General features: G+C 39.6%; 1 long non-coding RNA gene across 1 annotated transcript; it reads right to left on the bottom strand.

Annotated features, from left to right (window-relative positions):
* Positions 1-33672: 33672 nt before the first annotated feature.
* LOC107823570 (uncharacterized) lies at positions 33673-36949 on the bottom strand. Its single transcript, XR_001656674.2, has 2 exons — positions 36123-36949; positions 33673-34173 (listed from the first exon to the last, which is right to left on the bottom strand). It is a non-coding gene; the product is annotated as an uncharacterized LOC107823570 (long non-coding RNA).
* Positions 36950-72089: the final 35140 nt, after the last annotated feature.

The following is a 72089-nucleotide window of genomic DNA, read 5'->3' as shown; positions in this document are numbered from 1 at the left end:
ATGTATCACGCGGCCGCACAGGAGAGTTTAGAGGCTGGGTTATTTCAAGGTCAACCTGTGCGGTCCGCACTGCTTTGCCACGTGGCCGCGCAGGATAGTTCACAGACCATGCAATTTCCAAGTCAAGATGCACGGTCCGCGCTCCTTTCCACACGGTCCGCGCCCAAGAGTGTCAGAGACTTAGTCATTCAAGGCAAAAGCCCACGCGGCCGCACACCTAATCAGTGCGGTCCGCGTGGATGAAGTTCAGAGAGGGTGGATTTGGATCAAAACACCCTACGCGGTCGCGCATCACATTTGTGCGGTCCGCGTCCCTAGTGTCAGAAGCAAGATATGAAGACCCAAACCCCTACGCGGCCGCACGTCATTTGTGCGCGGTCCGCGCCAGACCCTTAGGGGTATTTTTGTCCGATTTTTCCTGTGTAGTATAAATAGGACATTTTACTTTTTAGAGGAAGAGTTTTTTTGGTTTATATCAGATAGCAGCTGAACTCGAGACTTCATGGTTTTAGCCTATTTTGGGCAATTTCTTCTAGTATTAACATGGATTTGAGTAGATTAACATTGTAGTTAATTATTATGTCAATTTCATCTACTATTTCTTCAATTTCTGTTTCTATTATGGCTAGCTAAACCCATTAGCTAGGGTTGTGGCTCAACCCTAGTGTGGGTAATTAATGGATGTGATTGTTTAGTGCATGAATGATGTTGGGTATTTATTATTTGAATTAATCTTATGTTTTCATTAAGATTTGATGGTTTCAAACACTAAGTCTAGCGTAGTGAGTCTTCACTATTCTTGAGAAAGAGAGTCTATGACCCCAAGATTAATTCCAACAAGGAATTGGGATGGACCCATGAGAATGGTAGTCCCAATTAACGGGTTAAACCTCGAGAGAGTAATTACCCAACTTGAACCATAAGTTGCTTGGGCAAATTGGCCTACCCAATTGGTCTCGAGAGAGTCAATTAGGCAAAATCACTCTCTCTACCGAGAGGTGTGAGAGTGGGTGCAAAAGTGCAGCGGTTATAACATAAGTCTCATATTCATCATTCTTGCATTAGGAATCTCTACCTGTTAGTTGACCACCTAGGTACATGCCACGACCCTAGTGCCTTTCTCTATATTGCATACAACTTAGAATCAATATCTTAGCCTAACTTAGCTTTAAACTTGTAGTTGATAAATTGTAGTTGATAATCAAAAGAAAACAAAAAAAATGTTAGAAGATCAATTAGGAGCTAAAACATAGTCCTAGACCATACAAACACTCAACTCCAAATTGAAGCTCCCTGTGGAAAATTGACCCCGATACCACTATTGGGTAAAAGTACTAGCGCTCACTCTTCCTTAGGTTGAGTCCCCTGCGATCACTCTCTAGGCGGGCTCCTGACTACTGAACTGAAATGTATTCCCTGCTCTCCAGGTGGGCTCCTGACTGCTGAACTGAAATGTATTCCCTGCTCTCCATGCGGGCTCCTAACTGCTGAACTTGAAATGTATTCCCTGCTCTCCAGGCGGGTACCTGACGGTTGAACTTGAAATGTATTCCCTGCTCTCCAGGCGGGTCCTGACTGCTAACTTGAAATGTATTCCCTGCTCTCCAGGCGGGCTCCTGACTGCTAACTTGAATGTATTTCCTACTCTCTAGGTGGGCTCCTGATTTCAACAAAATAGACAAAACAAGGAAATTTTCTATCCCAGTTTGGTGGCTGGGCACAGATGTGAGTGTAAAACTAAATCATGTTACCAAATAAGAACTTGAAAGCTAAAACTTGAATTGTAATCCCTTGTTCTTCAGGTGGGCTCCTGGTTGCTGACTTGAAATGTATTCCCTGCTCTTCAGGCGGGCTCCTGACTGCTGACTTGAAATGTATTCCCTGCTCTCTAAGCGGGCTCCTGACTGCTGAACTTGAAATGTATTCCCTGCTCTCCAGGCGGGCTCCTGACTGCTGACTTGAAATGTATTCCCTACTCTCCAGGCGGGCTCCTGACTGCTGAACTTGAAATGTATTCCCTGCTATCCATGTGGGCTCCTGACTGCTGACTTGAAATTCTTCTCCCTGTTCTCCAAGCGGGTACCTGATTTCAACAAAATAGACAACACAAAGAAAACTTTCTGCCCCAGTTTGCACTAGGAAGATTTGTGAGTTGTTAGCAAAATTGTAAACCACTTGTACTATTGATGCATTGATGAGAGTAAACTAAAGAATAGGCTAGGAAACCTATAAACTAAGCTTGACTAAAGTAAAGACTGACCCTATTCTCCAGGCGGGGCCCCTGATTTCAAGAAAACTAAACATTATAACTTAAGAACTAAAAAAATGACTCCCCCTTTTTTTCAAATTTAGACTTCTTTTTTTTCAAAATATCCTAGGAGAAAATTCGTCAGACCAGGTTTTCTATCTTAGGAGAAAGATTCATCAGACTAAGACGTTAATCCTAGGAGAAAATTCATCAGACTAGGTCCTTTTTCTCTTTTGTTTTGGTTTTTTTGGTATCTTAGGAGAAAGATTCATCCGACTAAGACGTTTATCCTAGGAGAAAATTCATCAGACTAGGTTTTTTATCTTAGGAGAAAGATTCATCAGACTAAGATTTCTATCCTAGGAGAAAGTTCATCAGACTAGGTTTTCTATCTTAGCAGAAAAATTCATCAGACTAAGATTTCTTTCCTAGGAGAAAGTTCATCAGACTAGGTCTTCTATTTTAGGAGAAAGATTCATCAGACTAACATTTCGATCCTAGGAGAAAATTCATCAGACTAGGTCCTCTTTTTTGTTATCTTAGGAGAAAGATTCATCAGACTAAGATTTATATCCTAGGAGAAAGTTCATCAGACTAAGTCTTCTATCTTAGGAGAAAAATTCATCAGACTAAGATTTTGATCCTAGGAGAAAGTTCATCAGACTAGGTCTTCTATCTTAGGAGGAAAATTCATCAGACTAAGATTTCTATCCTAGGAGAAAGTTCATCAGACTAGGACTTTTTATCATAGGAGGAAAAATGTGAAAATAAATGGCAAGATTTGATGCACAATAGCAAGACAAATAAAGGCAAAGATTTGAGAAACTTCCCTTTGTCGGCTCTTTTCTTCTTTTCTTTTTCTTCTCTTTTTTTTTCTTTTTTTTTTGAACCACTTTCCTTGCACCGCTTTGTTTCTGTTTTGTACAAAGAAAAATTTGTCAGTTTTGAAAATGGTGGTCGGTTTGTGGCCTTGAGTCTTGGGTAGCTTGGCTTCTGCTCAATCAGCTTGAGTCGGCTTCAAAAGACCTTTGCTCTGCATCAACCCTAATAGTTTCACACCCGGTACCATTGTATTTCTGGCTCAATCAGCATTATCCCAACTGGAGATCTTTTCTTAGATGACCTTTTCTGATATCTTAAATAACTTCCTGCTTTTGAGCAATTTGTCTGTCAGAGAGAACCACAAGTTATCTTTCTTGCTCCAAGCAGGTTGACAAGAGTCGTTTTGGGGAAGCCTTTGTATGAATCCTCAAGGTATATTGACAATAACAACTGAGTGCATGCCAAATTTACTTTATGCAACTGAAAAGCTGGTAGCAGATTTTGAAATCTTTTCTTGCTTGTTTTGACAAGGACTGACTCAGAGTGAAGAACACAAATGATGCAAAGAAACAATTATTAACAAAAAATGCCCCTATCGGAAGGATAGAAGGAAGAGTTTTTTTTCCGCTTTTTTTTCTCTTTTTTTTTCAATAACTAGCCTTAATGGTCATGACATGCATTTTGGACTTAGTGGCCGATCTATCAAACTAATTCACTCTTCCCTTTCACTATTCTTATGACCTTGAAGTCGGACTTGTTTATGCCAATTCTTCACACCAGCTTTATGACTCTCTTTCGACTAGTGGTGCCCCGAGGAGTTTTCACCAACAATTCTCTCTCATTTATTCATCTCTGCTTACCGTCGCCTTACAGTGCCCATGAGGGTTTTCACTAATAAGACTCTCTCATTTTTCTTTTTCTTTCTCTCTTTTTGTGAGCAACTCGACGATGTTCTACGTCGTGTGACAACTGTTGCTCATTGCATGCGTCTCTTGGCATTCTTAAAGGCATATTGGGAGGTCTTTATTTGGAAGATTTTTGGATAGGATTGGAAAGAAAGGTCGACATGACGGCTCAAAATAAACTCAAAATGAGGGGTGGTAGACTTACAACTCTTGGAATCGACTCTTTCAAAAATGAAATAAAATCTTTGCCCCAGTTTCAGATGCTGGGGATTTTTGGATTTTTCTATTTTTTCCCTTTTTCTTCTAAATTCTTATTTGGTTGAACCGAACCGTGAGGCGTCCTACGTATCCTTATTTTTTTAAGCAATCAGGTCGAATGTAGTTCAAACATCTGACCTAAACTATTTTTCATCTTTCTTTCTGTTTCTCTCTTTTTTTTCCTTTTCTCTTTTTTTTGCCCCAGCTTCTATTTTTGAGGGCATGGACCTTTGACAATTCTTTTCTTCTTTTTTTTTCACTTGAACTTTCTAAAAGCTGCCCCAGTTTGTACTATTGGGGCATGGACTTTTTTTTTGACTCTAAACTTGATTCCAAAATAGGGTAGTCAAAGAAAAATAACACAGGCTCAAAAGGGGTAGAAAAGGATATAAAGTATTTGGGTAGCAGAAAAAGGGCCTCCCAGCCTCAAGAACGCTAAACATGGTATCTTTTCGCAATCACAGCATTGATGAACATGTCTGTCTTCTTGGTGTGTCATGGTCACAAGACACTTTCCATCCCTTAATATCAAACTTTTCTAACAAACTCCAATTGATTAAACATCCTCAAGCCCGATCTTCACAATGATTTGAAGGTGAATTTTACTCGACCTTAGTTCACAAAGTACTTCAACTCTTTATTCATCCTCAAAAGTGTTTTTTTCCAGTTATCCAACTCTAGATTAAATTAGTTTCTAAGATCTGGCCAAAATTTCCGCATGCATGTCATGTCATTAGAACTAACAAGAAAAGAACTAGGAACAGAATGACACAAAAGGACAAGCTGTATTTTATTGAGTAAAGGATTAAAGGGTTTGACAACCAGATAAACAGCCTAAAATCCGAGTTACAACCCTAAGATAACTCGAATAATGGAAATAGTAACAGAACAGACAGACAAGACTCAAACAAACAGAATGGAGGGATAAAAGGGTTTGACTCAATAAAACGAATAAAATCTAGATGACAACCCTGGAATAACTCAGATAGTAGGAAAAACATCAAAACAAGCTACCAAGATTCCTTCATAGTGAGGAGAGAATAGCTTTTCAATTTCTAAGCTTGACATTTAGCCACAAATTTGCTCATCAGAATCACCATGGCCTTCTCCAATTTCAGTCAGCAAGCTCCCAAGAGGATTCTCATACTCTATGTCACCAGGCATCATCCCCACAAAGTGTGCATCATCATGTGTAGATAAATGATTCTGCACGATATTCTGGGTATCACAGTCTTGGATCACAATCAGATTTTCCTGGATCATCCTTTCTATTTCTCTTTTCAAATCCCGACAGCTTTCAACATTGTGCCCCTAGGCATTGGAATGGTATTCACACCTTTTAGAAGATTCAAAGCTTCTTGCACATGGGTCCACATGGTTTGGAGGAATAGGTGCAATCATGTCATAATGCTTTAATTTCTCAAACAAGCTTGCATAGGACTCTCCTATTGGTGTAAAATTATCTTTCAACCTTTGTTCCACTCTATACCTCTGGCTTGGATGTGGGTTATAGGGTACCTAAAAATTTTGTGGAAGCTGTTGGAGATTTCCTGAAGCTCATGCTCGCCTTCTAAGGTGTTCTGGTGGCTAGACAACATATCGAGGTGGAGCGACAGAGTATTGAGGGTTCTGAGGTAGATAATACTGCTCAGGGGAGTCATGGGAAACTTGATGAGGCTGCTCATACCTTCGAGATGTTCTCCTGGGACCTCTTCTCGACCCTGATGTCATCATGATTTCTTCAACTTTCTCATTTGTGTCGCTAAAATTATCAGATTCAACCTGGACATCCTGAGTTGCGGCTTTAAAAACTGCTTGACTTATAATTTTGCCTGTCTTAAGACCATTCTCTACCATTTCTCCCATTTTGATTGCTTCCGAGAAGGATTTGCCAACTGCGGACATCATGTTTTGAATGTAATCTGGCTCTTGTGCTTGAAGGAAGATAGTGATTAGCTCGTGGTAATCCATGGGTGGCTTAACTCGAGCTGCTTGCTCTCTCCATTTAATGGCATATTCCCTGAAACTTTCACTTGGTTTCTTCTTCAGGTTTGAAAGGGAAATGCGGTCTGGGGCAATGTTGATGTTGTATTGAAAATGTTTGACAAAGGCCTGTGCCATGTCATCCCAGACATACTAGTGAGATGTGCCTTGATCCATAAACAATTCGGAGGCTACTCCCGTAAGACTTTCCCCAAAATAAGCCATCAACAATTCTTCATTTCTTCCCGCACCTCTCAGTTGATTGCAATACCTTTTCAGGTGGGCTATGGGATCTCCATGTCCATCATACTTTTCAAATTTGGGAGTCCTGAAACCAGGCGACAAGTGGATATCGGGGAACATACATAGATCTTTGAAGGCAACACTCTTTTGACCTGCCAACCCTTGCATGTTTTTCAACCGTTGTTCTAAGCTTTTCACTCTTTTGGTCATTTCTTCTTGTACCATCTTTCGAGCAAGCTTCTCAATGTTTGCAGGAAGATCAAACGAGTATGAGTGGTACTGCTCTTGCTGTATAGCAAATTGTGACTCATGACGAGGCTGTCCTTGATCACTGGCCCATGCTTGACACATTTCGGTCATTTGCTGTTTCAGTATTCTATTTTTCTCAAACACGGTAGACTCTTGTTGAACCCTCTGACCCTGAGTCTCTTGAGCACTTGTAACAGCTTCGATGTCAGTTATCATTTTTCCTTGGATCTTGTGTTTCCAGCTTACCACAAACCGACCACCTCAACTTTCTTCACAATTCAAAACAAAACATGTTAGAATGAACTCAGTCGGTCCTTATTATTAGCAATATTTTTTCCGTTTTGGTTTTGTTCATTTCTTTTCTTTTTTTTCATTTTTTTCTCATCATTCTTTTCAATGGTTGATCGAACCTTATGTGGGTTGCCTACGTATCATGTATGAATCAGATCTTGCGTAGTTCGGGAAGATCATGAATAAAGTAAATAAACTAACTTTTTTTGAATTTTGAGTTTTTTATTTTATTTTTTCGAAAGAAAGACTTATAAAGAAGAAAGAGAATATTTTTGGGATTTTGATTCTTCTTCAAAACTTTTGCAAAGAAAGACTTCTAAAGAAAAGAGATATTTTTTTTTTGAATATTGACCTCTTTTTTTGGAATTTCGAATAAAAACTTCTAAAGAAAGAAGAAAATATTTTTGAATTTTTGGACTTTTATTTTAAAATTGTGAAAGAAAGACTTCTAAAGAAAATATTTTTGAATCTTGAATTTTCTTTTCAATTTTCGAAAGAAGAATGAAATATTTTTGTGTTTTTTGATTTTGAGAGGCAACTAAAAGAAAATATTTTTTTGTATTTTTTTTTTAAAAATTGGGTTCTCAAAGACTTTTCTAAAGAAGGAAGTAAAAGAATTTTTTTTTTGGATTTTTGAAAATTATGGGCCGGAACCAATGAGGTTTGCCTACGTATCTCACATCCGATGAGAATCAGACCCGCGTAGTTCGTCCAGTTTTGACGGAACAAAAGAAAATATGACTTATTTTGAAATGACTTTTCTCTTTTTTTTTCAAACTTTCAACATAATTTCAAGGTAATTCAAATACCTACCTCTCACTCTCTCTTTTTTTTTAATTTTTTTTCATTTTTTTTCATTTTCTTTCCCTATTCTAGAAGACACCATGCAAGCCGAAATAGACAGATATGCAAGTAGCACGTAAGATGCATCAGGATGGTCTTTTCATTATGGGTACACCTGTCCTAGACAGACCCAACCTCTGTGTTGAGTCTCCAAAGTCAAGTGCACATGCAAACAAGCGTTTCTACTAGGGATCCGGCATGAGGCTGAGTTATTCTAGGTTCAAAACCTGGGTATGTGTTCTAGACTGTATACTCGAGCGGACAATTCGAGCCGAGGAAGGGGCTACATACCGGGAACCAAAAGGCCATTAGGCTTAGTAACTTGTCCGAACCTCTTTCTTATTTCAAGGTATGACACTAACAGAATAAGGAGTCTCGACCAGCGAGCACATCCCCGAAGATGAGAAGAGAGGAGTTTCTTAGCAGTTTATATACAGTTCAGATAATATCAAAGCGGTAAAAGCCTCATTTAATACATTAGGCCCAAGCATGTAATAAAATCAGATAACAGATAAAGCCAAATACAACAATTCATCTAAGCTCGAATTCTGAACCCTGAACCAGAGATTCTGGGTTCTTATCCCCACCAAAGTCGCTAGAGCTGTCACACCTCCTTTTTACCTACACCCCCGGAAAGGGGCGTATAAGGGGAGTGACAATCGAAACAGGATTATTTATTTATTAAATTCAGAGTGGCCACTTAGGATAATTTTATGGTATCCCAAGTCACCGGTTCAAATCCCGAATCGAGGAAAAAATTGACTCTGTTTAACAGTCTGCGAACCAAAAATCCGGGTAAGGAATTCTGTTAACCCGAGAGAAGGTGTTAGGCACTCCCGAGTTTCGTGGTGCTAGCACGGTTGCTCAACTGTTATATTCGGCTTAATTATCTGATTTTAGATAATTTTGAACCTATGTGTAAATTTTAGTTTTAGCCGCTTTTATTCATTTTTTAAAGAAAATTGCAACGTTATTAAAACACGCCTCGAACCACGTCACATAAATGCACCCGTGGTTTTTGAAATATTTTAACATTGTTGAGATCTGGATTTGGGTCACATAAATGTGCACCCGAGTTTAGAAAAGTAATTTATTAAAATAACGCGCCTAAAGCAATTACGCGTTTTTATGAATATTAAAGGCCTAAGCATGCTCCTAAGGATCCAAAACCACATCCATAAGCAAGGTCTAAACAACGTACAACTCCAATCATTACAAAATTCAATTGACATCGTTACTTAATCCCAATATCACTTTAGTCTAATCCTTTTTCATTTTTAGCCCACAAATCGCACAACCTATTACTTCTCGTCAATTTTCCAACTTATATTCTTGCATCTTAATTTCGAAACATCATCTTTTACCAAAAGAGTGTCTTAAGACTCGATTCACCTTCATGTTATCAACTACATGGAGCAATTGCTCAAAACACAGTAAACTCCGCTAAGGCTACACACCATAAAATGATATATCAACCACAAACTATTTAATTTAAACACAGACAATTTACATAAAATTAAGTATATAAACACAGAATCGTACCAAGAGCAAAGTAAAGAGCATCAGCTCACATAATCGGTCAAATAAAATTATGAGCAGACAAGGTTGCTAAAATTGGAAAATGTAGGGACATGGAACTCAAGACAGAAACTAACAAAGCAAAATGAAAATTCATCCAAAAGCTCAAATCGTCACAAATTCATGTTTTACTCAGTTCTTAATTTTCACCTTTTCGAACTCGGCAAAGACAAATTCAATAAAATGAAGAGTGTCCATTGACTGTCATTAATCAGTAAAATTCCAAAATAGTAACCTATTATTAATTCAATTTCAGCAACTAGGCTTGACATATTACTGGAACAAAGCAGCCATTCGATAGTCACATATCAATGGGTCCACATGATCACACCAAAACGGAGCAAGAAAAACGGAGGGACGAGACTAACCTTAAAGATTAATCCAAAGTTAAATTTGAAACTCGACAGAGCAAACGAGGCAACGACTAAGATGAGCAACAAACGAACTCAACCAACAGGGAATTTTCTCGAAGCTCCAATGGAAACCTCAGACTCGAAACATAGCCATGCGACAAACTCGATTCGGAAAATGGGGACTGGTTTAAGGCGTTCTAAATGGGGTTTAATGGCTGTTTCCAGGCAGCAACTATGGTGGCTTCAGATCTAGTATTTAGCTCACTTCCGTGGTCGGAAATGGAGTTTTCAAGGCAGTTTCTGCTGGACTTTAGGTTATAGGGAATGTTGCTGATTTTTAGGGAGAAAAATGGAGATCTTCATGGGTTTTTCATAGCTTAGACTACTGAAAATGGCGGAAGGACAATGAAGGTCAGCAGGTGGGTTTCTTGCTGTTTCTGTGTGTCTGTGGCTGAAGAAATGACGGATTCGTCTAGCTTTTATGCGTTAGTTTGTGTGTATTTTCGTCTCTCCCCTCCAGATTTTTAGGTGTTCTCTTTATGTAGAGTCTAGGTTTAGGTTATTATTTTGTGTATTTTGCCAATTAGTCCCTAAGTCTTTTTGTGTTAAGTCTGGTCTTTTTTATTTGTTTTTGTTCCAAAGAAGAGTCTAGAAGGGTCCTTAAGGTTAGCTTAATGGGTATTGGGTATTGGACTTAAGGAATGGGCCAGAAATTTGGCTCTTTATGACTAGCTATGCTTAAAATTAGCTTAATTAACTAAAAATTTATCCATATAGGAATATTATCAAAAATATTAATTAGCCCTACTTAAGTAAAAATAATTATTAAATAAGACTGACTATTAAAACAAAACTATTTTTTGGTATTTTTTTTCAAGATTAAAAAGAATGACTAAAACATTAACGAAACTTTTTTTTTGTAATTTTTATTTTCTTGTAATAAAATAAATTAAAAGAGTCAAAATTAGCTGAAATAGCGATATTAGGCCTAAACTAAATATTTACATGCTAAAATGGGTGAAATTTCGGGGAGGGTCAAAAATCACATGTCTACAATCACTCCTCAAACGATATTATTGCTAAGGTATGATTTTCTCCCTTTCCATTTGTATTTGATACTAACTTGTTGCAGGCGTTCAATCGAAGACGTCAAAGTAGCTCTTCAACACGAGGACCTTAGGTTTTATAGCACGCGTTGCACTCTTTTTCCCTTAGATCGATTTTTATCCCAAGTAGGTTTTTTCCGGCGAGGTTTTTAACGAGGCAACAATTATATGTGCTACCTGGGGGGAAATTCAACAGTATCCGAGGCTTCTCTACATTCAACCTTGAATACTGGGGGGCATCACCCTCGGATGATTTATTTTCAAGGAAAAATACTTCATGTAAAAGGGGCCTCGATAGGGAAACTTTGTAATAGGCCAAACGGTCAAACGAACCGTATCCATATAGATTAATCGAGCCCTATGGCGAAACATGTACGCATGTATAAATTATTCAAAGAAGCATTTTTCCTTATCAAATACCTTGTGCCTCAAAGACAATTTTCTACTATACAAGTTCCATACTTATGATTTTGTGAAAAATGGCTCAAGGGCCAAGCATAAATGCACCTCGAACGAATCGACCCCCTTATTCGGGGATTGCCGTCGAGAATCAACATGTTCGAATTATCTAAAGACCTCAAAGATGCACCCCTCGATTTATAGGCCAAGGCCATCATTCTCGAGGACTAACACTTCGAACAAGTTCGAAGTGTTGATGGGAAAGTAAGACCAAGAGTCATGCCCAAAGGCTACGGCCAAACTAATGCGGCTCGGAGACGTCCAAACCCCGCAATAAAACAGGCTTTAAATTCTCTAAAATTTGGTTAAAGAAGGCTACCCTCGGCAAAATAATCAAAGGGCTTCGATAAAATCAGCCCTCGAAAAACCTTAAGAGGCATCGAATTATTCGAATACAAACTTGTACTAAGGCACAAAAAACAAAGGGGTTTCGATCAACACTAAGGCATAAGAAGATTTTACTAACCCTTTGAGCCGAAAGAGGGAAAAAATAGCAATCCTTTAAAGGCCATATCGACCCAATTCAAAGAGCCCAAGGGCCAACAGACTTTGAGTTTGAGAACACGTTCTCGCTCGATTCCAACCTAAGGGTCCCACTATCCCGAAATCGAATAGGAACCTACTCGACTACAGATCGAGGATCCTGTGTCATTCAAAACAAACTTAAGGGTCCTTTCGCTTCGAATTCAGGTTTCACTCGAATCCGACTATAAAAGCAGTATTATTATTTTGGCTTCGATCAAGTCATTTGAAACCAAAACCTTGAACATATTGTTGAAGCATAAAAATCTGTTGAAATTGTACAAGGCATGAAACATGTTTGAAGACAAATTTGAGAAGGCATCCGAAAGAGAAATTTCTTTATATATATGGTTAAAATATATACAAGGGACCGACAAGGGTCTTACAAAAGAGAAAAGGAAAAATAAAATCCTAACTATGCCCGGGGCTGATTTCTCCCTCGAGGGGAGCTTCTCATTCGGGCCCCTCGTCATTATCAAACCCGCCTTGGCTACCTTCATCATCATCATCATCATCGAAGGAGGCAAGCAACCTGACATCAGTTTCAATCACCTTAACTTGAGCTATCTCTTTGGAGAGGTCAAAACCTCGAGCATGGATTTCCTCGAGGGTCTCCCTCTAAGATTGGAACTTGGCCAGATCATTACTCCACCGCACTTGATCAACGACCTCCCTTAGATGAGTTTGGTAAGCCTTGGCATCAGCCAAGTACACGGATATGGACTTGTCAGCTAAGACCTTCGCCTTTTCGACCTCCGCCTTGGCCTCAGCAAGCTCGGACTCGAGCTCTTCAATCCTTTTGGCTTGGGCTGATCTCTACTCTTTAGTACTCCAAAGTTGAACTTTGGTTGATGACATCCATGCCAAGGCAGCCTCTTTCTCCGCAACTAGGCGGTCCATGTTCTCTTTTCATAGATTGCAGTCAACTTTAACATGATCGACTTTCCCTCAGAGCAGCTCGATCCTTTCAATCTTTTACTGCAACTGAGACATTGAGGTGTTAGCCTCCACTCTTGGGTCAAGCCCATATGTTCTCAAAAGAACATTTACCTGCTCGTCCAGTTCGGCCTCTTCCTTATGAGCCCGGGCTAAGTCTGCTCGAAGATACCTGAGCTCTTCATCCTTCTAACCGAAAAGGAGCTTTAAAGCATTCCTCTCCTCCGAGGTCTTCTGGAGCTCGAACTCGCATTGGCTCAGGTCGGCCCGAGACTTGTTATAAGCCTATATGAGAAGAAAGATACAAGTTAGGTTAAAGGGAGAAGAGGGAAAAGGAAATTGCAATAATAGGGATTAGTAGTTACTCGAGATAAAAGGCGTTGGGCCTCTTCAAAGAGGGTAAACACATCATTGAGATAAGCGACATCATCGACCCAGGTAAAACAATCCCGAAAGGGATCCTATTCACTGGGGACTCTGCCTATGTCGGGCGTCTATAGAGCCCGAGCATCCCTTATAGCCTCCTCATAAAAGGCGGTAGAGAAGGAGAGTGACCTACTCTTACAACCCCGAGCGAATTGCTCGGGGGGGCCCTTTTCAGCCCTAGAGGTCTCAGAACCGTCCCCCTCCGGTATGTTTGTTGTTGGCCGAGGGATAACCTCAACCTCAGGCGATTCGGGGGCTTTGCCTGAATCTTTCTTCGAGGCCTACTTATCACAAGGCTGGGTCTCGACAATCACCTTCGGCTTGGAAGACTTGGTGGCCTCGACCGACTTCCTTGCTCGGACCACCAACGCCGAGTCATCGCCCACATCTTTCTCTTCTTCTTCCCCAAATGGTGGACCGACTCTATAGTCAAAGGGATGACATTTCTCCTGCGTCTTCGAGCTGGAGCCTTTTTAGGTTGGGGGTCCTCAGACTCCGAGACCCTCTTCCTCTTGTTATCTTTCCCCTACTTCGGAATCGGGGACTCGGCCTCTTCCCTAGGTGGGGTTGGCCTCATTTCAGCAACGTCTCTGAGGCCTGCATTAAAGGGAGTCAAGTATAAATAAAAGAAAAGTTACAGAAAAAGGCATCGAAAGCATACAAGATAAGCTTACCATGATTTTTGGCTTCCCATATACCCCTTGCCAAGTCACACCAGCAACGCTCGGCATGGGAGGAAGTCGAGGCCAACTTCCGAACCTAATCTTCAAGGTTGGGGATCGCGTGAGGCATCCAAGCAACCGCTGCATAACAGATGAAAGTATTACATAAAGCAAAAAAATTGAGTACAAAGACTAATGGGTAATATATTACTTACGATCGGGGTTCCACTTCTCGGGGAACGATAGTTTCTCCTCTAGGATAAGGTCGCAGGTCCTTACCCGTACGAATCAGCTCATCCAACCCCGATCCTTGTCCTCATCGATGCTCGCGAACAAGGCCTTTGTCGCTCGGCTTCAGAGCTTGATCAACCCTTGAAAAAGCCGAGGTCGATATAACCGTATGAGGTGGCTAAGATTGAACTCCAGCCCCTCGGCCTTGCTGAAAAAGAAGATGAGCATGATCACTATGCGCCAAAATGAGGGGTGAACCTGGCCGAGGGTAACTTGGTACCTCTTGCAAAAGTCGACAATGACTGGGTCGAGAGGACCTAATGTGAAGGGGTAAGTGTAGACAGTTAGAAACCCCTCTACAAAGGTGGTAATGCTCTCTTCGGGAGCGGAGATTTGTACCACGACCTCGGCCCCCCAGTTACAGTCTCTTTTCACAACCTCGAGAAGGCCTGTCGAGCAGATGTATCTCGAAACGTGTTCACATTGGCCAGGGATCGATGGAGGGTTCTCGACTTTGAAGTTGGATTTTAAGACACAAGGGCCGGGAACATACTCATGAAGGAGCGGTTCCACTGACGTTTTGTCACCGGCCGACTAGAAAGAAGAGGGAGAAGCTTTCTCCTTTTGTGGGACGGTCTTGGAAGTTTTCGCCATTGATTCAAGTTGAAGGAAGCGGAAAGAGGTAAAATTTAGTGTTTTTGGTACTAACTAAGTTGACTCAATGGGTAGTGAAAGAGAAGAGATGGAGAGAGTAAGAAACTTAGAAAACTTGGTGGAGGTTGTCACACCTCCTTTTTCGCCTGCGCCGCCTCAAAAGGGGCGCGGAAGGGAGTTTTTTCCAATAAAAGGACAATCGAAACGGGATTTATTTATTTATTTCAGAGTCGGCACTTGGGAGATTTATGGTGTCCCAAGTCACCGGTTGAATCCCGAATCGAGGAAAATATTAACTCTGTTTAACAGTCTACGCACCAGAAATTCGGATAAGGAATTCTGTTAACCCGGGAGAAGGTGTTAGGCATTCCCGAGTTCCGTGGTTCTAGCACGGTCGCTCAACTGTCATATTCGGCTTGATTATCTGATATAATACATGTTGAACATATGTGCGAATTTTAACTTTTAACCTCTTTTATCATTATTATTATTTTTTATCGAGAATTGCTACCTCGTGAAAATATATCTCGAACCACGTCACAGTCAATGTACCCGTGGTCGTCGACACACTTCGACTCCGTTGAGATTTGGATTTGGGTCACATAAATGTGCACCCGAGTTTAGGAAAATAACATTATTAAATACGCGCCTAAAGACTAACGCATTGTTATTATTTTGGGTAGGGCCGTGAAATTTGCTAAACGGCCCGTCCCGAAATATAAGTATTTTAAAACAAATAATTATTGAGGGCCCCGCAATTTTGTATTTATTTTGGCGAACCACGTCTCATTTATTTTAAGGATATCCTAAAGTGACTACATTTCTATTAAATTCGTCTCTAAAATAAAAGAGAAAAAATCCTAATTAATTACATGCTTAAAAAAAAGTGTAACATATTAAATGCTAGATTAAGACAAATGTTAACGGAAAGGAATACTACTAAAATTGAAATTATAAATAAAATACGGAATCGACAAATAATATATTCAAAAGAAACTAATTATCCTATAACTAGATTAAACTCGCATTGTTAGATGACTTAAACCGTTGAAATTAATTATTTACAACTATTTGAAATTAGAATCAATCTTAATTACTAATGCATATTCGAAAGTTTATTAAATTTAAACGTTAACTCGTCTTGTTTGAACTCAAATCATGCCATAATGCCTCATTCACGAAATTAATTTAAATTCATGCTCTAACTAAATTTAGCTACATGTTCACGATTAACCTACTGTTGACAATATTAAAACCTTCATAGCTAGTGAACTAATCAGTTTTGCCAAGCCGATTCACTAAAGACCAACTTATGTTATTTTCCTCTTATTCCAATTATTAAACAGTTTGACAGTAATGAGCATGCTTAAATATATACTACCTAATAATCAAGTTAAAGCAAAGTATTATTTAATACATCACTACAAGATGCCTAGTTATGCAAAGCGACAGAAATTTACATAATAATAATACATGAAATAGCCTAAATACAATTAGTAAAAGAAACAAAAAAAACTAAATTAAAACTTCAAAGTTCCATTCTTCACATGTATTCATGCTTTCACATTTCAGCTTACAATATGCCAAAGTTACAATTGTGTACCTGGTATTGCCAATACAAGAAGAAGAAGGTCAGCAAAGTAGTATGTAACACAGCAACATCAACAATAACCAGCAACAACCAGCAAACGGAACACCCAGTGACAGATTTGAAAACCAACACGATTCTAGCACACTCAATGAAACAGTATCAATACAAACCAATGCTTACCAGGAATAACAACTCAAGAAACCACTTAAAAACCTCAATTAAACGGAAAAAAAAACTGATTCTGATTTTCAGTAGTAAAGAAGACCTCACTTTTCAGTTTTTAACTCTCAACCTATTGAACTCCTTTTTTTGTAAAAAAAACTCAGCTTGCATTTCACTCCTAAACTTTGAATTTCTGATGTCAAAAATCAACCACTTTTTTTTAGATTTCTTTTCGAATTTTTTTTTCTTTTCAAAATGAATTCTCCCTCTGTATATCCAGTATATCCAGAGTGTATATCAAGTGTATACTACTCTCTCTTTAGATTTTCAGAATGTTTTTTTTTGTTCCGAAAAATCCCCAATCTTAATATTCAGAAAATTCCCCTATTCTCTCTCAAATCCCCCTCCTTTTTTCTGTCCAGCTCCCCTCCTATTTATTTACAAACTTGAAACTAAATCTCACTATCTTCTATCCATCCCCCTTTTGAATCCCACTACCTAATGTTTTGTCCCCCACTATATTAAACAATGTATTAATTCCCACTAACACATATCTTTTCCTTATTTAGTTCCCTTATTGCCCCACTACCGCATGCTTTGTCATCCACTATATTAAACAATGTATTAATTCTCCACCATTATGTCTTGTCCCCCACTACGTATTATTTTAATATTATTTAATACTTAGTGGACAGAGCACTCATTAATTATTTTTAAGACTCCTTTAAAATCCCGAAAATGCCCTTGAAAATACTGCAATTTACCATTCTACCCCTGAAAATACTGCAATTTACCATTCTACCCCCATCAGCTATAACCAATTCACCTAATCAATCTAACCAAAATACAGCAGCTATAACCAATTCCTAATCAAATTTCATCAACAAATTTAGGCTAGAAACTCAATATTTTTGACTGAACAATATTTTTAACAACAAACATACTTTCAGATTCAATAACAGTAACAAATTGAACATAACAAACAAGTAGATTCAAATCACTAAACTCAATAATCAATTGAACTTTAAATTAAATCAAACAACATGATTAAACTAAACACTTCAATATTAAAACTAAACAAGAATATAAAACAAACGGAAGAAATAATCAAGAAATGATAACAACGAGCAAGAAAAGAATCAAACATATACTGATTTCAAATCCGAGAATATCAAACAAAATACGGACAGAAATGAAACTTAAACCAACTAACCGGAAATGACCAACGACGAACTCGAACGGAAATGGAAAACTCAAACCAAGACTACCAACGACCTAACAGATCTCGACTTCAACGACAACCCACCTTCTCTTTTAACCTCGACGAACTCAGAACGAGGACGACCTCGACGGATTGAACCTGAAGATGGAGTTGGGGTGAGCAGATGTGGCTTGGAGATGGAAGGGTCATTTTAGCACGATGGGGGTCACTGGTTGCCGACGGATTGATTGGTTGCTTGATGGAGCAACAGCAGCAGTGGCTGAAGAGGGGAGGTAGTGGCATGGCAGTGGAGCTGGAGCTCGACGAAGAAGGTGAAGATGGGAGGCTGGGCTGCTGGTGGTCAGCTGGACGTGAGGGAGAAGGCAGTTGAAGACGAAGTAGCAGAAGCAGCAGCCATGGCGACTGTATGTGTGTTTGTGTGTTGAGCAGCTGGTCGTGAGGAGGAGCTGCTGGTCGACGGGCTTCGAGCTGGAGTTGCTCGCTGGTGGTTATGGACGGGAGAAGGGCAGCTGGACGAAGAAGAAGAAGCAGCAAGGGTGGTCGACGTGGTCGTTCATGGTGGTTCGTTTGGAGTAGATGGTGGTGAGGCAGCCATGGTCGTTTGGGATGAGGGGGATGGGGTGTTGCGAAGAAGACGACGCAGCATGGGGAAGGGGCAGCCATGGCAGGGGTCGTTGGAGCTGGGGGGTTGGTTTGGAGAAGAAGAAGAGAGGGGGGCGGGGGGGCTTTAGGTTAGGGTTTCCAAAAAATGAAAAATGGAAGAAGTGGGGTTGGGATTTGTTTGGGTTATGGGGCGGATTGGGTCGGGTCGACCCGGTGGGTTTATTTGGTTTGGGCCATGGTTGATTTAAATTAAAAGGTGGCCCAATCCAATTTTCTTCTTCTTTTATTGCTTCTTTTTTCTTCTTTTCTTTTTTCTTAAACTAAACTAAATTCTAAAAATCCTAAATTATCCTATAAAGCTAAATTAATTTATAAAAGTACAAATTAACTCTTAATAATAATTAACACACAATTAAATAGCAATTACGATAAAATCACACAATTTGGACATTAAATGCTAAAAATGCAACGTACAATATTTTTATGATTTTTTTGTTCTTTGTAAAAACAAACTTAATTGCTCCTAATTGTAGAATTAAATCCTAAATGCAAATGCGACATATTTTTGTATTTTTTTATTATTTTAACAAATAAACATGCATGGACAAATACAAATAATTATAAAAAATGCTACGAAAATTCTCAAAATTGCACACAAAGGAAAATTATTTTATTTTGAATTTTTTGGGAGTAATTCTCTCATAGGGCAAAAATCACGTGCTTACAGCTGCCCCTCTTTGTCCGAAAACACGAAGAGTTTTCGTGCAAAGATAAAGTGAGCGATTTTTGCCCATCCGAGTACTCCGTGTGAAGCAATTTTTGAAAAGATTTAACCGAACCTCTGCTTCAAAGGTTTCCTACATATCCATGGCTAAAAGGGAATCAGGTTAATGTAGTTCGCGAAGTTTTGGTAGCTGGGACTACCATGGGACTGTAATGTTACTGCTGTTGCATGATGTTATTACTGCTTGCCGACTACCTTATTACACCATGCTGAAAGAAAACAAGAAGCTAGACTAGACCATAGTCTATGAATTAAAAAATCTTATCTAGATCATGCTCTTGTGTCTCTTGTTGCTTTGATGTCTCGGTGACTCCTCTGGTATTTCTTTACTTTTGATTTGTCTTGTATTCTCCCTTGACTGCCGATCTTGAACTGCTTATGTCCTCCTCGGTAGCTTCGCATTATTTTTCCATCGAGTCTTGGACTTCCTTCCTCTGCTGGGGATTTTTGTTGTTTCCTACTAGGGATTTCGATTGCATTCCTCTGCTTTACTGACTTGAAATGTATTCCTCTGTTATATGGGCGGGCTCCCAACTTCAAAACTTGAAATTTAAAGACTGAAATGTATTCCTTTGTTATATGGGCGGGCTCCCAACTTCAAAACTTTGAAAATAAATCGCCATTCTGTTCTTCAGGGGGGCTCCTGACTATAGGAAAACTGAACATTGATAATCTTAAGAAAATTTAAAAAAAATGACTTCCCTTTTTTTTCAAATTCAAACTTCTTTTGTTTTTCAAATTATCCTAGGAGAAAATTCATCCGACAAAGATTTTTATCCTAGGAGAAGATTCATCCGACCAGGATGTTTATCCTAGGAGAAAATTTATCAGACTAAGATTTTGATCATAGGAGAAGATTCATCCGACTAAGACTTTGTTATATTATCTTGGGAGAAAAATTCCATCGGACCAAGATTTTGACTCTAGGAGATAAATCGTCAAACTAGGTCCATTTTGTTGTGATCTTAGGAGAAAGATTCATCGGACTAAGATTTGATATCTCAGGAGAAACTTTCATCGGACTAAGATTTGATACCTTATCTTGGGAGAAAAAAAAATTCCATCGGACCAAGATTGTGACTCTAGGAGATAAATCGTCAAACTAGGTCCATTTTGTTGTGATCTTAGGAGAAAGATTCATCCGACTAAGATTTGATATCTTAGGAGAAAATTTCATCGGACTAAGATTTGATATCTTATCTTGGGAGAAAAAAAAATTTCCATCGGACCAAGATTTTGACTCTAGGAGATAAATCGTCAAACTAGGTCCATTTTGTTGTGATCTTAGGAGAAAGATTCATCGGACTAAGATTTGATATCTTATCTTGGGAGAAAAAAATTCCATCGGACCAAGATTTGATATCTTATCTTGGGAGAAAAAATTCCATCGGACCAAGATTGTATCGGGAGGGAAATCCATCAGACTATGACTTTTTATCCTAGGAGGAAAATGTAAAGATCAAAGATTTGAGAAACTTACTTTTGTAATTTCTTCTTTTCTTTTCTTTTTCCCTTGCGCTGCTTCGCTCCTGTTTCAACTCTCAAGCAAAGAAAAATTTATCAGTTTTAAAATGGTGGCCGATTTGTGGCCTTGCTGGGGATGGCTTCCTCCTTTAAAAGCTCGTGTTGTCTTTCCACGAGACTGCTGGGGATAATGATGTTGAGGAATTACTTACTTACCTGCTGGGGATAATACCACTGGGGGAGTCTCCTTTCTTCCCCTCCTTCATAAATTTTTTATTTTCTCTCAACACTGCTGGGGATAAATGTTATCATCTTGGGATAACGTTGTTGAGGATAACGCTGCTGGGGAATTTTATTCCTTCAAATCGGTGCTTCATTCTTCTGGAAGCTGCTGGGGATGATAATGGCTTTTGCTTTTCTAAACACCAGTTTCATCTCTTTGTTCTGTCCGCTGGGGATACAACTCCTTTCATTAAAACTCGTTATTTTCTTTCTTTCAACACTGCTGGGGATAACACTGGTTCAAAACCCACTTCCCTTAAGACTGGTGTTATCTTTCTTCTTCCCCATGTGGATACCTGACTTCCAGAAAATTTTCAAAATGAAAAGAAAATTTTCTGCCCTAGTTTGATAATTTTCTTTATGGCATGCCTTTTCGCCATCAATGCCATTTCCTTTAAGATTCGACTGTGGTGGTTGGTTGTGATACTCCTACTGGGATGGCTTTTCCCTTTTTGCTTCCCTTCTCTGCGTTCCATTATACTATCAAAACTTACTGGGGATGATATTATTTGCTGGGGATGATATTCATGTTGGTCTTAGAACGACTTGACTTGGTTTGCGTCGTTCGACTATCTTGAAACTTGGGCGATAACTTCCGACCTTATTGTCGATTCCTTATTCACCAACCTCTCAACGTTGTTTTCCATCTGACCATGTATCCATGACAGCTGATTCCCCTTAAGGATTTTGCAATGTTTTGAGGATAAACCACATTTTTTGTTCATTCGTGTCACTGAAAACAACCTTTTCTGCTGGGGATATCCCTCTTCTTTTGTGGCATAGCTCAGAAACTGGCATTTCCACGACCTTTTAGTCTCATATGAATTTCCCAAATCTTGCCCATTGCTCTCCGCGTTGTTCTTTCTTGATTTGTCCACGGGCCTTGGCTTTGAGGTCTATAACCTTTGATTTTGACAGGGATATCCCTCTTGACACTCGTCTATCCTTTTGTCAATCTCCTTTTGCTGGGGATATCTTTCTTGACACTGGCCTCGCGCTTGTTCCTTCCTGACTTAGACCATTTGGATGTTCAAATCTGATCTGGTTTTGCATAATTGGAAAGCTGATGGCAGATTTTGAAGTCATTTCTCACTTGTTCTGATCAAACAGACTCTACTAGGGAATTTTTCTATGAAAGGAGAAAGATAAAAAAAAGGAACCGAATAAAAGACAAAGGAAAAAGATGACTCTTTAACAAGATAAACTATAAATAAAAACCTATAAAATGCAGATACCGACTCTAATGGTCATGACATGCACATGTGGCCTATCCTCTGCCGTCAATCGTCTTTCAAGATCTTCATTTGGTGATTCCCCATCTGATTCTCAATCTTGTTCGACTTGTAGTGCTCGAAGGGTTTTCACTATCAAGCCTCTCTCATTTTGGTTTTTCTCTCATCTTTCATCGCTTTATGGTGCCCGTGAAGATCTTCACCGATAAGACTCTCTCATTTGTATTACTTTCCAGCTAGGGATTGGGGTGTTACCCATACAATCTCTCTTTTTATTTCTTTTCTGTTGGGGATCAGAGTCCTTTTTGCTGTGGATCAAAGTGTTATGTTCACCGGTAAGACTCTCATTTGTCTGACTTGGCATCTTTTGAAGACTAATCAGAAGGTCTTTCTTTGGACCGTAATGTGGGATTTTGGATAGGCTAGAAAGAAACGATATTAAAGGCTCAAAAACAAATCAATTTGGGGTTCAAAATTACAACCTTCGGAACCATATTTGTTTACAACAAGCGCAATACTTGCCCTAGTTTCTTGCTTGGGGATTTTTTAATTTTTTGTTACACTATGATCGAGTCGTAAGGCGCTTATGTATCCTCTTTGAGGAATCAGGTCGAACGTAGTTCACACTTCCTTTGTTTTCTTCTGACTTTCTTTTGTTTTTGTTATCACTTTTTTCTTTTCTTTTCATTTTTTTTGTTGTTTTTGTTGCTTTCTTTTCCTTTTTTTTCTTTTTCTTTTTTCTTCCACGTTTGTGTTTCTAACCTTTGCTACTGACTCCGAACGAGGGGTATGAAAGAAAATAAATAAGGCTCAAAAGGGGTAACGAAGGATAAAGTGTTTAGGTAGCAGAACAAAATGCCTTCCTCATTCCAGTCTTCAAAACATGTCAAGTGCAAACAACACAATTAAACAAAGATTTGTAGCCTCTTCTGATGGCGCTGGACTTGACAATTATATTCACACATTTGCTTTTTCATTTGTCATCTCTAAAGCACCGTTGGGCAACACTCTCACTCTCATTATCATGAACGACCCTCATGTCAATTTGGCGAATCTTGTCTTTAACGGTTTTCTTTATGTTTTACTTGCCCCAGTTCCACATGACTCGAGCTTCGAATAATCTCAAACCGTCCTTATTTCCTTTAAATGTTCCGATCACCTCTCAATGGTTTTATGATTAACTTTTATGATTAGGCCCAAACTGTGTGCGCATGTCATGTCACTAGAATCGGCGCTGAACAAAATGATAAAAGAACTAAACAAAAAGATGATTGGAAATAATAAAAGACCGAATTTTGCATTAGACTAACGGTGAAATGGTTTGAATAACAAAACAAACAAAAACAAACCAGAATAAAATCCCGAAACTACCTGGACAAAACTAAACAAACCGCTATGACAAAAATGGAAAGATAAAAAAGTTTGACACAAGAAAATATCCGGATTACAACCCTAAGAATAATCCGGATAACAGAAATGACAACAAAATAAGCCACCAAAAGCTTCTCTCTTGCTAACCAAGGAACGGAGCGTCCTCCCACTTATCAAACCTGGCATCTTAGCCACTGAGTTTCGCATCAATATTGCCAAGACCATTACCAACTTCAATATCATCAACATCAGTCAACAAGTTCCCAATAGGATTCGAGTGCTCCCTGTCATCAGGCCTCATCCCCACAAAGTGTGCATCATGATGTGCAGGTAAAGGATTCTGTGCGATATTCTGGGTGTCGCTATCTTGGATCACAATCAGATTTTCCTGGATCATCCTTTCTATTTCTCTTTTCAAATCCCGACAGCTTTCAACATTGTGCCCCTGGGCATTGGAATGGTATTCACACCTTTTAGAAGGGTCAAAGCTTCTTGCACGTGGGTCCATATGATTTGGAGGAATAGATGCAATCATGTCATAATGCTTTAACTTCTCAAATAAGCTTTCATAGGACTCTCTTATTGGTGTAAAATTATCTTTCAACCTTCGTTCCCCTTTATACCTCTGGCTTGGATGTGGGTTATAGGGCGCCTGAAAATTTTGTGGAGGCTTTTGGAGATTTTGTGACGCTCGTTCTCACCTTCTGGGGTGTTTTGGTGGTTGGGCAACATACTAAGGTGGAACAACAGAGTGTTGTGGGTTCTGAGAGGGATAATACTGCTCAGGGGATTCATAGAAAACTTGAGGAGGCTGCTCATACCTTCGAGATGTTCTCTTGGGACCTCTTCTCGACCCTGATGTCATCATGATTTCTTCAATCTTCTCATTTGTGTCGCTAAAATTATCAGACTCAACCCGGACAGCGTGAGTTACGGCTTTAAAAACTGCTTGACTTATAATTTTGCCTGTCTTAAGACTATTCTCTATCATTTCTCCCATTTTGATTGCTTTCGAGAAGGATTTGCCAACTGCGGACATCATGTTTTGAAAGTAATCTGGCTCTTGCGCTTGAAGGAAGACAGTTATTTGCTCGTGGTCATCCATGGGTGGCTTAACTCGAGATGCTTGCTCTCTCCATTTAATGGCATATTCCCTGAAACTTTCACTCGGTTTCTTCTTCAGGTTTGAAAGGGAAATGCGGTTTGGGGCAATGTCGATGCTGTATTGAAACTGTTTGACAAAGGCCTGTGCCATGTCATCCCAGACATACCAGCGAGACGTGTCTTGATCCATAAACCATTCGGAGGCTACTCCCGTAAGGCTTTCCACAAAATAAGCCATCAACAATTCTTCATTTCTTCCCGCACCTCTCAGTTGATTGCAATACCTTTTCAGGTGGGCTATGGGATCTCCATGTCCATCGTACTTTTCAAATTTGGGAGTCTTGAAACCCATCGGCAAGTGGACATCAGGGAACATACATAGATCTTTGAAGGCAACACTCTTTTGACCTGCCAACCCTTGCATGTTTGTCAACCATTGTTCTAAGCTTTTCACTCTTTGGGTCATTTCTTCCTGTACCATCTTTCGGGCAGGCTTCTCAATCTTTGCAGGAAGATCAAACGAGTACGAGTGGTACTCAGGAGAGTGGTACTGCTCTTGTTGTGTCGCAAATTGTGACGCATGACGAGGCTGTCCTTGGCCACTAGCCCATGCTTGACACACTTCGGTCATTTGCTGTTTCAGTATTCTATTTTTCTCCGGCACAGTAGACTCTTGTTGAACCCTCTGACCCTGAGTCTCTTGAGCACTTGTAACAACTTCGATATCAGTTATCATTTACCTTGGATCTTGTGTTTCCATCTTACCACAAACCGACTACCTCAATTTTCTTCATAATTCAAAGCAAAACAGGTTAGAATGGACGCAGACAGTCCTCGTTATTAACAACATTTTTTTCTTTTTTTTTTCATTTCAACATCTTTTTTTTAGGTGTGGTCGGATCTTATAGAGATTGCATACGTATCATGACCCTGCATGAATCAGACCTTGCGTAGTTCGGACAAAATGAAAGGTAACAACAATGAAACATTTTTTTTGGAATTTTCAATTTTCATAATAAAACAAACTGGGTTTCAAAGGTTTAAATATGGCCTACAAACTCGAAAATCAAACAACCCACATATTCTAATCAAAAGATTTACAAACTCAAAACAAACGGCCAGCTTCCTTTCTCTGTTTGACAAATGCAACCAAACGGTTATTTTTGCAAACGTGGCCCCTTCCAAATTTCACATGAATTTTGAGGCCGGGGAGGATTATTTTATGACACTTTACAAACTTGTCCGTTCTTTTACGAAATAGCCTTTCGACAATTGAAAGATACTCTAAGGCTATCTCGGCAAGAACGGTTTAAGACACTGCCGAAGCTGGCTCGGCTTATTTTGACCAAAAATCCAAACGGTATTCACCTGACCGCTGACTCTTTGTTTGTTTTTTTTTACAAATTAAAATAAAAGACCTGGTGTTGCAAACACAGCCTTTCAGTGTCTCGGGGACAAAGATTTTAAGGCTGCGTTAGCTAACCGGCCAAAATCCTAAAAAATGACCCAAAGTGGCTGTTTGTACAAAGTCAGCCTTCCGGCGTCCCTTTCGGGAACATTCGGCTATTTTTGATAAAAACAGCATCACCCGACTTATTTATGACTTTTTTTATTCATTTTCAAAATAGAAGACCCGATATTGCAACCACAGCCTTTCAACGCCTCAGGGACGAAGATTTCACGGCTGTGTGGGCAAACGGCCAAAATCTAAAAAATGACCAAAGGTGGCCGTTTATACAAAGTCAGCCTTCCGGCATCCCTTTTGGGAACATTCGGCTATTTTGACAAAAACGGTCATCACCCGATTTATTTATGTCTAAAATTAAAATTTTGACACATTTTGTTTTGCTGCTATTTTTGCAAAATGGGAGGTTGGACCCGATGAGGGTTGCCTACGTATCTCACACCCTGTGAGAATCAAACCGGCGTAGTTCGCCCAACATAAACTAAACTTGTAAACAAGACTTTTTTTTTCAAATAAATCAAACTAAAAAGACAATTTTTTTTTTCAAAATTTCGACAGGGTTTTGACACTACTTGGACATTGGTTTTATTTTTCTAAAAATAAGTAGTTATCTCCCTACATTGCTATTTTTTTCACAATTTTGTTTCAAAAATTTCCGATTTCAGAAGCCGGTCAGCATGCAGATCTGAAGCAAATAAATGTGCAAAACAAACAGGATGCAGCATGATGGTCTTTTTTTATTTCAGGTTGCTTGTCCTAGACGGACCCAACCCCTGTGTTGAGTCCCCTAAGTCAAATGCAACATGATGCAAATAAGCGTTCCTACTAGGGATCCGGCATGAGGTTTTGTTATACTAGGTTTATCATGGGTGTTTGTTCTAGACCTGACTAACCCGAGCGGACAACTCGAGCCAAGGATGGGAACTGCGTACCGGTAACCAAAAGATTATCCGGTTTTGCAACTCCTCCGAATCCCCGTTCTATTTTGGGATATGACACTAACAGAAAGAAGTCACGACCAGCGTGCACTCCTCAAGAGAGAGAAGAGAGGGATTTCGTAGCAATTTATATATACAGTTCAGATAATATCAAAGCGGTAAGAGCAACATTTTGCACATTTAGGCTAAAACATGTAATAAAATCAGATAATAAATAAAGCCAAATAATAACAATTATTCTAAGCTTGAATTCGTGAACCCTGAACCAAAGATTCTGGGTTCGGTCCCCAGCAGATATTCAGTGCCCTAAGTCAAATGCAACATGATGCAAATAAACGTTCCTACTAGGGATCCAACATGAAGTCAAGTTATTCTAGGTTCAACCTGGGTATATGTTCTAGACAGTGTACCCGAGAGGACAACTCGAGTTGAGGAAGGAGCTCCTTTCCGGGAACCAAAAGGCCAGCCGACTTAGAAACTTTCCGAGCCTCTTTTATTTCAGGGTATGACACTAACAGAATAAGGAGTCTCAACCAGTAAGCACATCCCCGGAGGTGAGAAGAGAAGGTTTCGGTACAGTTTATATGTACAGTTCAAATAATATCAAAGCGGTAAAAAAGCATCATTTTGCACATTTAAGCTCAATCATACAATAAAGCCAAATACAACAATTATTTTAAGCTCGAATTTCTAGCCCTGAACCAGTGGTTCTGGGTTAATCCCCAGCAGAGTCGCCAGAGCTGTCACACCTCCTTTTTCGCCCGCGCCGCCTCAAAAGGGGCGCGGAAGGGAGTTTTTTCCAATTAAAGGACAATCGAAACGGGATTTATTTATTTATTTCAGAGTCGCCACTTGGGAGATTTATGGTGTCCCAAGTCACCGGTTGAATCCCGAATCGAGGAAAATATTGACTCTGTTTAACAGTCTGCGCACCAGAAATCCGGATAAGGAATTCTGTTAACCCGGGAGAAGGTGTTAGGCATTCCCGAGTTCCGTGGTTCTAGCACGGTCGCTCAACTATCATATTCGGCTTGATTATCTGATATAATACATGTAGAACATATGTGCGAATTTTAACTTTTAACCGCTTTTATCATTATTATTATTTTTTATCGAGAATTGGAACCTCGTGAAAATATATCTCGAACCACGTCACAGTCAATATACCCGTGGTCGTCGACACACTTCGACTCCGTTGAGATTTGGATTTGGGTCACATAAATGTGCACCCGAGTTTAGGAAAATAACATTATTAAATACGCGCCTAAAGACTAACGCATTGTTATTATTTTGGGTAGGGCCGTGAAATTTGCTAAACGGCTCATCCCGGAATCTAAGTATTTTAAAACAAATAATTATTGAGGGCCCCGCAATTTTGTATTTATTTTGGCGAAGCACGCCTCATTTATTTTAAGGATATCCTAAAGTGACTACATTTCTATTAAATTCGTCTCTAAAATAAAAGAGAAAAAATCCTAATTAATTACATGCTTAAAAAAAGCGTAACATATTAAATGCTAGATTAAGACAAATGTTAACGGAAAGGAATACTACTAAAGTTGAAATTATAAATAAAATACGGAATCGACAAATAATATATTCAAAAGAAACTAATTATCCTATAACTAGATTAAACTCGCATTGTTAGATGACTTGAACCGTTGGAATTAATTATTTACAACTATTTGAAATTAGAATCAATCTTAATTACTAATGCATATTCGAAAGTTTATTAAATTTAAACGTTAACTCGTCTTGTTTGAACTCAAATCATGCCATAATGCCTAATTCACGAAATTAATTTAAATTCATGCTCTAACTAAATTTAGCTACATGTTCACGATTAACCTACTGTTGACAATATTAAAACCTTCATAGCTAGTGAACTAATCAGTTTTGCCAAGCCGATTCACTAAAGACCAACTTATGTTATTTTCCTCTTATTCCAATTATTAAACAGTTTGACAGTAATGAGCATGCTTAAATATATACTACCTAATAATCAAGTTAAAGCAAAGTATTATTTAATACATCACTACAAGATGCCTAGTTATGCAAAGCGACAGAAATTTACAGAATAATAATACACGAAATAGCCTAAATACAATTAGTAAAAGAAACAAAGAAAATGCTAAATTAAAACTTCAAAGTTCCATTCTTCATATGTATTCATGCTTTCACATTTCAGCCTACAATATGCCAAAGTTACAGTTGTGTACCTGGTATTGCCAATACAAGAAGAAGAAGGTCAGCAAAGTAGTATGTAACACAACAACAGCAACAATAACCAGCAACAACCAGCAAACGGAACACCAAGTGACATATTTGAAAACCAACACGATTCCAGCACACTCAATGAAACAATATCAATACAAACCAATGCAGACCAGGAATAACAACTCAAGAAACCACTTAAAAACCTCAATTAAACGGAAACAAACTGATTCTGATTTTCAGTAGTAAATAAGACCTCACTTTTCAGTTTTTAACTCTCAACCTATTGAACTCCTTTTTTTGTAAAAAAAAAAACTCAGCTTGTATTTCACTCCTAAACTATGAATTTCTGATGTCAAAAATCAACCCCTTTTTTTTTAGATTCCTTTTCGAATTTTTTTTCTTTTCAAAATGAATTCTCCCTTTGTATATCCAGTGTATCCAGAGTGTATATCGGATGTATACTATTCTCTCTTTAGATTTTCAGAATGTTTTTTTTGTTCCGAAAAATCCGCAATCTTAATATTCAGAAAATTCCCCTATTCTCTCTCGAATCCCCCTCCTTTTTTCTGTCCAGCTCCCCCTCTATTTATTTACAAACTTGAAACTAAATCTCACTATCTTCTTTTGAGAAAATTTTAAATAAATACAAAGACCTTCAAATAAAATTTAACTGCGTAATAGAAAATTAAACTAACACATATCTTTTCCTTATTTAATTCCCTTATTACCCCACTACTGCATGCTTTGTCCCCCACTATATTAAACAATGTATTAATTCCCTATCATTATGCCTTGTCCCACACTATGTATTATTTTAATATTATTTTAATATTATTTAATGCTTGGTGGACAGAGCACTCATTAATTATTTTTAAGACTCCTTTAAAATCCCGAAAATGCCCTTGAAAATACTACAATTTACCATTCTACCCCTGAAAATACTGCAATTTACCATTCTACCCCCATCAGCTATAACCAATTCACCTAATCAATCTAACCAAAATACAACAGCTATAACCAATTCCTAATCAAATTTCATCAACAAATTTAGGCGAGAAACTCAATATTTTTGACTGAACAATATTTTTAACAACAAACATACTTTCAGATTCAATAACAGTAACAAATTGAACATAACAAACAAGTAGATTCAAATCACTAAACTCAATAATCAATTGAACTTTAAATTAAATCTAACAACATGATTAAACTAAACACTTCTATATTAAAACAAAACAAGAACATAAAACAAACTGAAGAAATAATCAAGAAATGATAACAACGAACAAGAAAAGAATCAAACATATACTGATTTCAAATCCGAGAATATCAAACAAAATACGGACAGAAATGAATCTTAAACCAACTAACCGGAAATGACCAACGACGAACTCGAACGGAAATGGAAAACTCGAACCAAGACTGCCAACGACCTAACGAATCTCGACTTCAACGACAACCCACCTTCTCTTTTAACCTCGATGAACTCAGAACGACAAACGACGACCTCGACGGATTGAACCTAAAGATGGAGTTGGGGTGAGCAGCTGTGGCTTGGAGATGGAGGGGTCATTTTAGGACGATGGGGGTCACTGGTTGCCGACGGATTGTTTGGTTGCTTGGTTAAGCAACAGTAGCAGTGGCTGACGAGGGGAGGCAGTGGAGCTGGAGCTCGACAAAGAAGGTGAAGATGGGAGGCTGGGCTGCTGGTGGTCAGCTGGACGTGAGGGAGAAGGCAGTTGAAGACGAAGCAGCAGAAGCAGCAGCCATGGCGACTGTGTGTGTGTGTGTTGAGCAGCTGGTCGTGAGGAGGAGCTGCTGGTCGACGGGCTTCGAGCTGGAGTTGCTCGCTGGTGGTTATGAAGGGGAGAAAGGCAGCTGGACGAAGAAGAAGAAGCAGCAAGGGTGGTCGACGTGGTCGTTCATGGTGGTTCGTTTGGAGTAGATGGTGGTGAGGCAGCCATGGTCGTTTGGGACGAGGGGGATGGGGTGTTGCGAAGAAGACGACGCAGCAGGGGGAAGGGGCAGTCATGGCAGGGGTTATTGGAGCTGGGGGGTTGGTTTGGAGAAGAAGAAGATGGGGGGTGGCTTTAGGTTAGGGTTTCCAAAAAATGAAAAATGAAAAATAGAAGAAGTGGGGTTAGGATTTGTTTGGGTTATGGGGCGGACTGGGTCGGGTCGACCCGGTGGGGTTATTTGGTTTGGGCCATGGTTGATTTAAATTAAAAGGTGGCCCAATCCGATTTTCTTCTTCTTTTATTGCTTCTTTTTCTTCTTTTATTTTTTCTTAAACTAAACTAAATTCTAAAAATCCTAAATTATCCTATAGAACTAAATTAATTTATAAAAGTACAAATTAACTCTTAATAACAATTAACACACAATTAAATAGCAATTACGATAAAATCACACAATTTGGACATTAAATGCTAAAAATGCAACGTACAATATTTTTATGATTTTTTTGTTCTTTGTAAAAACAAACTTAATTGCTCCTAATTGTAGAATTAAATCCTAAATGCAAATGCGACATATTTTTGTATTTTTTTTTTATTTTAACAAATAAACATGTATGGACAAATACAAATAATTATCAAAAATGCCACGAAACTTCTCAAAATTGCACACAAAGGAAAATTATTTTATTTTGAATTTTTTGGGGGTAATTCTCTCATAAGGCAAAAATTACGTGCTTACAGAGGTGAAAGTAAAATTTTGATTCAACCAAAGAGCCTGTACTTATACATTCATGACAACGGTTCGGTGGTGCTAGTGACCGAATGTCCACTGGCAAGCATTAATGGTTTGGAGAACTGTACCGATAGGACGTTTCGGTCACCTCGATCGCTTACGTCACGGGGATGACATCATTATCAGGGTCTCCAGAAAATCGAGGCTCAAGTCGTTTCTTATCGTTTTACTCTAAGAAACGAGGGGACTATCTATATACGGTAGAAATTGGGGCTACCCGATTTTGTTCTTTGGTCGAGATAGGAATGTCACGTCAAAGAGCTAGGACGTCGAGTCCGGACCGAGGTAGACATCGATTGCATCCAGAAAGAGGCAGACTTCGAGTGACATCGGCATAGCTTGATGACGGAAAAGAAGAGATATTCGCGATTGGTCGAGGACCCTGTCGTGAATCTCAGAGTTGATCAATTTACAACGGTTAATTAGATGTTAATATGGTTTCCTAATATAATTAGAAGTGTACCTTATTTAGGACTTCTCTATTATATAAAGAAGGATCCCATTCATTTGTAAGGGTCGTTATTGTTCACTAGAAGAATTGATACACTTATTACTTTCTTGCCATTTCATTTACTGTTTATCAAAGTTGCTTTATCATTTACTATCCCACCTCGAGGCTATCCCAAGTCGAGGTCGAGACCTGGCTAGCATACTGGTTTAATTTATTTTATTCTCTAATTTATTCGTTTATTTTTTTACTTATCAATTAATATCGGACGAACTCACATATCGTTTAAACCGCAATACAAAATTTTTGGTGATTAATTAGGCGGTTTGGTAGCCAATTCTGTAAAGAATTTGTTCTCTCTCTTTGATATATCGAGATTTGTAAACCGGTTTTGTTTACTTTTTCAAGGTTGATGAGCTAAGTAGGACAAAGTTTTTTCAGAATTGAACCTTCACACCTTCCAAAAAGAACAAAAACAAAAACTTAAGTCAAACGTGGCATGACAATGTCGTCAACTCTTTCTGATAAGCCCAATATATATACACTAGATACAGTTGGCCCGTGTAGCATGAGCCCAACAATTTATGTAACGTTACTTTTAATTCAAAATATCTTTCATGGTTTTTGCAATTTTATTAAGAAAATCAGTTAATAACATAAATGACTAAGTTAGAGTAGCATCTTTGTACCATTTTGCCCAATTGCTTTTTATTTTCTTGTTTCAATGTTATCTGACAATATAGATGTATTTTCCTGCATCTATAGCATTAGCAGTCATTAGGGCTGTCAAATTTGGCCCAAGCCCAAATGAACCGTCCAACCCATCTAAGGTTGGATTGGTTATTGACCCGCCCATTTATTAAACTTAGCTCATCTTAACCCAACTCATTTCAACCGATTTAAAGTTGGGCTAATTTTTAGCCCAAATTGATCCATGAGCAAGTTTGTCAAAATATCTTAAAAATAATTTTATTTTTTGTTTAATATTTTAAATATGACCATAACAAAAGCAAAAAAGCCTTATTTAGTAATTATACAATTTATAAGAAAATAACACATATTAATTAAAGTTTAATAAGAGTTGGGCGGGTTGGGTTATGACCCGAATTTTAACCCATCTTGACCCAACCCATCTTAACCCAAGTAACTTTTGGGGGGGTCGAATTATTGACTCAACCCATTTTGACCCGCCCAAAATTGACCCAACACGCCCATTTAACCAGTCATGCTATTGCAATACTTCCAAATCTTATTAGTTACTGCACCATGAAAAGAAATAAAGATCTGTAATAGAAAATAAAAAATTGTATTACAGCTCAAATATTCTCATCAGATTGATACTTACTTCAGGAAAGAAAATATTTTATACAACTCCTACATTTTGTTAAATACTGGGAAAACTTCAACAGTATGAAGTCCAACAAAAATCCTTCTATCATCATCAAGAATAAAGGGAAGTCGCACTGGAAAAACAGCAGCATCGACATGTCAATTCTATTCTAGAGCTCTCTATTGGCAGAATCATTTGGTCCAGGTTTCTCTCTATCTGCACAAACTTTTGGTTCAGGTTTTTCTTGCCGATAATTTTCAGTAATTCAACTATAACTATCCTGGATGGTAGTGTGTCATGGTCAGAATAGAACAACTGCTGCAGATTTTTCATCAAATGTGAGTTGTTTTTTGGACTTCTACATCAAATGTGAGTTGTTTTTTGGACTTCTACATCAAATGTGAGTTCTACCACAACCATCTTTTCACCATTTCCTTGAGCTGAAAAGGGAGATGGGGAAGCAATGGGAAACAAAAGTAGACTCACATTAGAAAGAAAACAGGAACCAAAAGTAGATTCGCACAACAAAGAAAAGAAGAGAGAAACCAAACGTGCGTCATTAGCTTTGTGGGGTAAAACTTTAAAAAGTGTGACAAAGGTTCTAGTGGTGGATCTGTTTTTTTTTTCCCTTCTAACTGCAGACACATCCTTCTCATCCATGTCAGTCTACCTTCTGCACACTATTGCTGCACTAAAATCCCCCCTGCTTTCATCATATCTATTGCCTATTCAATATATTACCACCATTGTAAACATTGCCAGAATATCATTCATAAGATTCACAGAGAGACAGCTATATCTATTTCAACCTATGGCCAAATATTAGTGCAGTTCCCTTTTGCTTTCTAGGGCATGTACAGATGTACTATCCTCCTTTTTCTCTATTTCAATAATGACTAAAATACACATCTAACAATATAATGGACAGATGCCAAATTAAACAGGCACAATGAGGCCAAGTAATTTTGTCACACATGTTGCCCTCACAGTGTGTATTTAATGCAGACCCTACATAACAAAAACAAAGAAAAGCAAAAGTCTGAAATTGTGCCTTGTCTCAATGTTAAGTCTTTTCAAACAACAACAACAACGACCCAGTATAATCCCACAAGTGGGGTCTGGGGAGGGTAATATGTACGCAGACCCAGTTAGGTCTTTTCAAACTAAGCCACAAATTTGACCTTGACCAAGGCCAAGATTCCATGTCCAAAGGACCCAGGAGATGGGGCTTTGGCATCATCGATCAAGTTCTAAAATTGCATCAAGAGTAAAATACATATTATGTTATAACTAACAGCTAGCACATCTAAAATTTGCCAGCTTTATTTATCACCTGAAATGCAGTTTTTAGTTAATGATTCTAGGTATCCTTCTTAAATAACCTTCTAGGATGCTCAAAGCAATGCTGAAAGTACATTTATACTTCTTCGGGAATATTTAGCTTACTCCTTGAAAGTTTCTCAACTTCATGGTAGATCGACTTCTTGCGATCATTATGTCAATACAGAAACTCAGTTGAAACTTCAGCATGAGGACACGCACTTGGCAATTTTAGATATTTACTGTACTATAGGTGAACGAAATATTGCAGCGGATACAAAAAGGATACTGTATTAACTCTTAAGATGTCGTTCAAGTAATTCCTGAAAAAGTTTTACAGAAAACTTTGTTGACATATACGAATGGCTATGAGTATGCCCATTTGTCATCTCCTCAATTGTAATTGGGCTGGATGGGCATATTTAAAAAGGATAAACTAAAAAATTGCTTATCTTTAACACTTAACTCTTGGTAAACTCTTCTGCTTGAAATCTTTGTTGATTAAGCTAAAATTCGATACACACAGTGTTTGACCTGTTATTAGAGATTAAGCAGTTAGTTTATGTCAGCAAACCTTGTATTGCTACAGCTTTCTGCTGGATAAATAGACTCAGTAGAGACTATCAGGTAATACTGCATAGTCAAATCATCAAAGTATAGTCTGGTGCTTCAAATAATACTACTTTGAGGCATCAAGTCTAGTGCAAACTTGATCTCTGAAATGGATGCCCCCTCCCCCCGCCCCCCCCCCCCCCCCCAAAAAAAAAAAAAAAAAGCTAACTCCTAATTTAGTACTTCCTGGCAGAGGAAAGCCCAACACTTTGACATCACTTTACTTATCGAAAGGGGAAAAAACCCAATACTTTAACAAAGGCAAAATCAATTCCTGGAGTTTTGATCAACACAGATTTAATTTGTTTTCCCATTATACTCAAGCATATAAGACTCTACAAATTGCAGTAATCGTAAAAGAAGTAACCACACAGACATCAGCGAAAACAGAGGTAACCCAACAAAGGACCCAAATAATTGTCAATTTGAACGGTGAATAACAAATTTTAGCACTCACCTGGCAAGAGAAGCAACTGAGACAATCGAGTAGATCGAAAAATGACACAAAAAAAGTAGAGACCACGATGGAGAGAAGATGAGCAGATGATTAGGACTTCTTATACAGCACAATTGTCCATATAAATTCACAGGTGTTGGGCTTTTGTATAAGCTGGGGGTGCTAATAGAAAACATGGACAAAAATGGAATAAAGTAAAATTCTATGTTTTTTTTTTTGGAACTTGAACCGGAAGCTCCTCTCGGTTCTCGCTTATTAATAGCAGTAAAGTAAAATGTAATGAGAACGCCTAGTGCTTGCCTCAGCACACAAAGCATATCGACTACTGGAATCTATCAGCAGCTATTTTCTATACAAATAGACACCTATCGGCTCATTCTTCAAAAAGCAGCTAGAACCTAAACTAATGATGCTTTCGGCTATTGAACTTTCGTCATTTAGGATGCAGTATTCTGATTGCCTAGAATTTTCTCCAAGGCTGTTTAATTTTTAAAAAAGTGAAAAATATTTTCGACAAAGAGCATTCAATATGTGTTATATACCTCTAAAACATAGTATTTTATTTATGTACATAGTGCAATTTTTTGACGAAGGATAGTCGGTTCTTATCATCATGTGGCTTCGCCTAGCTGCACGACAACATATTTCGAAAATTTTGGGGTCAACCTTGGCAAATCTACGTGACTTGTTTGACGAACGTCTTCAACAATCTAACTAAAGAATCAATACGTTATAGCAGCACCTGTGTCTGAAAAAGTAGCTTCCGAAATAGATAGGGTCCAATATGCGCTTTGTATTACTCCGGCCAGACGTCAGTCAAAGCCACAATTAACACCCATTCTCGGCCCAACTGTCGCCACCACACCTAAAACCCCCCCCCCCCCCCTCCCCACCACCTTGTACAAATTTTTCTTGACTTGGAACTTCAATTGTCAATATGTCTAAAGAACGTAAATAAATGCTGAATAATACGGACATTATTGATTTTCAGAAGATAGTCAACGTGTTTGTAGTTCGGATGTAATCTTGATCTAGGCCATTTAGCAAAATTTATACTCAATTCCTCCACCCTTCCTCTAAAATTAATGTAGATTTTTATAATAGCTCAAAATAAATTTTAAAAGTAAAAAGCAGGAGCTTTAATGCCCGTTGGGTGCATGCGTTTTATAGTATTCATCTAAGATATTTAGGTGAAAACTTATCTGGTTAGGAGTTGCTAAGCAACAAGGGAGGAGGAATATATCTTAATTCGATTACTAAATAAAGAGTCTTTAATTTAATCGAAGTATAAGATTGATTTGAGGATGGTGTTCTAAGAGTCCGTTTAATCTCATGATAGATTTGGTGCAGCAAAAGTAGAAAGCCTCCAAGGTGAATTTAGAATTTTAACTCTATGGATTAATACTTCTAATTTTAACGTTTTTAAAATTGAATCCATTATATTTTTAAAGTTATGAGTTCATATCTACTCACTCAGTTCACTTTTACTCGTCTACTATTAACTTAGCACATCCCTTAAAAAATAATAAATAAAGTATATAATTACCATGATACTCATATTAATTGATGTATAATATTAATTGGAATGAGTAATTAATGCTTAGGGCAAAACACGAAAAATAAATTATTTTTCTCTTTATATACGAAAAGTGACTAGTATTTTTTTTTAATTCAATCCATCCACCCAGGATTTCATCTCCTGTGGTGGTGGGGGCTTGGCCTACACCCCAACCTTGTATATTATTAACTCAAAGGAAAATTAATACAACAAGGAGGGGGACATAAAATCTAACCTCCATATAATCTAGTTAATCTAAACCAACTAGGAACAATGCTAGAGCATAACCAACGTTAGACAAAAAATTCAGCAAAGCCAACTTCCTATAGGAGTGTTGGCAGAGCCGAAACAAAAGGCATGACTATTTGGTGAATCAGAACATGCCTCGAAGAAAAGATGAAAGATGTTCAAGGAGGATCAAAGTACCCCCGGAGTATTTGGTTGCCCTTATCCTTAAGGAAGGGAGTCCCAATTTGTCCATTTTAAGTGCTCCTTTAGCTTCCCGAGGTAAGTCATTCTCCTGCAGATAGACTTCATTTCAGCATAGTGTTGTGGCATATTTTGCAAGTGAATCAGCCACCTTATTTCCTTCTCTGTAACAGTAATGGACTTGAATTTGTTTTTCCCTGATTTTGTGTTAGATTTGCTCTACTTCATTGTACAAGTGTCATGGGGGATTGAGCTTGTCATTAATCATATTAACAAGTAGTTATGAGTCAAGTTGAAGGCACAAGATATCTATGTGATGTGCATAGCACCGATTAATTCCAAGCAAGGTTGCATATGTCTCACTATAATTGTTAGTTGAGAATTGGAGAGGTATAGCAAATGCCATGACCATCTCTCCATTTCTTCTCCTAACTACTACTCCTGCACCAGCTTTGCCCACCCTAGCCATGTAGCTCCCGTCGGTGTGAAGAGTGAGAGAATTGCAGAGAATGTCATTCCACTTTACAAGTTTGCTAATAAGCTTAGGCTTGTAATCCATAGAATTTTACATATCATGTCCCAGTTCCACTTAGATTCCATTCTACTGATCCTTTTGCCCCGAGATACCTTTACTTGGAAGGTAATCTGGTGCCAAATTCTTGTCAGTGATGTATCTTGTTGGCCATATTTTTTTTGGAGCATCTAGCTTTCCACAACTTCCAACATACAATGATAGGGGTAATTTGTAAAAGCATCCTATGAATCTCGTTGTTAGGCTTGAGCTTCCACAATTTATTAAGAGTATTATGGATATTCACTGGTGTGATATGAATACCCAGGGGACTAGCAATTCTTCTCCATGTATTTAGAAGATATATCACTCTGAATAAAAACATGATTAGCAGTCTCCTCCTTGGCTTCTCTACAGCAAACACATCCAGTAGCTATGTTGAGACAAAATCTATGTAAATGTTCCCAATTGGAAGTTTCTTTTTTAGGATCCTCCACTTCAAGAATGAGACTTTGAATGGTATTTCATTACTCCATAGCTTAGCAATTGTGGGTTCTTGTTCTTTTTTTGTCTGAATGCTTTGAAGGCAGAGGAGCATGAGAAGTGGCCATTAGGATTCAAGCACCAAATAGTTGTATCTTCCTTGTTTCTAATGTCCACCTTTAAAACCTCTTCAGTAATGTGATCCGAGAGAGTTCTCCTGAGTGTATTTGAATTCCAATTGTTTTCAAAAATGAAATCTTTGACTTTTGTGTTCCCAGGTTTCCTAGGTTGGATATTGTGTTGGACTAGGGGTCCTAATCTAATCCAGTTATCCCACTAGAAAAGAACATGCCCCTTTCCTAGTTTCCACATGATATTGGAATCAATCATCTTCCTGGTGTCTAGTAAATTCCTCCAAATGTTGGAGTCTTTGGAATTTTCTATTTTGATAGTAAGTTGGACCTAGGACAATATTTTGTCAGGAGAAATTTTGTCCATAGGTTCTTTTCAGTTCTGAGTCTCCACCATCTCTTAGCAGAGAATGAGGAGCATATGTATTGCAATTTCTTGAATCCAACCCCACCTTCGTCATATGGGTAGCACATCTTATCCCAGGAACTCCAGTGATATTTGTTCTTCCCTTCTTTCATACTCCAAAAGAAGTATGAAAATTTATTTTTAGAATACTTGACAACTAAAAGTGAACGGAGGGAGTACTATTTTGAACTTTTAATGAATTTTACATACTATAAATTTTTATTAAAAAATTATGGGTTCAATTGAATCCATCATGAGTTCACTACATACGCCCACTAAGCCTCGTCACCAAATTTTAGTAACCAAATACCATTGAGCCTGTGTCAACGATCTTAATGAATTAGTAGCTGTCGCATAATATACCATAATACCAACTTGTCTCGACCTCCTCCTATATATTTCTAGAGCAATAGATTATTTCTTTATTTATTTATTACACGAAAAATAAAATTTATGCTACCTATCTTTATAACAAGTTATTTATCCACTTATTTTCCTTTGAAAATCATAGACAATAAATACGAAGAAATTTGTACTACCTATCTATATAATAAGTTATTTATCTGCTTATTTTCCTTCGAAAATTACATTTGTTGACTGAAGAAATAAATCTCGATTCTAGCTAAACTTCAAAATGTCGTTCAAGAGATAAGAATTATACAATACATAAATGCATCTCCAACCCTCCCCCATTTCTCCAAAATGGGGGTATTTTTGCCATAATGGAGCTCCAATGCTCCCCCATTTTTCCCCCAAAATGGGGGATGCATAGTGTTACACCAAATATGGAGTGACACTATTCATCTCCTCCATTATAATTCATATTTATCTTATTATTATTTTTATTATTTAACTCTTTTAATTATCTCTTTATATATACCTAATTATGTTTATATAATATAAATCTTACATATTAACTTTAGCATATAATTTTGATAAATTAATTTTCGTGTATTTATTATTTTTATGTAAAATTATAAGTTAATTTTATTATTGTTACACCCTATAGTTGTCGCGCCCCCTTTTTCTCGCGAAATCGGGTTTATGACATTTGGAGGGCAACTCGTTCCTTTTGGGAACTGGGTTTTGCATTTTTGAAGAGTCACCACCTAATGATTTGAGGTGCATTTAGACACCAATGGGGTTCAATTCTAAGTTTGTTTGGATAACCAGAGATTGGTTAAGGGCTTGAAATTATCCCGAGGGGAAGGTGTTAGGCACTCTCAGGATCCACTAGTGTGGTTCCCAGCCAGACAGTTTATTGTGAATTTAGCAAATAGACAAATATGGGCTTAAATATTAGGGGATTTAAACACATAAAAGAAAGAACAATTAAAAGAAGAGTAAAAAGAGTTTGCTAATAGAAAGAAAAGAGGGGGGGTCCTAGGTTTATATTTATATGGATCACATCAATGCAACACCCGGTAAGACAATCCTCAGAAGAGGGGATACACATGGTATTAGCGCACCGGTCATCATATCCATATCTACCCTTCCCACCCCGTTAAGGTATTAAAGCGTGGATTGGTCTCGATTACTATTGCATGCTATTACCCGTCTCATTCCTATCAGTCCCGAAGGCACTTAGGACTACTAGTCCTAAAGGGTGGGATATTAGGCTGATTGGTTTCAAAGGATAAAAATCTAAGGAGACATACAAAACAAATAACACTGCACATTAGGGGAAAGCATGCAAGCAAATAAAGGCTCAGGTATGCCTCCTCAAACAAAGCACATATATAGCATGACTTGCACATACTATTTAGGTCTGATTAAAAATACTAAAGATTAGGGGAGTTTGATTATTGAAGCAGAATTGTTTATTACATAACTCAGATAAGAAGTCTGAATCAGGCCTGCCTGCTGGTTGTAGAAATTAACAAAAAAAGCGGATTCAATTTTACAACTATTACTTTAAGTCTTGCCTAAGTGTTTAGACGGGGTCCTATAGGCATGATATCTACTTAATTCAGAAGGTGGTGAAACAGTGACAACTCAAAACGAATTGCTTGAAATTCTATAGGCATGCTTGCTAAACCTTGTTAAAATAAGGGAATTAGATTATTAAAAAAAGTTCAGAATGGAAGAATCTTTAAATTATACTAGGTTCAGTTTCTGCAGATGACAGTATCCACTATCGCTGATTTTTACTCCTATGAACACGAGATCTAGGATTACTGATTTTAGACCTTTATAGACATAATTGCTGATTTTAAACCTTTGTATACAAAGTATTTAAATGAATAACGTTAAACCCTATAGGCATAATATCTAGTAAACAATGGAAACAGACAGGTTTTTGCTGGGGAATTCCTATAAGCATGATTTCTATACATTATACCTATTTTAACATGCTACTGGGTTATAACCGATTGGGCCCTAAAAACATGATATCTAAACAGTGACTAACGCGTGGAATTTTAGATAATTCCTATAGACATGTTATCTAGATGTGAACAAGCAGGATTTAAAGTAAGTCCTATAGACATGGTTTCTAAATACGATGTGAGTATGCAGAATTTAAAAGTAGTCCTATAGGCGTATTTTCTAAATGCGAATTGAACATGTAGAAAAAGCATTCCTATATGCATGTTTTCTACCCTTGAGCATGCGTAACTACCTAACCCTTTTTCACTAGCCAGCCCCAAATGTTCATTATAAATTATTACAAACCAGGAATGCTGAACTACATCAGAAGAGTACAAAGAAAAGTTACAACCAGAGGAAGCCTGATTCTTGACTTCCTCTCTGAGTTATGGAATAAACCACCACAAAATGCCATTGATCCAAAGCCTTTCCCAGACTTGAGTGTGTCAGAGTTCCCTAAAGGCCTCAATAGGACCCCGGGCAGTGCTCACACCCAAGTTACATAACAAGAATAGAGATGATTGTAGTGTGGAAATGCCAGCCCTCATGTGTCCAAGTTTAGAGGGAGCTCATGGATCCCAAGGAAAGGATCACATGAGGGGGACAGAACTTAAGTCTAAGAAGAGAGTGAAAGTGCAGAAACTAAGTTTTAGGAGCTGAGGGAACAAAGGAGAGGGAAAGGGTGATGGGAGACATCCATTAACATTTCAGGGAGTCAATAACTTTACACAAAGGGGCAGGGGATTGAGAATCCATTGCAAGGAGCCTATAAACTTAGGCAGGGATTAACTTTGGGCATGCACAACAATAGGAAGTGCTGACATGCCTGTAAATCAACCAGAACACACAACGTATAAGAGAAACATGGAGGTTATGATCCTAAGAGGATCAAGTTTGGGTCATGCACAACAATTTCCAATGTTGTCATGCCCCGAACCAACCACAAGTATTAAATACATTGGGGTAGGGATTTAGGATTCACAAGTCATAATACATTGATTTAGAACAGGAGAAAGGAAATTACAGCATGATAAACAATGGTACTGGGCTAAATACAAATAGTAGGCAGACAAAAATGCAAGAAACAGTAAATAAGCATGTTGTTGTTGGTGCAGAAAACTTAATTAGAACATACCAGAAAGAAATGCAAATGCAGAAAATAAGCAAATTTCCCCACAGCCTAGCCTTGACTTTTAGCCGGCTAGGTAAGGCAGCAATATAGTAGTAGCAGAAAAGAGAGAGAGGTTTAGTGTAGTGTGTTTTTGAACTCAAATGTTTGTGCCTTGTGTTCGTGTGTGTTTGAAAGAGAAGAAGTGTAGGGTATTTATAGTTTTTGAAAACGAGTAAGATAGAGGTAATAAGCTACAAACATGGAAACAATCATGATTTAGAATCAATTATACAAGTGTTTCTCTTTAATTAAGGGATCACTTGCTTAACGGACATTGACAGGTTTAAAACAAGGAAAGAAATCAATTTTTCAGTAGGCTGACAGTTGCCATAAAAGAAGTAGTAAAACATTAAGTAAACAATAAAGTCTAGGTACAGAAATACTCTAATTTTGGAAAGGATTCAGTAAGGCAAAACAAGAAAAGAAATTCGTTAACCTTAACAGGTGGGTGAAATCAGAATTTCACAAAAAATTTGAAATTAGTCACAAGTTTAAAAATCAGTCAAAGAAGGAGACTCAGTATATAAATAGGGTGCACAAACATTATACATACGAGGCCAAACCTGTTGGCAAAAGGAAAATAGCATACAGTAGTAGCACAAAAAGAAAATTCAATGGATAGCAACACTCGAAGCATGATAGTCAATTAAATCAATAGTGAAGAAACATAGAATATCAAAAGCATGCGAAGGTCTCACAGTAGCCGGTGAGGAAAATCCCTTTTGAAAAATTAGGATTTCGAGCATACTTGAGTTCTAGAGGAAATAGGAACCTAGAATCAAAAGGATCACACAAAGGAATAGAGGTTTCGAAATAAAGAACTTCAAATCGAGCCTTGTACTTAAACTAACCGTCTCAGATCCAAAGCAATATGGTTTTCAACAATAGAAGAATTTTAAAAGATGGATAAACAAATAAATCGGACAAAACTCAAGCAAACCAGCATTAGTCTAATAAACAGTTCAAAAGGAATTAAGACTTTTAACATGCAAACTCAGGCAGAAGAATAATACGAGCAAACACAGCAAAACATGTCAAAAATCAAAGAAAAGTTTTTGAAATAACTTAACAGAACCCTAATTGAAAAGATAAGGAGTTTTGAAAATTTGGTGTCAAAAGAAGCATCTACTCTTTGCTCACAATCCCCAATTGGTTTCATCCTCAAATCCATTCCCAAACGAAATAGATCTTACATTTAGTGCAAAGTGCACTGTAGCGAACTGGGCAATTTTCTTTTACGCGATGTAGTCTCCTCTCTCGTTTGGCGATCTCATGCACGCTTAGGGCAGCCATGGCTACTGTGAATTCTCCCCAGCCTTTGGCTGTGGGAGAGGCAAGTCAAAACACGCTGGAAACACTCCCAAATACCAAGCCAAAACAGTCATACACTGGGCAATTTCAAAGAAACAAATCTGCCGCAGTTTCGTCAAAAATCGATTTGATTCCTGTGAATATTGTTCATGGAGAACCAACGGTGGAATTCACTATTGAAGAGGTTAATACATTCACCATTGAAGAAGGGTTGCACCAAGCTGTAATTCTCAAGTTTTCATATGGAAAACTAGACATTCAAGAGATGCGACAAATCATACCAAAGCAATTTGACGTGAAAGGCTACTGTAATGTCGGGCAACTGGAATTTCAACATATCTTGGTAAGATCTGATTTGTTTGATGACTTTGTTCAGTTCTTATCAAGGACAACTGGAATTGTTAAGGAAAAGGGTGAGGAATTCTTTTTTAGAACCTTTCCATGGACTATAGGTTTTAATCCTAGAGAGGAAACAAGTAAAGCAGCTGTCTGGATTTCATTTCCAATGCTGCCACCCAATTTTTTTGCTATGAAATCAGTGTTGTCAATTGCTTCAGCAGTAGGGAAGCCCCTTGCAGTTGATAAAGCAACACAAAATCGAACAAGACCAAGTGTCGCAAGGGTAAAAGTAGTACTGGACCTTTTAGACAAACATCCTAAACGAGTTAAAATTCATATTGTCGACAAAAGTTCCGGGAAATATGTCGAGCACTATCAGGAGGTTGTGTATGATAATCTCCCAAGTTATTGCACATATTGTAAACATCAACGACATAATGAAAGGTCATGTCGTGTGTGTCACACCTCCTTTTTACCTACACCTCCGGAAGGGCATAAGGGAGTTTTTTTCCAACTTAAAGTGACAATCGAAATGGGATTTATTTATTTATTAAATTCAGAGTCGCCACTTGAGATAATTTTATGGTGTCCCAAATCACCGATTCAAATCCCGAATCGAGGAAAACATTGACTCTGTTTCACAGTTCGCGAACACAGAAATCCGGGTAAGGAATTCTGTTAACCCGGGAGAAGGTGTTAGGCATTCCCGAGTTCCGTGGTTCTAGCACGGTCGCTCAACTGTTATAATTGGCCTATTTATTTGATTTTAAAACATCTTTGAAACCTATGTGCATTTTATCTTTAAAACCGCGTTTGTTTAATTATTTTTTAGGAAAGATTCAACGTCATCTAAAACATGTCTTGAACCACGTCACATAAATGCACCCGCGGACCACGACACATTTTATCTAACACTGTTGAGATTTGGAGGTCACATAAATGCACACCCGAATTTTTAGAAATTAAACGTCGCAACTACGTTACGAGAACCGTACCCGTAGCTATGACAATTTTATTATAATGCGCCTAAAGCAACTAGCGCATTTATATATTTCCCTAATCTCTGAGATTGTCGTGATACTAAACTTATGGACATAATTTAATAAGTCAAACTCAAGAAATAGCCAAGTCAAATCCAGGAAATCATAATATTTTAATGAGTGCAAACGTGAAACAGTTTTCTCCATATAGAAATACAATTATAAACAAACTTCTTGAGTTCATTCACAGGTACAATAGAGATACAAATTGGAAAACGAATAGACACATACAAACTTAAGACAAATGCTAATAAATCACTCGACTCCACGTTAACGTCAAAACATGTAACATCATAATGCTATTTTATTGAGCACGTACCAATTAAGATACTCCAAAAACCCAGGAAATCATAACATTTTTCAAATATAAAGCAAATCATAAATTTGCAAAAATATTGAAAGTGAAATTAGCAGAAAAATCTGGAATGTCTTATGAAGTGACTCAAAGTTTATATTGAAGAATGAAGATCGAAGAATCAAAACTCGCCGACGACGCGAACGGACAAATGACTCGCTCAGTTGGAAACGAGCAGATCCGGAAACGAACAAGGACCGATGAGCGGAACCCTAGTTGGAATCGACGGACTCGAATGACAGATGACGAACTAACCGGTTTCTGGCGAAGCTTGCTGGAGGCAGAGGTGAAACAGAAAAGACGAGAGATCGAGAGGGATTTGGAGGGGTGAGGTTGTCTCCCTATTCTCGTCTTCTTCTTGTCTGTTTTTCCACTAGGTCAGCTAGGTTCGAGCGTGCCTAGGGTTCTGTTGGTGTTCTCTTCATGGAGAAGATGAGCTTGGCTTCAATTAAACAGAAACGGATGTTGTTGCTGAAGCTCAAGGACGAAGATGATGAAGCTCCAAGGCTTTTTCAATGTCAAGGAGCCGAAAAAATTCAGCCTTTTCTTTTTAGAAAATGGCTGCCTTTTAAGGGTCTTAGCGTTAGGTTGCTGAAAGTCCAAAACGGCACTCTGTATGTTAGGTCCTAGGGTCTTCTAGGTTTTTTACATGAGGAAGACGAAGACCAGGGGGGGTGGTCAAAGAAGACGATGACGAGGAGGTGGGGCTCTGTCGGTGTCAGCGGCGCTTCAGATCTTTTGCCGAGAGTATAGGCGTTATTTTTTGTGTATTTTTGTCTCCTCTCTAGCTTATTAGGCTTACCCCTATTATATAGGTGTAGATCTAAATGTGTATTTTTGTGTATTTTACAAATTAGTCCCTAGGTCTTTTGTGTATTAGGTCCCTAAGTTTTTAAGAAAGGTATTAAGGGTATTGGGCTCAGGGAATGAGCTTGGGAATTATGGGCTAGGTCCGAAAAATTAAGCCTAAAAATGGGTCGTTTGAGCCCGAATTTTATTCTTTCCCCGTGAACGAGACTAAAATACGATCTTATTTATTAATTAATCCTACGTAAGCAAAATAACTATTAAAATAAGACTGACTGTTAAAACAAAACTATTTTTGGTATTTTCAAGATTAAAAATGACTACAAACCATTAATGAAACTATTTTTTTGTAATTTTTATTTTTGTTATAATAAAATAAAGTAAAAGAGTCAAAATTAATTGAAATAGCGATATAAGGCCTAAATTAAATATTTTGCGCTAAAATGTGAAAAATCTTGGGGAGGGTCAAAAATCACATGTCTATAGTTGCCCCTCTTTGACTGGAAGTACGAAGTATTTTTCAGACAAAGAATGATTAGACAGGTTTTTTGACCCGACCCTTATTTGGAGAGACTAAAACTAAGAGAAAAGGGGAATGTGACCGAGCCCTGGTATTTGAGTTGCCTACATATCTTTGGCTATAAAGGAATCAGGCTACGTGTAGTTCAGAAGTGAGTGAGATGATGAAGTATGCCGAGGTGGAGAGCCAGTCGAGGTGCCGTTCCGCCGAGGTTTCGGTCCACGGTCCCGTTATTACATCAAAAATTAAAACATGAAAAAGACTAGCTAAGCTTGTCAACTACGAGTTACAAGATTCCTATCTATAATTCTTCTAAAGCTTGATCTTGAGTCTTTAATGGTTCTTCATACATACTTTAGATTTGAATCTTGACGCTTGCTAGTTGCAGGTGCTAGCTCGTTCTTCTTCAGATTTTCGAATCAAAACTGGGAATGCAGTGCTTGTGACCTCGGCTATGTCTTGAGCAACCCATATCTTTCATCAACTTCTGCATTTGGATTAACTTCTTGCCTTTCTCTCTTTTTCCCTTATGGTGACTAACTTCTGTTGATCACCTCAGACTGTTGACTCATATTCTTGCCATGAGCTTCTTTTGTTGGTGACTTGAATTGTAATCTGAGATGCTTTCCTTTTCTCCAGGTGGGCGCCTGATTGCTGAACTTGAACTGTATTCCCGTGCTCTCCAGGTGGGTGCCTGATTGCTGAACTTGAACTATATTCCCGTGCTCTCCAGGTGGGCGCCTGATTGCTGAACTTGAACTGTATTCCCGTGCTCTCCAGGTGGGCTCCTGACTGCTGAACTTGAATAGTATTATTATGCTCTCCAAGTGGGCTCCTGACTGCTGAACTTGAATTGTATTCCCGTGCTCTCCAGGTGGGTGCCTGACTGCTGAACTTGAATTGTATTCTCGTGCTCTCCAGGTGGGCGCCTAACTGCTGAACTTGAGTTGTATTCCCGTGCTCTCCAGATGGGCGCCTGACTGCTGAACTTGAATTGTATTCCCGTGCTTTCCAGGTGGGCGCCTGATTGCTGAACTTGAATTGTATTCCTGTGCTCTCCAGGTGGGCGCTTGACTGCTGAACTTGAATTATATTCTCGTGCTCTTCAAGTGGGTGCCTGACTGCTGAACTTGAATTGTATTCCTGTGCTCTCTAGGTGGGTACCTGATTTCAACAAAAATAGACAAAACAAAGCAAATTTTCTGCCCCTGTATGGTAGCTGGGCACATATGTGAGTGTTAAACTGAATCATATTACCAAATATTACTAAGAGTTTGAAAGCTAGGTCCCATTGTCCAGGAGGGTCCTGACAACTCCTATTTAAATGACAATTTTAAAGCTAAATTATGTCTTCTGAAGGTATATCTTATGCTAAGTCTTGTTATCCAAGCGAGTTTTAAAACTACATCCCATTATCTAGGAGGGTCCTGAAAACTCCTAATTGAATCCTATCTTAAACATGCAAACTTTGAAGCCAACTTATATTCCTTTGGAGTACATTTATGCTAGATTATGCTACTCATGATTGTTTTAATTTTTAAACTAGGTCCCATTTTCCAGGAAGGTCCTAAAAATTTACGGTCAAACATGTCTAGTGCTTGCTTTTCCTTACGGAGGATTTCTCCGAAACAAACGAAATTTTCTGCCCCTATTTCAATCAAAGAAAAATCTTGTCAGTTTAAAATGTGGTGGTTGGTTTGTGGCCTTGACTTTGAGGGCGATTGCTCCTCCACTTCCCATGATAACTGATTTCCACTCGAGGCCTTGCTAACCACTTTCTCTGTCATCCTTATCACAGAAAATACCTCTTCTCCGTTGAGACCCAATACCTTCTATCTGTTGCATTGCTCATAAACTGACATTTACCAAACCTTTGTGCCTCACATGAATCCCAAAGCACGTCAATTGCCACCCACTCAGTGCGTATGCTGTTCATTCTTTACTTAAACCGCTGGCCTTGGCCTTGAGGTCTATTGCTCCTTCACTTGCCATGATAACTTTGATTTCTGCTTGGAAGACCTTGCTTGTCACTGGTTAACCACTTTCTTTGTTAATCTTATCACAGAAAATACCTTTGATCCGTTCACCCTACACCTTCCATCTGTTGCATTGTTCATGAATTGATATATACCAAACCTTTGTATTTCACATGGATCCCAAAACATGTTGATTGTTACCAACTTAGTGTGCTTGTTGTTCTTTCTTGCCTTATGACATTTTGATATGCTAGCCAGATCCCGTTTTGTGTAATTGGAAAGCTGGTGGAAAATTTTGAAGTCATTTCTCACTTGTTCTGACTAAACAAACTCAAGAAGAGGAAGTAAACAAGACAAAAGGAACAGAGTAAAGGACAATGGAAAGAGATGATTCCTAACAAGAAAACTACAAAGTAGAAACCTATCAGATGTGGATACCAACTCTAATAACCATGACATACACCTATGGATATTCTGTCAAGCAAGTCTAATGTTCAACTCCTGTTATACCCCCAAACCGTGAAACTGGGCTTCAACACTCCGATTATCCAATCTGATTCATAGTCCCTATTCGACTTGTAGTGCCCGAAGGGTTTTCACCATCAAGCCTCTCTCATTTTGTTCTTTTTCTCAACTTATAGTCGCCTTACGGTGCCCGCAAGGGTTTTCACCAATAAGACTCCCTCATTTTTGATTTCTCTCAGCTCTTGTCGCCCTACGGTGCCCGTGAAGGTTTTCACCAATAAGATTCTCTCATTTTTCATTTCCCTGTTTGGACCGGAGTGCTGCCCCTGATATGAATTACCTTTACTTGCTCGACTTAACATCTCTCGAAGACTGATATGAAGGTCTTTCTTTGGACCGTAACGTGGGCTTTTGGATAGGGTTAGAAAGAAAGGGTATCAAAAGGCTCAAAACAACTTAAATGGGTTCAAGATTACAACTTTCGGAATCAGATTTATTACAATAACCACAACTTCTACCCCAGTTTCTTTGCTTGGGGGACTTTTGGATTTTTATTTTGATAGGACCGAACCATAAGGCTGCCTATGTATCCTTAGAAGGAATCAGGTCGAACGTAGTTCATGTCATATGAATTGCTCTGTTGTTGTGATTTTTCTTTTCTCTTTCTCTTTTCTTTTATTTTCTTTCTTCCTTTTTCTCTTTTTGTTATTTTTTTCTTTTTTCTTCTTTTTTTTCATTCTTTTCTTTCTCTTTTTCTCTCTTTTCTGTTACTTATTGTTTGCGCTCGCGTTTCTGAACTTTGCTACTGATTCCAAAAGAGGGGTACGAAAGGAAATAAATAAGGCTCAAAGGGGTAACAAAGGATAAAGTGTTTAGATAGCTGAACAAAATGCATTCGTCATTCCAATCTTCAAGACATGCCAAGTACAAACAAATACAATTTAACCAAAGAAGTCATACATAATATCTTTTGACCGCATCAGAATTGATAGTCATTTCTACATATTTGCCTTCTTTATCTGTTAAATACAAAGCACCATTGGGAAACACTCTCGTTACGATGAACGACCCCTGCCAATTTGGGACGAACTTGCCTTTAACTTCAGCCTGATGTGGTAGGATGCGTTTCAATAGTGTTTCTTTATGTTCTATCTTCCCCAATTTCACACAATTCGGGCTTTGTGATCTCAAAATCCCTTCACTTATTTCCCTCAAATGTCCATATCATCTCCCAAATTGCTTCACGATTAAACTAACTTTTTAAAACCAGGCTGAGAGTTATGCGTACATGTCATGTCACTAGAGTCAACAGGAAAATGACTATAAAAAGAAAAGTGAACTAAACAAAAATGACTAGAAATAACAGAAAACATAAAATTGCATTAGACAGATGGCGAAAGGGTTTGAACAACAAAACAAGCAAACTAAACTAGGGTTACAACCCTGAAATAAACCTAGACAACACTAAACGAGCTACTACGACTAAATGAACTAGGCAAAATAAAAGGATAGAAGGGTTTGAGTCACAAGACAAAGACAATATCCGGATTACAACCCTGAAAATAACCCGGACAATAGAAAAGACAACAAAATAAACCGCCAAGACTCCTCCCCAGCTAGCCGAGAAAGGAGCGTCTTTCCAATTGCCAAGCTCTGCACCTTAGCCATTGAGTTCAACATCAACATTTCTAGAACCTTCACAAGTCTTCATCTCATTGTCCTTAACAAATTGCTTTTGGGTCCCTTTGGACGGCTCGTTCTTATGATTAACTTTCGGAACCAAGAGTGATAGCGCTGAAAGCTTTGCGGCAACTAGCCCTCTAAGGATCTCAGAATAGTTCTCATATTACTTTTCCACACAATTCATGTCCTCCATATACGTCTCAGGCAATGAACTTTGGCTAGTATCTGCTGCATTTGGATTTTGCGCGGTACTGTCACCTGCATCAATAAGCTTCTGGACTGCTCCTTTCAGATGCCAACACTTTTCTATGTCATGCCCCGGGGCATCTGAGAAATATGCACACCTTTGAGAAAAATCAAACTTCTTTGGAAGCGGGTTTGGCATTTTTATCTGAATCGGCTTCAACATGTCCAATTACCTCAGCCTCTGGAACAAACTGGCATACGATTCTCCAATAGGGGTGAAAGCCTTTTCCTTTTTCAGTAGTCTTTTCATTTTATACTCTGGCCTCGGTTGGAACCTTTTGCGGGCAGGTGGTTGATATGCCTGAGGGGGTGGGTAAGACATTTGTGGAAGTGGTGCGGGCCATCGTGGGCCTCGTAGACGTGGAGCATATGGTGGTGCATTGTGGACGGGGTATCGGGAAAGTGATGTACGATTTTGGGGGTTCTGTGGAGAGAAGTAGCAGTGGGGAGGATCACAAGGATATCCACGGGGTCGACATTAAGGCTGAAAGTGTTTAGCAAGAACGACCACTGGACCCTGTCGTCGGCGAGGCTCAGCAACATCTTTTCTATCAATGGGAGGACTATCCCGAGCAACTTGTTCGTTCCATCTGAGCCAAAAATCCCTGTGGCAGGTAAAACAAGAAACTCATGGGGCGTACCCAAATAACGAGCAAAGTATGATGACACATAAGAAAAGGTGGAACCAGGATCAAATAATATAGAGGCATCTCTGTGGCAGATTGAAACAATACCTATAATAACAGAATCTGAAGCAATAGCATTGGGTCTGCCTGGAAGTACATAAAAATGGGCCTAATTGCCACCTGATCGACCTCCCCCTCTGGGGTGACCCCTAGCTGACTGACCTCCACCCCTCGCTGGCTGGGCGGGTGGTGGTGAAGTAACTAGCACTGAAGCCGATGACCGACCCATCTGTTGAGATGAACTCGCAAGATGACGAGGGCATTGCCTCCATATATGACCCATCTCACCACACTCATAACAACTCCCATGTGTTGGAGAATGGGACTGAAGGGAACCTTTCACACCAGAGTGACTAGCAGATGCGCTCGGCATAGAAGAGCCCTGAACTGATAGAGCACGGGACGAACTCTGAGCTAGAAGGGCACTAAGTGATGACTGGACCTGATGAGAACTCTGAGAACCATGACCCGATGATGACCCACGGTAACCTGGGCAAGCTGGCTGAGCATGCCTGAATGGACGGCCTTTACCGTGCTGAAACTGACCTCTCGAAGGAGTACCACTGTAACTACCAGATCCTCGAGGCCTCTTGGCCTCCCTCTCCTCTCGCTCTTGGCGACAAACCGACTCAATCTCACGGGCAATATCCACAACCTCCTCAAAAGTAGCACCAATCACCCTCTCCCTGGTCATGAGAATATGAAGCTGATAAGTGAGGCCATCAACAAACCTCCTAATTCTCTCTCTATCTATCGAAACCATCCAAATAGCATGACGAGCTAACACGGAGAACCTCATCTCATACTGAATCATAGTCATCTCTCCCTAACGCAACCACTCAAACTCCCTATGTAGCTCCTCCGGCACATACTTCTCCGGAAAGAGAATGGAGAACTACTGCCAAGTAAGGGGTGCTACACCAATAGGCCTACGCCTCTCAAAAGCCTCTCACCAAGTGAAGGCAACTCCAAAAAACTGATAAGTAGTGAAAGCGACCCTGCTGGTCTCTAGAATACCCGCTGTACGAAGTATTATCTGGCACTTATCTAAGAAACCCTGGGCATCTTCACCCTCTACACCACTGAAGATCGGAGGCTGCAGTCTACCAAACCTCTCCAACCTATGCTGCTCATCCTCCATCATAGCAGGAACTACATAGTCCTGAGCAGTCACAACCGGCTGAGCTGGATGGGCCCCCAGCGTCTGAAGTCCATGCACGATCTTCTCAGGTGTGCGAGCGGCGGGAGTCTGATTGTCTCCCTCGGCCTGAGAAGTAGTTGCAGCTGTAGTGGCTGAAATCGCCTGAGCTAGGCCAGTACAAACTAATAAGATCTGAGCCAAGGCCTCTTGAAGACCCAGAATCATAATGGGCATAGCTGGTGCTGCTGGAGCACCCATAACTGGGACCTGATCCTGAACTGGGGCAGCTGGTGGATCTGCAGGTGATGCCCTAGCTGCTCTTCCCCTACTACGACCATGGTCGCGTCCTCGGCCTCTGGTGGCCACAGTTGGTGGTACTGGTGGTCGTCCATCCTAACCGGTAGCACGTGTCCTCACCATCTGTGAGAGAATAGAATAATAGAAATTTAGTACTCGTATCAACAAATTTGCACGACAAGATAAATACAGACGTCTCCGTACCGATCTGCGAGACTCTACTAAACCGGCTCATGACTCGTGAGACCTATGTAACCTAGGCTGAGATACCAACATGTCACAACCCTAAACCCGAACCCGATCGTGATGGTCCCTCTCGTGGAGACAAGGCCAGCCGACACTTCCTATTTTCCAATTATTAACAATTAAGCATTTAGAAAAAGTCTAAACATGAATAAATAAACAAAGGTTTAAGCAAATGATAGTATAATATGCGGAGTACAGCCCAAACATAGACCAATACCGAGGTGTCACTAGTCATGAGCATCTACAAGTTCTAATACAAGTCTCAGAAGTCTATAAACTATTACAAATTGTCTGATAAAGGGATAGAAATCATAAGGGGGAGAAACACGGGACTGCGGACGCCAAACATCTACCTCGTGGACTCCGAAATCTACCGGGAGCTCTCAACTCGCACTGGCAAGATCCACAATGCCTGAATCTGCACACGGGGTACAGGGAGTAAAGTGAGTACTCCAACTAAGTGAGTAACAAATATAAATAATGACTGAAAGCAAGAAATCATGTAAAACACAAAGCATTCTATAATGAAGCAGTAAAACCATTTAAAATAGTAAATCAGTGAAAGATAGGTAAAATTCATTAGCTCAAATGTAGTTTCATGAAAAGCCTTTTTCAATAATTAAGCAGGTAATTGAAAGTCAATTATGAAAAAGTAAACACATAAAGGTTCGCCCCTCGGGCACAATATCAACAAATCCGCCCCTCGGGCAATCACATAGAACACTACCAGCCCCTCGAGCTCAATCTCACATCACAATGGGTACCCGCGCTCACGGGGGGTGTACTGACTCCTGGAGGGGCACCTTACGGCCCAAGCGCAATATCAAGCCACCTCGTGGCATCATCACTAGGCCCTCGGTCTCATATCAATCAAGCCACCTCGTGGCGCACATATCTCAAGCCCTCGACCTCATAATCAGTATCAAATATTTCCTCACAACATAGGCCCTCGGCCTTACTCAGTCAAAAGTCCTCACAAGCCACTCGGGCAATAGTAAATTGTGATTCTCAAGCCAAAATATCACTTAAAAGATCACGTAAGTGTTAAAACAAAGTAAAACATGGCTGAGTACAAAAACAGTGAAATATAACATGACTGAGTTCAAGTATAAAGTCAGAACAGTGATGAAATATCAATAAAAATCCTCGAAGGGTTCAAATAGTTGGCATGAAGCCCAAATATGACAGTCAGCCCAAATAATGATGAGAGCAAATAGATTTTAGTCAAATACGCGGTAAAATCATCAATCGAGAGGGACCAAGTCATAATCCCCAATAGTGCACGACCCCACACTCATCATCAACCATGTGCCTCACCTCAATATAGCACAACGATGTGCAAATTTGGGGTTTTAAACCCTCAGAACATTATTTACAATCATTACTCACCTCGAACCGATGAAATCTCTAGCTCACGATGCCTTTGCCCCTCGAATCGGCCTCCACTCGCGTCGAATCTATCCAAAATCAGAACGAGGACATCAAAATATGCTAAAGGAACGAAGCCCAAGCGAAAATAATCAAAATACGACACAAATCCCGAAATTACCAAAACCCGACTCTTGGGCCCACATCTCGGAATTCAATAATTTTTACATCAATAGGTTCCTTATCTCCTCGTGAGTTAATACATATCAAAAGTTCTGAAATACGACCTCAAATGGTCCTTCAAATCCTCAATCAAAGGTCTAAGTTTCCAAGCCCTAGTTTCCCCAATTTTCACCCTTAATTTCCATGATTTCTAGCTCTAATCCGTGTAATAGTAGCATAGGAACGAGTTTTAGGTCCAAATTCCTTACCTTAATGAAGTTCTCTTGAAATTCCTCTTTCAAATCGTCCAAAAAGCTCCAAAGCTGAGATAAAAATTGTGAAATTAGCTAAAATTTGCGAAGGCCACAATTTATACTTTCTGCCCAGTCATTTTCGCATCTGCGGCACAATACCCACTTCTGCAGTATCGCATATGTGGCCACATAACCGCTTATGTGGTTATTTACTTAACAGACAAAAATAGCAGTTGCGCTCAACATTCCGCACCTTCGTCTACGCAGGTGCAGTCCCATTACCGCATCTGTGGTCCTTGACAACTCCTCAATAATCCGATTCTGCATCTCCCCTTCCACATATGCGGTGTTGCACTTGCGGTCCCTAAATTCGTAGGTGCGGAAACACCAAAAGCAGCAAATGTTCAGCAGCTACAAACACCCCGTCAACCATTTGAAATCACCCTAGAGGCCCCCGGGACCTCAACTAAAAGTACAAACATATCCTAATACCTTATTCAAACTTGTTCCAATCTTCAAAGCACCTCAAACAACATCAAATCTACCAAAACACATCGGATTCAAGCCAAACTTTCTGAAATCTTCCAAATTCCGCTTTTGATCAAAAACCCAACCAAACCACGTTCGAAAGTCCTCATATTTTGCACACACATCCCAAATGACCCAACAAAAGTACTGCAACTCTTAGAATTCATTCCGACCCCTATATCAAAATTGCGCCTACCAACTGGAAATCGCCAAAATATCAACTTCGTCAATTCAAGCCTAAATCTACTCCGAACCTCCAAAACTCATTCCAATCACTCTCCTAAGTCCCAAATCACCTCCCGAAGCTATACGAACCATCGAAACTCACTTCCGAGCCCTCTAACACATAAGTCAATATCCGGTAGACTTTTTCCAACTTAAGCTTCCTTAAAAGAGACTAAGTGTCTCAAACCTTACCAAAATTATTCTGGATTCGATTTGACCAACTCGATACCACAAAACACGGATAAAAAAGCATAAAGAAGCAGAAATGGGGGAAACAAAGCAGTAACTCATGAGACTACTAGTCAGGTCGTCACATTATACCTATCAGAACTGTCACGGGATGGAGAGTCTGTATTGATTGCAGATGTCTCAATGACTCCACTAGAAAAGATCATTTTCCATTACCATTTATTGATCAAATATTAGAAAGAATTGCATGATATTGATTTTACTGTTTTCTTGATGTCTATTCAGGGTATAACCAAATACCAAATGCACCTGAAGTTCAGGACAAAACAACTTTCACATGTCCTCATAGAACATATTCCTATAGGAGAATACCATTTGGTCTATGCAACGCCCCTACTATATTTTAGCGTTGCATGTCAGCAATTTTTTCTGACAAGATTGAAAAATTTCTTGAAATTTTTATGGATGATTTTACAATCTTTGGCAAAATATTTGAGGATTGTCTTCACCATATGGCGCGCAGAGTTTGAGCATTTGCGCCAGGGTGCTATGACTATTTTAGAGTATGCTGTCTGTTACACCAGTTTGTCTAGGCATGCACCAGCCTTGGTTTCTACTGTTCGCGAGAGAGTTCGCCGATTTATTGAGGGCCTTATTCCCAACATCAGATATAGCATGGCTCGTGAGTTGGAGATGAATATTTCTTATTAGTAGGTGGTGAGTATTGCTAGGAGGATTGAGGGTATGCATGCTAGGGAGAGAAAGGAGAGGGAGGTCAAGAGGTCTCGAGAGTCGGGCCATTATTCTAGTGCCCATACCCTAGCTGCAGGTCGTCATGGTAGGGGTTATATGAGTCACCCTGTTCATTCAGCTCTTCCAGCAGCCAGTGGTATTCCAGCTCCTCCTAGACCTCAGGAGCCTTATTATGCACCACTGTTATCTAGTGCGCCTCCTGCGCATGGTGCTTTCAGAGGTCAGTCCAGCAGACCTGGACCGAGCTAGTCACAACCATCACGTGCTCCCAGAGCTTGTTTTGAGTGTGGTGACACATGCCATATGGTGAGGGATTGCCCCAGACTTGGGAGGGGTGCACCTCCACAGACTTCTCAGCCACAGTGTGCCCTGTAGGGTTCTCAAGCTATGGTTACAGCTCCAGTTGCTACCCCACCTGCTCAGCCAGCTAGAGGTGGAGGTTGGGGAGGTAGAGGTCGCCTTAGAGGGGGAGGCCAAGCCAGATATTATGCCCTTCCTGCCCGTACCGAGGCTTTTGCCTCCGATTCTGTCACCACAGCCATTATACTAGTTTGCCACAGAGATGCATCGGTTCTATTCGATCCAGGATCTACTTACTCTTATGTGTTTTCTTATTTTGCTTCTCATTTAGGTATACCTCGGGATTCTTTGAGTTCCCCTGTTTATGTTTCTACTCCTGTGGGAGATTCTCTCATTGTGAATTGCATTTATCGGTCGTGTTTGGTTGCTCTTAGTGGTTTTAAGACCAAAACCGATTTATTGTTACTCAACATGGTTGATTTTGATATTATCTTGGGCATGGATTAGTTGTCGCCCCATTATGCTATTCTTGATTGTCACGCCAAAACCGTGACGTTGGCTATGCCAGGTGTACCACATGTTGAGTGGAGAGGTACCTTAGATTACTCCCCCAATAGAGTTATTTCTTTTCTTAAATCTCAGTGTAGGGTTGAGAAGGGGTGTGACGCATATTTAGCCTATGTGAGAGATGTCAGTATTGATACCCCTTCTGTCGACTCAGTCCTTGTAGTACGGGATTTTCCCGATGTGTTTCCAGCTGAACTTCCAGGCATGCCACCTGATAGAGATATTGATTTTGGCATTGATCAGTTGCCGGGCACTCAACTCATTTCTATCCCTCCGTATCGTATGGCTCCTCCTGAGTTGAAGGAGTTGAAGGATCAATTACAGGAATTGCTTGATAAGGGTTTATTTGGCCCAGTGTATCACCTTGGGGTGATCCTATCTTGTTTGTGAAGAAAAAAAGATGGTTCCATGTGTATGTGTATTGATTATCGCCAGTTGAACAAAGTGACAGTTAAGAACCGTTATCCTTTGCCTCGTATTGATGATCTGTTTGACCAGCTTCAGGGCGTATGTATGTTTTCTAAGATTGATTTGTGCTCAGGTTACCATCATTTAAAGATTCGGGAGCCAGATATCCCAAAGACTACTTTCAGGACTCGGTATGGTCATTACGAGTTCCTTGTTATGTCATTTGGGTTGACCAATGCCCCAACAACCTTTATGCATTTGATGCACAGTATGTTTCGACCGTATCTTGACTCGTTCGTCATTTTCTTTATTGATGATATTCTGGTATATTCCCAGAGTCGGGAAGATCATGAGCAGCACCTGAGGACTGTGCTCCAGACTCTGAGAGAGAAGAAGTTATATTCTAAACTCTCGAAGTGTGAGTTTTGGTTGGATTTAGTTGCATTCTTAGGCCACGTGGTATCGAGTGAGGGTATTTAGGTGGATCCGAAAAAGATAGAGGTCGTGCAGAGTTGGCCCAGACCATCCTCAGCTATAGAGATCCGCAGTTTCCTTGGTTTGGTGGGTTACTACCATCGTTTTGTGGAGGGTTTTTAATCGATTGCAGCCCCTATGACCAGGTTGACCCAGAAGGGTGCTCCATTTCAGTGGATGGAGGAGTGTGAGGCGAGCTTTCAGAAGCTCAAGACAGCTTTGACCATAGCCCCAATTTTGATACTGCCTACAGGTTCAGGGTCTTATACGGTCTATTGTGATGCCTTGAGGGTTGGCCTCGGAGCGGTGTTGATTCAAGACGGTAGGGTGATTTCCTACGTATCCAGACAGTTGAAGATACATGAGAAAAACTACCCTGTTCACGACCTTGAGTTAGCTACCATTGTTCACACCCTGAAGATTTGGCGCCAATATTTATATGGGGTTCCCTGTGAGATTTATACTGACCATCGGAGCTTGCAGCACTTGTTCAAGCAAAAGGATCTAAATTTGCGCTAGAGGAGGTGGTTAGAGTTGCTAAAGGACTATGATATCACTATTTTGTATCACCGGGGCAAGGCCAATATGGTGGCCAATGCTTTGAGTCGTCGGGCAGAGAGTTTGGGGAGTTTGTCTTATTGACCAGCATCAGAGAAACCTATGGCGATAGATGTTCAGGCCTTAGCCATCCAGTTTGTGAGATTGGATCTTTCGGAGCCCAGTCGGGTTCTAGCTTGCGTTGTTTCTCGGTCGTCTTTATTTGATCGCATCAGGGAGCGACAGTATGATGACCCTCATTTGCTTGTCCTCAAGGACAAGGTTCACCACGGTGATGCTAGGGATGTGACTATTGGTGATGATGGGGTATTGAGGATGGAGGGTTGGATTTGTGTACCCAATGTCGATGGGCTTCGAGGGTTGATTCTAGAGGAGGCCCATAGCTTACGATATTCCATTCATCCGGGTGCCGCAAAGATGTATCAGGATTTGAGACAACACTATTGGTGGAGGCGGATGAAGAAAGATATAGTTGGATTCATGGCTCGGTGTCTCAACTGTCAGCAGGTAAAGTATGAGCACCAAAGACCGGGTGGGCTGCTTCAGCAGATAGAGATTCCAGAATGTAAGTGGGAGCGGATCACCATGGACTTTGTATTTGGGCTCCCACGGACTTTAAGAAAGTTCGATGCTATTTGGGTGATTGTGGATCAGCTGACCAAATCCACTCATTTTATTCCTATGTGTACCACTTATTCCTCGGAGCGGTTGGTGGAGATTTATATCCGGGAGATTGTTCATCTGCATGGTATTCTAGTTTCCATCATTTCAGATAGAGATGCCCGGTTCACATCACGGTTCTGGAGAGCCGTTCAGCATGAGTTAGGTACTCGGGTAGAGTTGAGTACAACATTTCACCCTCAGACGGACGGACAGTCCGAGCACACTATTCAGATTCTTGAGTATTTGCTCCGTGCGTGTGTGATTGAGTTTGGAGGGTCTTGGGACCAGTTCTTGCCATTGGCGGAGTTTGCTTACAACAACAACTACCAGTCTAGTATTCAAATGGCACCGTATGAGGCTTTATATGGGAGGCGGTGTATATCCCCAATGAGTTGGTTTGAGCCGGGTGAGGCCAGATTGTTGGGCACAGACCTGGTTCAGGATGCTTTGGAGAAAGTTAAGGTGATTCAGGATAGACTCCATATAGCCCAGTCCAGACAGAAGAGTTACGCGGACCGGAAGGTGATGTTTCCTATATGGTTGAAGAGCGGGTTCTGCTTCGGGTTTCGCCTATGAAAGGTGTTATGAGGTTCGGGAAGAAAGGGAAGTTGAGTCCGAGGTTTATTGGCCCTTTTGATATATTGAGGCATGTTGGGGAGGTTGCTTATGAGCTGACCTTACCTCCCAGCTTGGCAGGAGTTCATCCGGTATTTCATGTTTCGATACTCCGGAGGTATCACGACGATCCTTCACACGTGTTGGATTTCAGTTCAGTCCAGTTGGATAAGGATCTATCTTATGTTGATGAGCCAGTGGCAATATTGGACAGGCAGATTAGAAAGTTGAGGTCAAAGAACATTGCTTCGATAAAGGTTTAGTGGCGAGGCCAGCCGGTCGAGGAGGCAACCTGGGAGACCGAGCAGGATATGCGCAGTCGTTACCCTCATATTTTCACTACTTCAGGTATGTCTCTATGCTCGTTCGAGGACGAATGAATGTTTAAGCGTAGGAGGATGTGACACCCTGGCCAGTCGTCTTAAGAATTAAAGCCCTGATCCCCTATTAACTTCTTTCCCAAAGTTTATTTCTGCTAATGCAAGTTATCGGGATGTTCGATTTTGAGTTTCGGGGAGTTTTGGGACACTTAGTCCCTAAATGAGAGCTTAAGTGTTGGAAAGTTGACCGTAGTCAGAAAAGTGTGAAGACGACCTCGGAATAGAAATCTGACGGTTCCTTTAGCTCCATTGGGTGATTTCGGGTTTAGGGGCGTGATTGGATTGTATTTTGGAGGTCCATAGCTAATTTAGGCTTGAAATGGCGAGAGCTGAATTTTTGAAGTTTCTGGTCCGACAATGAGATTTTGATCTAAGGGTCAGAATGGAATTCCGAAAACTGGAGTAGCTCCGTAGTGTTGAATATGACGTACTTGCAAAATTTCAGGTAGTTCGGACGAGATTTGATAGACTTTTTGATCGAAAGCATAAGTTAAGAGTTCTTGGAGTTCTTAGGCTTGAATCCTTTGTTAAATTGGTGATTTGATGTTGTTGTGAGCGTTTCGAAGTTTTGAACAAGTTTGAACGATGTCATGGGATGTGTTGGCACAATTGGTTTGAAGTCCTGGGGACTCGGGTGAGTTCCGGGTAGGTTCCGGAATGTTTTAGGCCGAAAATCATAGCTGTTGCAGGTCCAGAAGAGTTTCAGGCCTCGGAACCCACCAGTGCAGTCCGCACAAAGTCCAGTGCATCTGCGGTGGGGGCTGTGCAGCCGCACAAAATGCAGTGCAGTCCGCGGTGAGGAAAAGTTTACTGGTCCTACTTCGGAAGCTCGTATCGTTTGATCTACAAAGAATTTTGGGATGATTCAAAAATGAAAGTTGTAGCCTTCGTGTCTAGTTTTCGGAAAGTTAAAGAAATCACAATTTGGACATCTATAGTGAACGTTATGGCCAAAATACTAAAGCATATTACTGCAGTCAAAACCTGTGTGGCCGCAGTCATTTTTGTGCAGACCGCACTGGTTTTGTGCGGGCCGCGGTCATTTTTGTGTGGTCCGCATAGGTGGAAATCCGGGGGGTGCCCTATAAATACGAGATTTTGGGTTTTATTTCATATTTTGACCTAAAGAGCTCGGATTTTAGCGATTTTTTAAAGGTTTTTCAAGAAATTCATCAGGGTAAGTGATTCTAACTCAGATTTGGCTAGAGTACATGAATTCATCGTTGAATTCATCATTTAATTCGTGATTTGGGAAGGAATTTGGGAAGAAAACTTGTGAAATCTTTCAAAAATGTAAAATGATGATTTGAAGAACCAAATGGTATCGGAATTGGATAATTTTGGTATGGTTAAACTCATGAGGGTATGGGAATTCTGAAAATGTAAATTTTACCCGATTTCGAGACGTGGGCCCAAGGGGTGTTTTGGTCATTTTACATAATTTCGCGTATTAGCTTAGAGTTTAATTGTAGAATCAGTTGCTTGAAGTGTTATTTACATTATGCAATCGAATTGAATAGATTTGGGCCCTTTGGAGTCAAGTACTCGTGGCAAAGACGTGGTGTTGGGTTAATTTTGAGCCGGTTCGAGGTAAGTGGCTTGTCTAACCTTGTGTGGGGTACCTTCCCCTTAGTATTGGTATATTTGGTAATTGAAATGCCTTGTACATAAGGTGACGAGTGCGTACTTGTACTAATTGTTGGAAATCCGGTTTTCCTAAGCAATTACTAGTATGGTTCCTTTCCTGTTTCTATTTCTTGCACTATTAAATCTGTTGTTAGCTTAGGAAAGCATGTCTAAGTGACTTAATTTGCTTTATTTGATTCAACCTGCCCTACTTGAATTTTGTGCAGCATACTAGGCTAGAATCACTTGTTGCCTTAATATGAAATTTTGTCATTTCTGGATATCTTCCTACTATTGCTGCGTATTTATTTTGGGACTATGATGTGGGATTCCGGTAGCTCCCCCTTGTCTGTGTACTTTGGGACTACGGGTTAGATTCCCGGTAGATCCCCCTGCACATTTACTTTGGGACTACGGGTTAGATTCCCGGTAGATCCCACTTCACAATTATATGGAACTACGGGAATGCACCCGGTAGATTCCCCCCAGTACTAGGTATTTACATTTGGAACTAGGGGACGGGATCCCGGGAGATCCTTCGGACATATGTATGATGGACTACGGGATGGTATCCTGGGAGATCCACTAGACAGTTGTAATTGGGACTACAGGACGATATCCTGGAAGGCGCCCCGGTTGTTATCTCTGTGTTGAGCTATATTTCTTTCCGTGGCTTGTTTTGTCTTTGATCTAGTTGTTGTTGTTCTGTCAATTCTATGTTATTTCTTACTGTTGCACTTATTTATACTATTTTATTCCATACTGTTAACCCTCATATTGTATTTCACCTCAGTAGGGCCCTGACCTTCCTCGTCACTACCCAACTGAGGTTAGGCTTGGTACTTACTAAGTACCACTGTGGTGTACTCATGCTCCTTCTATGCATGTTTTTCATGTGCAGATCCAGATACCGCTGATCAGGCCTACTATCATTGAGGAAGGTGACTGCTTAGAGACTATGAGGTACATATGTTGCGTCCGCAGACCAAGAAGTCCCTTTCTATTCCTGCCTTAGTATTTAGCCCTTCTGTACTTTTCTGTTCTTTACTAGAAATTCCGGAGTTAGAGCTATGTAGTATTTCTTTTCTTAGCTTGTGATTCATGGGTTTCTGGGTCTTGGATTTATGTTGGTATTGAGAGTTAAACATGGTGTATGTCGAGCAGCACATTTATACACTGTTACTGCTTTATTTTTGTGTTAAATTGTTTACTTCCGCAAGTCTTAGTTTTCTTCCGCAAATTAGGCTTACCTAGTCGTAGAGACTAGGTGCTGTCATGATGGTTCATAGAGGGCGAACCGGGGTCATGACAAGTTCTTACGAGATGTGAAGAGACAAACTTGATTCTTAATTGGGAAAAATATCATTTTATAGTTACTGAGGGAATTGTTTTAGGACATAAAACTAATAAAGGGATAGAAGTTGATAAGGCTAAAATTGATCTCATAGCAGGATTACCCCCTCCCACAACTGTGAAAGGCATTAGAAGCTTTCCAGGTCATGCAGGTTTTTACAGACGGTTCATAGAAGACTTTTCAAAGATTTCAAAATCGTTGACTAACCTTTTGATGAAAGATATTAAGTTTGTTTTTTCAGGTGATTGTTTGAAAGCATTTGAGACCCTTAAGGAAAAGTTATCAACCGCCCCTGTAGTTGTATCCCCAGACTGGAATCAACCTTTTGAGGTCATGTGTGATGTTAGTGATACAACAGTTGGAGCTATTTTAGGCCAGAGAAAGGATAAGATCTTTCGTCCCATCTACTATGCTAGTAGAACAATAAATGAGGCTCAACTAAATTATGCCACAATAGAAAAAGGGTTACTAGCAGTAGTATTTGCTTTTGATAAGTTTCGATCTTATTTGATAGGAACCAAGGTCACTGTTTTTACTGATCATGCAGCTTTAAAATACCTCTTAGCAAAGAAAGATTCTCGACCTAGATTGTTAAGATGGATTTGCTTCTATAAGAATTTGACCTTGAGATAAAAAACAAAAAGGAACAGAGAATCAAGTAGCTGACCATTTGTCTAGATTAGAAAATTTCCCCCTTGCATTTAGCGAAATAAAGGAAGAATTTCCTGACGAACATATTTTCTCAGTTAACTCAATTGTGACTCAACCACGCTGGTTTGCAGATATTGCACACTACTTGGTTGGAAAGTGGATACCCCAAGATCTCTCTTACCAGCAAAGAAAAAAGCTTATGTCTGATGCAAAGTATTATTTATGGAATGAACCTTACTTGTTTAAATATTGTGTAGATAATATCATTAGAAGATGTGTGCCTGAGGAAGAGATGTACAAAATTTTATATCACCGTCATGATGGAGCAATTGAAGGTCATTATGCAGCAAATCAAACAGCCTTTAAAGTTTTAGAAGCTGGATTTTTGTGGCCGACTCTTTTTAAAGATGCCCGAGCATATGTTGCACAATGTGACAGGTGTCAAAGAACAGGTAACATCACTAAGAGAGATGAGACGACATTGCAATCAATATAGGTATGTGAAATATTTGATGTTTGGGAAATAGATTTCATGGGTCCTTTTCCTTCCTCTCATTATTTTGAATATATCCTTGTGGCTGTGGATTATGTGTCAAGATGAGTTGAAGCCATCCCCACAAGGAAAAACGATGCTCGATCTATGTGAAATTTTCGCAAAAAAAATATTTTTACCAGATTTGGCACACCGCGAGTCATCATTAGTGAACAAGGAACTCATTTTATGAATAGACAATTTTCTGCTTTGCTGAAAAAATATGGTGTAACTCATAAAACAGGAACACCATATCATGCTCAAACTCAAGGGCAAGTTGAAGTTTCCAATCGTGAGTTAAAAAGAATTTTTGGAAAAATGGTTGGAATCTCAAGAAAAGACTGGGCTTTAAAATTAGATGATGCATTATGGGCATACCGAACGGCGTTCAAAACACCAATTGTAACATCCCCATATAGATTAGTCTTTGGAAAAGCTTGTCATTTGCCAGTTGAATTAGAACACAAAGCTTTTTCGGCACTAAAAGCACTAAACTTTGAATTAGCCTCTACTGGTAAATATAGATTTTTTCAGGTTAATGAGTTGGAAGAAATGAGGTTGGAAGCTTATGAAAATGCAAAACTTTTTAAAGAAAAAACAAAAAAATGGCATGACAATTTGATCCAAATAAAAAGTTTTAAAATTGGAGATCAAGTGCTTCTTTACATGTAACGACCCGACCGGTCGCTTTGAGCTTTTGCATTTCGCCCGCCAGTTCTCGGGTATGACTTGCCCCGAGTGGTGTATTATGACTTATGTAAATCATTGGTGTTGGGTTTCAGGTTAATCAGAATGAATTTGGAAGAACAGTCTCAGTTGAAAGCTTAAAATTTGAAAGGTTTGACCAAAATTTGACTTATGTGTATTTGATCTCGGATGGGAATTTTTATGATTGGATTAGCTCCTTTAGGTGATTTGGGATTTAGGAGCGTGATCGGAATGCATTTTGGAAGTCCGTGGAAGGTTTAGGCTTGGATTGGCGAAATTGAGATTTCGGTGCTTTCCGGTTGATATGTGAGATTTTGATATAGGGGTCGGAATGGAATTCCGAGAGTTCCAGTAGTTTTGTTGTGTCATTTGGGATGTGCGTGCAAAATTTCAGGTCATTCGGACGAGATTTGATAGACTTTTTGATCAAAAGCATAATTTAAGAGTTCTTGGAGTTCTTAGGCTTGAATCCAAAGTTGATTTTGTGTTTTGATGTTGTTCGGAGTGATTCGAAAACTCGACTAGGTGTTAATGATGTTATGTGAGGTGTTGGTATGTTTGGGTTGAGGTCTGATGGCTCCGAATGTGTTTCGGGTGAGTTTTGAGGGAGTATGGACATTTCGGAACTTAGAAAATGGATGGGGGCAGAATTTTTAGTGCTGGCCGTAGTAGAATTAGCGCTGGGCGCGCTAGCTTAGTGCTGGGCGCGTAAAAGTGACCGCGGCTGCGGTCATGAAGATCTGCAGATCGTAGGTCAAACTTCAAAAGCTCATATCTTTTAATCCGCAAGGAATTTTGAGATGATTCAAACATGAAAGTTGTATCCTTTCGTGTCTAGTTTCCAGAAAGGTAAAGTTATCACAATTTGGACATCTGTAGCAAAGGTTATGGCCAAAATACTAAAGCCTGTCACTGTAGAGGAAGGCCTATGCGACTGCGGTTGTGTTTGCGCGGACCGCACTTGCTTGCGCGGACCGCGATCGATTTGGTTCGGCCCGCGGAGGCCAAAACCTGAGGGGTACCCTATAAATACGAGGTTTTGAGTTTTATTTAATATTTTGACCTAGAGAGCTCGGATTTTAGCAATTTTTCGAAGGTTTTTCAAGAAATTCATCGGGTTAAGTGATTTTAACTCAGATTTGGCTAGAATACATGAATCTATCACTGAATTCATCATTTAATTCGTGATTTGCGATGGCATTTGGGATGAAAATTGTGAAACTTTTCAAAAATATAAAATGATGATTTGAAGGTCCAAATGGTATCGTAATTGGATAATTTTGGTATGGTTAGACTTGTGAGGGTATGAGGATTCTGAAAATATAAATTTTACCCGATTCCGAGATGTGGACCCGAGCCTCGGGATTTGCTAATTTCGGAATTTTTTATATTTTCGAATGTTTTCGCTTGGGCTTTGTTCCCTTGCATATTGTGATGTATTCGTTCTGATTTTGGATAGATTCGACGCGCGTGGAGGCCAATTCGAGGGATAAAGGCGTCACGAGCTAGAGAATTAGACAGTTCGAGGTGAGTAATGGTTGTAAATGATGTCCTGAAAGTTTTAAACCCCGGATTGCACATCGTAGTGCTATATTGAGGCAAGATACGCGCTGGATGATGAGCGTGGGGTCTTTCACTACTGGGGATTGTGACTTGGTCCATCCCGATTGATGATTTTTCCAAATATTTGACTGGAGTTTCATTTGTTATCATCATGATTTGGGCTGATTGCCATATTTGGGCTTTGTGCCAACTATTTGAAACCTTCGGAGATTTTTATCGTTGTTTCCTCACTGCTTGACTTATTATTTGAACTCAGTCCTGTTGATATCTACTGTTTTACAAACTCAGCCACTTTTACTCAGATTTGAAACTTAAATGATATTTCTACATCATGTTTTGGGATGAGAACTACTGTTTTACTAATGCCCAAGGGGCTTATGATGATTTCCGGATTGAGTGAGGCCGAGGGCCTGAGTTACTATTTATGCCACGCGGTGGCTTGAGTGATGTGAGGCCGATTGATATGAGATCGAGGGCCTGAGATACTTTATATGCCACGCGGTGGCTTGAGTAATGTGAGGATATGTTGAGTGATGATGCCACGAGGTGGCTTGATATAGCGCTTGGGCCGTAAGGGGCCCCTCCGGAGTCTGCACACCCACAGTGAGCGCAGGTACCCATTGTTCTGGGTGATTGATGCTATGCCCGAGGGGCTGATATGAGTGATTATGAGGTAGCCCGAGGGGCTGATACTATTCTGAGAGTGAGCCCGAGGGGCTGATACTGTTCTGAGTAATTGATAATGAGACCGAGGGGCTGATACTGTACTGAGAGTGAGCCCGGGGGCTGATACTATGCTGAGCGATTTATACTGTGCCCGAGGGGCAGATTTCTACTTGTTATTTACCTGTTAAATTACCGTTTTTACTTGTTTTAAAAAGAATATCATTTGATTTCTTCACTGATTTAATGCTTTAAGTGATTTTATTGCTTGATATGGAATTGCTTTGTGCCTTTACGTGTTTTCATACTTTCAGCCATTATTTATAATTATTACTCGCTAAGTCGGAGTACTGACATTACTCCCTACACCTTGTGTGCAGATTCAGGTATGTTTTGGCTGATCGGAGGCATAGTCATCAAAGTTTAGCAAGGTAGCTGCCGACGATCGCAGCACTGCTTTTTTCTCTCCTCATTTAATTAGTCTGTATTTGTACACTCCATGCTTTCAGTTGTATTTATACCCTAGTAGATGTTCGTGACTTGTGACACCCCGGTTAAGGCTGTGTCGGGATGGTTTTTGCGGTTATTATCGTTAAATTTCGCAATTTATGAGTACTATATTATATGTTATTACTGCTTATGATGATTAACTGTTTAAAGAAGGTGTTGCTTATGGGGGTTATTATCTGGCTGGCCTTGCCTTCACGAGAGGCATTGTCACGATCGGGTTCGGGGATTGGGTCGTGACAAGTTGGTATCAGAGCCTAGGTTACATAGGTCTCACGAGTCATGAGCAGGTTTAGTAGAGTCTCGCGGATCCGCACAGAGACGTCTGTATTTATCCTCGAGAGGTTGCAGAACCTTTAGGAAAACTTCATATTCTTGAATTCTTATCATGCGTCTTTGATTCAACTTGAAAAATAACTCTTAAAAATTTCTTCCACGCGTTTTTATACGCACATGAGCGCTCAGTATCAGATGTACATCGATGGCTTGTGATTCCCTGATCGAGGGGAAAGGTATGATCTCTGTGAGTTTGATATTGGGCCAGTCTAGAGGACTTGAGGCCAGATCTTTGCCTATGGCTTGAGCACCAAGGTGCTGATTGTGTGAGCAAGTGTTTTGAACTTATATGTGCGGTATTGACCCTATTAGTAGAAGTGATGGCTGACAACTATGTGATGAGTATGTTGGTACTGCGAGAGGTATCTATATGACTTGGAAGTGATGAGGAAGGTCTGATGGATGATAGATGAACTATTAAGTGTTTGATTTCCATTGTGGTTGGATGTGTAGCCCCGAGTTATGGGCGCGTGAAGAATCTTTTCATGTCTCTTAGTTGGAGTGAAGTAAATTTCATGTTGCGGTATGAGTCAGACTCAAGAAAATTAAGTGACTGTGTAATGTGTATGATGGTGGAAGGTATACAAAAATGTTATATTGAGGCGAAGCAGGCGGGTTGTCTCCTGCGGTGTTCTGAGATGTGTGATCCTTATGCTGTCTGTTAGAAGATCTCATTCACAAGTGAAACATATGTGTTGAAATTTAAATTTGGGTCACTTGATAGAGTGGGCTTAACTGTTACGAGAGTGAATGCGAGATTTACATAGAGTTAAAGTACCCGATGGTCAGTGTTTCAAGAGCTTATGAAGGACTGAGTCTAATCTCACTATGGTATTATGGAAGCAATAAAGTATACGCATTATAAGTTATGGTGTGTGTTTTGATCTATGGCTTTGAGCCAAGTGGGGGAGTCCACTATTGAATAGTTGATTGCACGGTTATGTGCTCTAATGGTTCTAGTTTGAGGCGTATTTGTGAATCAGTTATGGCTCGAGTAAAGGAAATTTCAATAATGGTTATGTTATGCCTTATGGGTGTACGAGAATCGGGGAATAACTTGAGTTGTGGTTGGTAAGGAATGCTCGGTGCATAGGGTAGGAAGTTGCTTAGTTATATCGAAATGAGGTCACATTCTGCAGTGTCGGAGCACAAATGAAACACAGGTTGTTCGGTTCGTTTAATCAATCTAACTACGGTTTAAGTAGAGTAGATCCCTCTAGAGAATGGTCCTATTGTGTTCAAAATTTTGCATGTAAAATTGGATATTTTCAAGTTGTATGTGTGGTTAGGAACTGAGTTTTCCTTGGAAGACGTCAATACTTGTGGTGTTTTCTATATTAATTGTGGGATTCTATGTACTAATATTAGGTGGTAACGGATTTAGATCCGCAAGAAGTTCTTCAGAGCGAAGTATTTCGAATGTAGTGCTTTTGGGAATATTTAAGAGAGAATATCAAGTTGAAAATGAATCAGAAGGAAATTTAGATAGATGGGGTAGCTTGATAGTAGGCTGGATCAGTATGGCAATGATATGATTAGTTCCTTGGGTGTGTATGGGGTAATAAGTTCCTACGGGTATTTCGCGGCAATGCACTTAGGTTTTGATGGCTTGCGTAGCTTGGTCGAGTTAGATATTTAGTCCTGGCAGGTCTGGTTTGTGCAAGGGGAACTCGGAGAGTCCTTGATGGTTTCTACCTTGGTTGGAGATGTATATTTTCTATGGGCATGAGGAGCATGGGATGTATCGTGGTTCTTTGCTAGATGGGATCAATGGAAAGTTCTTGGCTAGTGGAATGCATAGTGGCTTACTGTTCGAAAGGGATATGAAGTTCTCATGGGTATCCTAGAATGGTATGGGTTATGCAGTATGTTATAAATGATTAGGAAGTGTGTGTGTGTGAGGTTGCGGTTCAGTTTTGAACGGAAAGTCGTATAATTCTTAGGTAGCACGGGCAGTTTCAGATAATTAGAGGAACGAGTTTCAGATAATTAGAGGAACGAGCTTCAGATAATTAGAGGAACGAGCTTCAGATGATTAAGGAAATGGTATTGCTAATTTGGGATGATTTGATGAGGGCATATGTTTCAGAAGGGCAATGTGATTAAGTTGGTGATACATCGGTAGTATTGCGGCATTTTCTGGTTAGAACGACTACTGATACTCGTGTTTGCTTGGTGGCACAGAGGAATTCTAGATTATCTCTCGTGGAATGATTGAGTATTCGAGGTGTGGTATGCATTTAGACGACGGAATTAGAACCAGATATGTGGATTCATGGGCCATATGAAGTTGGAGACGGGAAGTTCTCATATTCAGGCTATATGGAGGTTGTGAGTCATGTGTATCAGCACTATTTAGTGACTATCGGGATTTGGAGACCCGAACGGATCTTTTGTTGCTTGGTATGTTAAATT

The sequence above is a fragment of the Nicotiana tabacum genome, chromosome 16 (genome assembly GCF_000715075.1).
Source record: "Nicotiana tabacum cultivar K326 chromosome 16, ASM71507v2, whole genome shotgun sequence".
Lineage (NCBI taxonomy): Eukaryota > Viridiplantae > Streptophyta > Magnoliopsida > Solanales > Solanaceae > Nicotiana > Nicotiana tabacum.
Note: the sequence above shows the minus strand (reverse complement) of the source record. Positions and strands in the feature narration are given on the sequence as shown.